This window comes from Culex pipiens, chromosome 3 (assembly GCF_016801865.2).
Source record: "Culex pipiens pallens isolate TS chromosome 3, TS_CPP_V2, whole genome shotgun sequence".
In the NCBI taxonomy this organism is placed as follows: Eukaryota; Metazoa; Arthropoda; class Insecta; order Diptera; family Culicidae; genus Culex; species Culex pipiens.
In genome coordinates, this window is record NC_068939.1 from 24,722,867 (window position 1) to 24,794,955 (window position 72,089).

At 36.0% G+C, this 72,089-nt stretch overlaps 2 protein-coding genes across 2 annotated transcripts; one reads left to right on the plus strand and one right to left on the minus strand.

The window, feature by feature from the left end:
* Positions 1–33,064: 33,064 nt before the first annotated feature.
* On the plus strand, positions 33,065–51,822 carry LOC120429260 (retinal homeobox protein Rax). Its single transcript, XM_039594479.2, has 5 exons — positions 33,065–33,544; positions 42,737–42,890; positions 42,986–43,115; positions 50,932–51,019; positions 51,151–51,822. Exons 1-5 carry the CDS (start codon positions 33,307–33,309, stop codon positions 51,561–51,563), a joined length of 1,023 nt encoding a protein of 340 aa, XP_039450413.1. The 5' UTR covers positions 33,065–33,306; the 3' UTR covers positions 51,564–51,822.
* Positions 51,823–51,973: 151 nt separating this feature from the next.
* Positions 51,974–53,822, minus strand: LOC120429261 (serine protease SP24D-like). Its single transcript, XM_039594480.2, has 3 exons — positions 53,537–53,822; positions 52,390–52,774; positions 51,974–52,322 (listed from the first exon to the last, which is right to left on the minus strand). Exons 1-3 carry the CDS (start codon positions 53,752–53,754, stop codon positions 52,137–52,139), a joined length of 789 nt encoding a protein of 262 aa, XP_039450414.1. The 5' UTR covers positions 53,755–53,822; the 3' UTR covers positions 51,974–52,136.
* Positions 53,823–72,089: the final 18,267 nt, after the last annotated feature.

The following is a 72,089-nucleotide window of genomic DNA, read 5'->3' on the forward strand; positions in this document are numbered from 1 at the left end:
GATTTTAACGTGACGTACTTTATGGATGAAGCCTAATACAGGGCTCTTTTAGGCTTTTTGAAATTTTGAAGTTTTGAGACTAAATAATGAAATAAGACCACAGATCAGATTTTTTTTTCGAAATTATTTAAATTTTGTAATACTTTTAACTATTAACAAAATTTTACCAAATAAGCTTAAAACTTAAAAATTATTATTTTAGAAATTCTGTAGAATTACGTATATTTTATGGCAATTTTTAAATTTGATGGTACTTTGTCCGTGCGTTTCCTATGTCAAAATAAGCCATTTCTCTTTGTCAATTAGAAAGTATTTTCTGGTCGATTTGGTGTCTTTTTTTTTCGAAAAAAAGCGTTTTAATTATGATATTTGAGAAAAAAATATTGAAACTGAAGAAAAAATCAATCTTTTTTAATTGACTCATATTCAATAATATTCAATTTCCGCATTAATTTTTTAACTTTTTGAGAGTTTTTTTGGGACTGAAGTAAATTAAAAATATTTTTAAATAAAATTAAAAAAAAAACAGTTTTAGCTGCAAAATTAAATTTTTGATCGAAAATAAACATTTTTGGCAGAGAGTGCACCGTTTTCAAGTTATATACAATTTGAGGCATGTTTTTTTTGGAAAATGTATTGGTTCGATTTTTAATGTTTTAAATGAAACCTTTTCTAAAATGTTCTGCTAAATTAAACTAATTTTAGTTTTTTCAAGAAGATTAACTTTTCTACCGGGCTAAAACACTGATTTTGGAAATTTTGGAAAGTAGGGCTGGATTTTTGAATTTTAAATATATTTTTTAAAGGAGCAGAAAATTTCTTAGAAGTTTCAATTTGATGATTATTGAACGAGTAGATTCTGTATATTGCAAATAGAAAAATTATGACTAATTAGATGACACTGGTCGGGACCGGGAGATTGGTGTAGGGGTAAGCGTGGTTGCCTCTCACCCAGTCGGCTTGGGTTTGATCCCAGACGGTCCCGGTGGCATTTTTCGAGACGAGATTTGTCTGACCACGCCTTCCGTCGGATGGGGAAGTAAATGTTGGCCCCGGTCTAACCTAAAGGGTAAGGTCGATAGCTCAGTCCAGGTGTATGAGTCGCCTCCCTGGGTCCTGCCAAAGGGGAGTCGCTGATTTTTCATTGATTCCAACTTTAAGTGGCTGTATCTCAGCAACTTGAAGCATAGAATAGAGATAGGTAGAATTGCCACTTGCTGATTCCCCCTTGTAAACGTCAAGCGACACTGCCGACAGCGCCACCTTTGCCCGAAACGGGGAACTTCAGTCGAAATGCGCATTGTGCACTTTGATGGAACTGCCCTGTGCATTCTGGAGGGTGCAATTTGTTTGACAGTGACAGATGGAAAAAGGCTTGTTGACGTTCAGTTGGCAATCAAAAATGTGAAATGGTGCTTGGAAGCCGGATGAAAAGACGAGACTAGTGAAGGATTAGGCGCAAATTGCGGTTTACGAACGGCAAAATAGTCATTTCCTCTTCCGATACTTCACTTGGTTTGACAGCGACAGCGAAATGTCAACATGACAAAACAGATGTCTTGGAGAAGTGAAAACGGGTGTCAACTTATTTGGCATAATCTTGAAATTTAGAAAAAAAAGATGCTGATGCGAAATAAAAATCATTTAATCTTATTTAAAACAAAATATCCTAGTTAAGGGATGCACTTATCTTGAATTTTCATAATTGTTTTGATTTGTTTTCCATGTTTTGCCTTCCTCACTGAGGTAAGGCTATAATCCTGCTCCAAAATTGAACTTTTTATTTTAAGCTCGAAAACCCACCTTGATGTATACATATCGACTCAGAATTGAAAACTGAACAAATGTCTGTGTGTATGTGTGTGTGTATGTGTGTGTGTATGTGTGTGTATGTGTGTGTGTATGTGACCAATAATGTCACGCAGTTTTCTCAGCACTGGCTGAACCGATTTTGACCAAACCAGTCGCATTCGACTTGGTTTAGGGTCCCATACGGTGCTATTGAATTGTTTGAAGTTTCGATAAGTAGTTCAAAAGTTATGTATAAAAATGTGTTTTCGCATATTTTCAGAAGTTGAATAAATGTCAGTAAACTGAACCAAACATTATCATGCTATACATCGTTAGTTAGGTAATTGAAAGACCTTTCCAACGAGTCCAAAACATTGATAATCTGGCAACCCTGTCTCGAGTTATAACCACTTAAGTGATATTTATGTAATTTTTTGTAGCCGGATCTCACTTAAATGTATGTAAACAATGTCCAGATCCATCATCCGACCCATCGTTGGTTAGGTAATCAAAAGGCCTTTCCAACGAGTCTACAACATTGATAATCTGGCAACACTGTCACGAGTTCTGACCACTTAAGTGATATTTATGCACTTTTTTTGTAGCCGGATCTCACTTAAATGTATGTAAACAATGTCCGGATCCATCATCCGACCCATCATTGGTTGGGTAATCGAAAGACCTTTTCAAGGAGTCTAAAATATTGAAGATCTGGCAACCTTGTCTGGATTTCTGACCAGTTAAGTGATATTTATGCACTTTTTTTGTAGCCGGATCTCACTTAAATGTATGTAAACAATGTCCGGATTAATCATCCGACCCATCGTTGGTTAGGTAATCAAAAGACTTTTCCAACGAGCCTAAAACATTGATAATCTGGCAACCCTGTCTCGAGTTCTGACCACTTAAGTGATATTTATGCACTTTTTTTGTAGCCGGATCTCACTTAAATGTATGTTAACAATGTCCGGATCCATCATCCGACCCATCGTTGGTTGGGTAATTGAAAAACTTTTTCAAAGAGTCTAAAATATTGAAGATCTGGCAACCTTGTCTCGAGTTCTGACCACTTAAGTGATATTTATGCACTTTTTTTGTAGCCGGATCTCACTTAAATGTATGTAAACAATGTCCGGATCCATCATCCGACCCATCGTTGGTTAAGTAGTCAAAAGACCTTTCCAACGAGCCTAAAACATTGAAGATCTGGCAACCCTGTCTCGAGTTCTGACCACTTAAGTGATATTTATGCACTTTTTTTGTAGCCGGATCTCACTTAAATGTATGTTAACAATGTCCGGATCCATCATCCGACCCATCGTTGGTTGGGTAATTGAAAAACTTTTTCAAAGAGTCTAAAATATTGAAGATCTGGCAACCTTGTCTCGAGTTCTGACCACTTAAGTGATATTTATGCACTTTTTTTGTAGCCGGATCTCACTTAAATGTATGTAAACAATGTCCGGATCCATCATCCGACCCATCGTTGGTTAAGTAGTCAAAAGACTTTTCCAACGAGCCTAAAACATTGATAATCTGGCAACCCTGTCTCAAGTTCTGACCACTTAAGTGATATTTATGCACTTTTTTTGTAGCCGGATCTCACTTAAATGTATGTTAACAATGTCCGGATCCATCATCCGACCCATCGTTGGTTGGGTAATCGAAAAACCTTTTCAAAGAGTCTAAAATATTGAAGATCTGGCAACCTTGTCTCGAGTTCTGACCAGTTAAGTGATATTTATGCACTTTTTTTTGTAGCCGGATCTCACTTAAATGTATGTAAACTTTGTTCGGATCCATCATCCGACCCATCGTTGGTTAGGTTATCAAAAACCTTTCCAACGAGGCCAAAACATTGAAGATCTGGCAACCCTGTCTCGAGTTCTGACCACTTAAGTGATATTTATGCACTTTTTTGTAGCCGGATCTCACTTAAGAGGCAGTATTTGTAGATTCTGCTCGGTTTGTTCTAGAGGTCGTATCGAGGTGCTCCGATTTGGATGAAACTTTCAGCATTTGTTTGTCTATGCATGAGATGAACTCATGCCAAATATGAGCCCTCTACGACAAAGGGAAGTGGGGTAAAACGGGCATTGAAGTTTGAGGTCCAAAAAACATGAAAAATCTTAAAATTGCTCGCATTTCCGTAAAACTTCATCAATTCCAACTCTCTTAGATGCATTCGAAAGGACTTTTGAAGCCCTTCAAAATGTGCTATAGACATCCAGGATTGGTTTGACTTTTTCTCATAGCTTTTGCAAATTACTGTTAAAAATGGATAGGTCAAAAGATAGGTAATTTTATGGACTATAAGCCTACGGTATTAACTTTTTGGCCAATCGCAGTTTTTCTCATAGTTTTACGATTTTTCTAGAACAAACATTTTATAACGTTAGTTATTGCCCTGTAGGCCAAGAAGACGGCACTTTTTGGTCTCAATTTTGTCATATTCGGAATCCTCGGTCAATTTCACGTAAGTTAGAAGTATTGGAGTTGAAATTTTGATTTAAAAAATAATTAAATAAAACATTTTTGAAAAAGAAATAGATCTAATTTACCCTATGATCAATACGTCAAATGCTGTATCAAGTAGGCGAAAACTTGTTTTACCCCTAATCCGACAAAATTCTAAACAACATTTTAATTAATTCTAAATGGCATTTTTTCCAATCAAATTCAAAATTCCAAAACCTCAATCTAATGTAAAATTTTCTGAGGATTCCGAATATGACAAAATTGAGACCAAAAAGTGCCGTCTTCTTGGCCTACAGGGCAAAAACTAACGTTATAAAATGCTTGTTCTAGAAAAATCGTAAAACTATGAGAAAAACTGCGATTGGCCAAAAAGTTAATACCGTAGGCTTATAGTCCATGAAATTCCCTAACTTTTGACCTATGGGAGTATGGGTGTTGGAGGCTGTTGTAAAAAGTTATTAAGGTTTTAAAAAAAATCATTTTTAACAGTAATTTGCAAAAGCTATGAGAAAAAGTCAAACCAATCCTGGATGTCTATAGCACATTTTGAAGGGCTTCAAAAGACCTTTCGAATGCATCTAAGAGAGTTGGAAGTTTTACGGAAATGCGAGAAATTTTAAGATTTTTCATGTTTTTTGGACCTCAAAATTCAATGCCCGTTTTACCCCACTTCCCTTTGTCGTAGAGGGCTCATATTTGGCATGAGTTCATCTCATGTATAGACAAACAAACCCTGAAAGTTTCATCCAAATCGTAGCATCTCGATACGACCTGTTTCACATCGGTGAAAAACTCGTTCTTAAATGTATGTAAACAATGTCCGGATCCATCATCCGACCCATCGTTGGTAAGGTAATTGAAAGGCCGAGTTTAAAACATTGAAGATCTGGCAACCCTATCTCGAGTTCTGACCACTTATGATGCAACTTATGAGCCCTTGAGTGATATGTGTGTTTTTTTTTGTATTCCGGAACTTAACGAAATTAGACGAAATTTGTGTCCAAACCCATCATATCACATATCACCCATTGTTGGAAAAGAGTGAGGAAGGCACCAACCACATAGGTGGATTAAGTTAGTTTTTTTTAAATCATTTTACATGTTAAAGGAATAATATATATGTGCCAACCAGTTCTCCACATTCTTGACAGTATTATGCGCAGGGTGTTGTAGTTCCCCGTTTCGCCGCTGGCATCAGTTAGGCAGCACAGTTTTGTCCCCCGGTCGGTAAATGAGTGGCAATTCTATCTTTCTCTATTCTATGCTAGAAGTCAAAAATGGAAATTATCTAAGCTTTTCAATTATATTTAATGCAGGGGTGCATTTTTTGTAAATACCTTGAAATGCCCAAAACTCAATAAAGGTGTACTTTATGCAAAGAAAGTAAATTCATTTTCCACGATATCCATAAATCATTTTTTTAATCCAAAACTCATAATTCTTGTGCCAAGTTTTACACCATCCCAACGTATTGCGCTGGAATCTGATTTTTTCCGAGTGTCTATTTTTTCTGAAAATCGATCAAACCCAGGAAAAGCAATTACCCTACACTGAAAAAAAAAATAAAAGTACCAAATTCACAAATTCTAGGAATTTTTGCTCCTTTCCTGATTAAGTAATTCAAAAAAACCCGATTACTAAATAAGAAAAAGAGGCAACATTCCTTTAATAAAAGAATTTGGTACTATTTTTTTATTTAAGTGTAGCCATTTCATTGATGCTCGGGGCTACCCCATGAAATCAAAGATTGGTCAAATACTAAGAATATGTTGTGTTCGGAAAAGTTTTTCCAAATTAAATGAAGGTTCTATATCTGAGAAATGTAAGAATTAGATAACTACTGTGCACTTGACAGGTGAAAAAAAGAAACAGTTGCTTTTCTCCATACATTTTGACGATTTTTCTCATACAAACTTCATCCATCTAATCAATTTTATAGCCCCCTTTCAACAATCTTAATTAGAGCAACTACCATTCACAAAGCACTTAGTTTCGGGACACACTCGAGTTCTGAGTCGTTTTGATTCCGGCACGCTCCTTTAAATTGTATAATGAACAGCAATAAGAAGCTATTACACTGCTGTCGTTTAACCCCTCGCTAATTTCGACATTGACGCATCTTTATCTCCCCCACATGCCTTTTAACAAATCGGAGCATGCTCCCTCGACATCATACAGTCAGTAAATCCGCATCGAACCATGGTTGAGTGCAGACTTCTCAATTGAATGTAATATTGGAAAAGTAACAGTTTTGTTAATTTACTATTACTGTTTTTTTTTTGCGATTTTCGTATTAAAAATCGTTAATTATCAGATTTTTTCGTTATTGCAAAATATATGTTGAATCAATAAGTACCTACAATTATTTACAAACCACCCTAACTCAGAAACTCGTTAACCTGTACTCAATCGTTCATCTAAATGATAAAATCGTTATAAAAAATACAAAAAAATCCACCTCAACTCCTTCCAGCATTCGATTTCCAATTTTGAACCCAAAGCTCTTACACTCCCCGTCGCTTAATTTGGCAGAGGCTGGTTCAAATCCTCTCACCGTCCTTTCCAAAGAACCGAAAAAAGGCCCATTCGCGAGATATAAATAAAAAGCCACTCGATTTGCCACCCACAACAATCAAAAACCCCTTTCATTTGGGTGGAGAGCGTGCGGGAGGGGGGATTTTTTCTCTCGTCCTTCTATATTTTTTCTGCTGTTGTAGACTGAATGGTGAGCACACTGCCTAACGACGGAGGTGACCCTTGCCGTCTGGTACTAGTAGAGTAGCCGAGGAACGTTGCGAATATAACGATGATTTTAACGACGAGGAGAACGACAAGTGGTTGAGCACGAATGGCACGGACGATCAAGAGTTAGGATGGCGGTTAGGGGTGGCAATTGTTGGGAGATTTTCTGTTTGATTGTTTTAAAGGTCGTTTTTAATGCAAATACGAAAATTATAAATAATAAAAAAATCTTAAAGCTTAATTCTGCAACGCGAAAAAGATTTTTTCAATACATGGAATTCCGAGCTCAAAAGTTTGGAAAATCCATATCAATAATATTTGAGGTAATTTTTAAAGGTTATGATTTAATTGGCAAATTAGTTAAAGAGCATTACATTCAATTTAGTTGAACACAACTATAGACCATTGCAAAATGTATTTCAGGTGTAGTCCCTCCAATCTTCAAATTTGTTCAAAAAACATGGGGGTAAAGCAAGTAATAAATGCTAAAAATTAAAATATTCATTAAAAAAAACATGTGCAGTTGCATGTAAAATTTTTAAAATATGTTATATAACATTTACTTTTATGCTTCAATCACGAATTTATTGCAAATTAAGGATTTTGGGACCAACAATCGTAACAAATACATTAAACTGTAGGAAGAAAATATTTTGATACATTCATTGAATTTGGTAAGTTTTCGGTAGAAGCATAACTGCGATAATGTATAAAGCATTTCGTGATACTTTTTGCTTCAAAATTTTGAAAAAAGAGGCTTAAAATTTAAAATTAGTTTTTTCAGCAATAAGACTATTCCAAATTTTGATCAAAGTTTTTGTCGTCCTAATTTTTTATAATTTTGGAAAAAAGTTTTAAAATATGCTTATTCCCTTTTGCATTTTTGCCACTGTAATTTGTTTAAAAATATTATTGAATTCATGGAAATATTTTTTTCTCAAATGTTTAATTTGTTTTCCGATCTGTGAACACAAATATCAAATTTGTAAAAGTCGGAAGGTTAAAAATTAAATTAAAAATGCAAAAAATACTTTAAAACAATGTATTCCGAATAGTTTACAATCAATTGTGCATGTTTATATTTTCAATATTAATTTTTAAGGTATATTTTTTAAGGAGACTGTTTAAGGGTAGTAATAAAGGAAAACAGAAACAATTCATGGCCCATCTTGTTTTTTTTTATTTTACTTCAAGGTGAAAAATAAACCATAGATGGGTAATTCTCTACCAACTCACACGAAATCGGGAAAAGTTGCCCCGACCCCTCTTCGATTTGCGTGAAACTTTGTCCTTAGGGGTAACTTTTGTCCCTGATCACGAATACGAGGTTCGTTTTTTGATATATCGTGACGGAGGGGCGGTACGACCCCTTCCATTTCTGAACATGCGAAAAAAGAGGTTTTTTTCAATAATTTGCAGCCTGAAACGGTGATGAGATAGAAAATTGGTGTCAAAGGGACTTTTATGTAAAATTTGACGCCCGATTTGATGGCGTACTTAGAATTCCAAAAAAAAACGTATTTTTCATCGAAAAAAACACTAAAAAAGTTTTAAAAATTCTCCCATTTTTCGTTACTTGACTGTAAAAATGTTTGGAACATGTCATTTTATTGGAAATTTAATGTACTTTTCGAATCTAATTCCGAAATCGGTCTTTTTTCTTAAATTTTAATTTTTGTATTTTTAAATCCGACTGAAACTTTTTTTGTGCCTTCGGTATGCCCATAGAAACCATTTTGCATCACGACGTCGTCGTGCTATCTTGTCGCACCCGTCATTTTGACGTTCCGAGAAAAACGCATTTTAATGTTTGACCTTGAATATACAAAAACGAGAGCACGCAATGTAAACAATAACAAACACGTTTTGTTTGGCTGACCATTCTGTGCATTGTCCCAAAGTTTGGTTGAAGTTGGTTGCTGGAGTCCCGAGTTATAATTACAAATGTTTACGGTAGTCTAGCTTGTACGTGCGACAAACGCATCCTGACTTTTCTGGCCTGAAATCCCTTTGGCCTTTTGTCGCACTTAGGGGAGTTTGGGGTAATATGGACAGTGGGGGTAATTTGGACACCCCTTTAAAAATCACGTTTTCTTCGGATATATAGTGAAAACGGCAATTTAAGTGATAAGGCTAGTACTAGTAATGGCCTACGAGTATGGACAAACCAAAAAAGTTGGAATAGGTTAAGTAGTTTTGGTATAATGTGTAAAAGTTTCCAAAGGCCGGTTGGCACTGCCTTAAATTCTAATATTTGAAGGTTAGGAAATAAGGTTTTGCAGGGGTTATATGGCAAAAAAGTGGACATTTTTTGTTTAAGGGGGTTGCTTGGACGATGCCTGAGATATGTATGTATAAAAATTGTGCATTTTATCTATTTTTATCATCAAAAATCGCAATTAATGATAGAATATGCTATGGGGGTAATTTGGACATGGCTTGTGGGGTAATTTGGACATACCTGAAAGTCTACCTGTCAGGCAACAAAAAAGTAACTTTCATGGTTGGATGAGTTTTTAAAGGGATTTAGATAAATTTAGAGGGATTTAATATGTCAAAAACAATCAAAAATGAATGTGAGCAATGAGAACTTTCACAAAACCCCTATTTTTTAATTTAGATAAATTTATTCCAATATTCGAATTGATAAAAATCTGATTGCTGTGTACTCTAATGTTGATTGCTTTTAATTAATTTCTTTGACATTTCTAATTTCTATGCTGGTTTACAATAATATTTAAATTTGAAGGGCTACAGAATGTAAAATTTTAAAAAAAATATTTTCAGGCTGACAAATTCTATATAAAGATTGATTTATATTAACATAAACGATACCTTAATCACTAAAAACAAGTATAGTGTGCCTGATCCAGAATCAGTGTTTAAATCAAATCAGTTTCAATTTAATGATTGAATTATGTATACTACACTGAACTATTTGTTATCTTCCTATTGCATTATAGTTCTGTGTGTGTGTGTGTGTGCAACCAACCAAACGGGACCACGCGGTCGCTTCTTACAAATTGAGTTGTTTCCATGTATTTTTTAGATCTACATTCTATACATGCAAATAACTCGCATAGGCATTTGGAAGGTGTTAGCTCTGCCGAGCTTCGGTGACCCATTTCTACGCTGGCTAGCCGAGCGCGAGGTACTTCAGCTTTATCGACAAACCCCGCCCTGAAGAACGTTTGGACCAATCGGATTCAAACGTTATTTAGAACTTCCGAACCCTTGTCAAATGGACAAGGACTCAGCGCGTATATAGTTGATAGTAACAGTATTCCCAATTCCAGCTATAGCTCACCAAGTCGCGATGGCCTAGTGGTTAGCATTTTTGCTTACCAATCCAAAGGACGGGGGATCGAACCCCGACTCGAGCGACTTTGATTTTTCGTTCATGTTCAGAGTTTCAAGATTTATATTTCCTATACTTTCTCGTTGGGAGCAGATGGGAATCGGACCCAGGACCATTCGCTTACAAAGCAAACACCGTAACCAGTCAGCCACGGCCGCTCCCTCTTCCTATTGCATTATAGTTCTATCACAAAATCATTATTTAAACCTTTGATGAAATATTGTGAGCAACACTTCAAAATATAAAGCAATTACAAAACCAGGTTGAAGGATAAAAAACATGCTCAAAAAATCAAATGTTAAACTTATTCTTCAACATGTGTCCAAATTACCCCACAAAAGGTGTTCATATTACCCCACAAGGTATGTCCACATTACCCCACAAGGCATGTCCAAATTACCCCACAAGGCATGTCCAAATTACCCCATAGGGGTGTTCATATTACCCCCACACAAAAATGTGGGGGTAATTTGGACACCTTTTAATTTTTGCGATAAAAATGGGATTTTCATCAACATTTATCGAAATGAATGACATTTTTCCATCAAATATGGTCTCTATTATCCTCTGGTGTCATCCACATTCCTTTAAAATATCCATACAGCCCGTAACAGAGCAATTTCCTTAGGGTGTCCAAATTACCCCACACTCCCCTACATCAATTTTCATGTAGTGACAAGATAGCACGACAAGATTGAAACTACTTTCATATGTAAAGTGACAAAAATGCACGGAGTTTTTTGAAATCGAATTTTGAGGATCTGTGACGGTCAAAAGGTGAGGCATTGTGAGCTGCACAAAATGGCGTTCTTAACTCAATTTGGCCCAAAATGCACGTACGACAAGTTAGCACGATGGAGACGATCATATAGTTTCCCATACAAATTTGGCAGCTGGCCATACAAAAATGATGTATGAATATTCAAAAATCTGTATCTTTTGAAGGAATTTTTTGATCGATTTATGGACTACACTGAAAAAAATTATACGCTGTAAAAAAATTTTTGGTGATTTTTTATTTAACTTTTTGTCACAGAAACTTGGTTTGCAAAAAAACACTATTTTTAATTTTTTTATATGTTTTAGAGGACATCAAATGCCAACTTTTCAGAAATTTCCAGGTTGTGCAAAAAATCTTTGAGCGAGTTATGAATTTTTGAATCAATACTGATTTTTTCAAAAAATCGAAAAATTGGTCGCAAAAATTTTTCAACTTCATTTTTCAATGTAAAATTAAATTTACAATCAAAAAGTACTTAAGTGAAATTTTGATAAAGTGCATCGTTTTCAAGTTAAATCTATTTTTAGGTGACTTTTGTGAAAAAAGACGCAGTTTTTATTTTTTTTAAATTAGTGCACATGTTTGCCCACCTTTGAAAAATTATTTTTGAAAAGCTGAGAAAATTCTCTATATTTTGCATTTTTTAACATTGTTGATACGACCCTTCGTTGCTGAGATATTGCCATGCAAAGGTTTAAAAACAGGAAAATTGATGTTTTCTAAGTCCCACCCAAACAACACACCATTTTCTAATGTCGATATCTCAGCAACTAATGGTCCGATTTTCAATGTTAAACTATGAAACATTCGTGAAATTTTCCGATCTCTTCGAAAAAAATATTTTCAAAATTTCTAAACCAAGACTAACATTTTAAAAGGGCGAATGTTTGGCCCTTTTTGGCCCAGCACTTAAAAATGGATTTAACTTAAAAACGGTGCACTTTATCAAAATTTCACTAAAGTACTTTTTGATTGCAAATTTGATTTTACATCGAAAAATGAAGTTGCGACCGATTTTTCGAATTTTTGAAAAAATTAGTATGGATTCAAGAATTCATAACTCGCTCAAAGATGTTTTTGCACAACCTGGAAATTTCTGAAAAGTTGGCATTTGATGTCCTCTAAAACATATAAAAAAAATTTCAAAATAGTGTTTTTTTGCAAATCAAGTTTTAGTGACAAAAAGTTAAATAAAAAATCACAAAAAAACTTTTACCGTGTATTATTTTTTTTCCAGTGTAGTCCATATCCATACCTACAACTTTGCTGAAGACACCGATCAAAACATTCCTTCAAAAGATACATATTTTTGAATGTTAATACATAATTTTTTTATGGCCAGCTGCCAAATTTCTATGGAAAATTATATGGACAAACTAATGATGCAAAATGGCTTCTTTGGGCATACCGAAGGCACCAAAAAAGTTTCAGTCGGATTAAAAAATATAAAAAAATCGAATGACCGAAATCTGAGAGAACTGCTCGGAAATAATTAGTGCTAGTATATTTATTTGAGAATTCAAATATTGTTTAAATTCGTATTTGTTTTAAAGATTTTCTTTTTTCTTCTCAAAGAGAAAAACATTTTTTATGGTACTTAAACTGGGGTTACGTTATTATTCCGGGGTGATTTTAATAATTCTTTAAAAACCCCGTTGCATTTGCAACTCAATATTTTTGGGTATTGTAAGTGTGTAAGCAACACTTGCAAAATTTTTAGATTTTCGAAAATTTGTGACGTTTTAGTGGAACAAAAAAAAGGATTTTTTTGAGCCACAGAAAAAAGGACAGCCGATTTACAAAAAAAAATAAATAAAAATTGTGTAGAGTGAATTATCGATCTAAATGAACAGCACAAATAATTTTGAAAAATTTCATCATTTTTTGAAGTACAGCCGTTTGGTTGAATTTCATCGATAGCTGATCATTATTGAAAATAGTTTTTTCAACGGTTGAGATTTTTTTTAAATTTACTTGGTATATATTGCCGGTTGGTGTTTTCGTCCCTAACATACAATCATTAAAAAAATTACAATTTTATTGAAATTTTCTGAATGAACACTTAATATTTTAAAACCTATATCTTTGAATTTTAATGGATTTTGATCCTTTGAAAAAATATTTTGAAAATTTTTATTTCACTACATAAGTTAAACGGTGCAACAATTCAAAAAAGCATTATTTTATGTGTGTGGCTTGAAATAAGCTTTTTAAGGTTCACTAAAACAAATAATGATTTGAAAATTTGTGAATACGGACTCATGAATTTAGCTTTGAGTGAAAAAAAGCATTTTTTTAAGGATATCTATTTTTCATAGGTAGTCTTAGTTGAAACCTACAATTGCCGACCACAAATCGATTAGAAAGTTTCTTCCCAAATTACAGATTTTTAAATATTTTAGGGCATCGAAGCGGTTGAAAAATCACACATATTGCACAAAACTTTTCTAACCCTGACCATCCCTCGTTTCGTTTCCCGCGAATTCCGCTGCGTTTTTAATATTTTCCATTTAGAGATTTATTATGATTCAATTGAGATACTATTATGTGTTGTATTTGAGTTGTGGAAGATTTTTTCCCTCGTTCACCGCCGTCTGTTGGCAGTTAGCTTCTCGGCATTTTTATTTTCCACGTGGGCACTTTTTCCTCCCCCACTCCACCTTGCCACTTCTAAGTGGATCGATTATTGTTCAATGATGTTTGATTCCGACTGGCAGACGACCGGGGCCGGTTGGTGCACGCGAAGCGTCGAGCGATATTCTAGCGCAGTTTTTCTTCCTTCTTTTTTTCCGAGAGCAACGAAACTGTCAGTAAACGAAGAGTGCGAGGAAGACCGCCCGCGAGAGAGGGCAACAAAATGGCAAAAGGAAATTGAAGATTTGTTCGCGATTTTCTCGATGATTGTGATGATGAAAATTTTGATTGCCTTTTAAGTGCGGAGTGGAGCGGGGAGCGGCGCTCTCAATTGTTTGCAAAATGCTGGCGGAAAGCAATGCGGCGCGGCTGCAAAAAGAGCAAAAAGAACTTGAAAGGTGCGACGACACGTGGTGGGTGGGTGGATGTTTAAGGGTTCGACAGGTGGGGAGATGAAGGATGCGCGTGTTATTAATATTTTCGGGGGTCTTTTGGTAAAGTGTTGAACGCGATGAATTTGATTTGAGGTGATTGTTCAAATTTTAATCATGGAAATTCCTGAAGCTTTGTGATTGTGACTTTTGAAGATTAATGCCACATGGTCCTGACATACCGTCAGTGGGGGTGACTCATCGAAAATCTTTCAACGTAGATTTGTTCTTAGATAGTTTACTAACATTTTCCCAAAATATGGTGGATTTTGATGAACACTACCTTAAATGCCCCTTTAGAAGGGGTGACATTGGGTCAAATGAAACTAAAATTATGCTCAAATTCAACGATATGGTAAAAACAAGTCATCCAACAGTGTTTCTTTTTCGAGGAATCGTATTGAAATGCTTTCGAGCAATTCCAACAAAAATATTAGAAAAATGATTTTTCGATAGGAAATTTTTGGCCAAAAACGTACCCCAACTTTAGACAGCTGCCAAAATAATAGGATTTGTTCTAGGAACGAGATTTTTTTAGTGAAGTCATCTTAAGATGTCACCTACACAACCTTTTTACCAGAATTCATTTTCATTGAGAAGAACCTGAGAAATGATAAAATCCGTTTAAAAATCACTTTGGCCCAATCTCACCCCAAAGACCCAATGTCACCCTCACTGACGGTAGTTAACAATGAATATTTCCCAAATAAGCATTAATTTTAATGAGCTTTACTCCAACAAAACATTTGTTAAATCAAACTGTATCAAGTAAAAAAATATCGAGTTTTTTTAACAACAAAATAATCAAAAATTTGCTTTCCCAATTTGGATGAAACTTATAGCCTTCAAAATTTTCTAACTTAAATAAATGATAACCCGAGCAGACGGAAATAACTTGGGAAGGTCAGTTTTTGATATTGTGAGAAGATCGAAATATGTTATTCGGATGATCGGATTAGTTGTTAAAATAACAAAAATCAATAACAAAGATTTGTTCGAAGAATAACTTAAACTGTTGCAATAACAAACCAATAACACAGAAGGAATCATGAAGGAATAACAAGATTTGTTATTTTGTGCGGAGAGGTGTAGCTGCGTAATAACAAAAAATGTTATTGCACTGGTATGTCTCCATAACAAAAAAAGTTATTGTTTTTGTTTATTTGTAATTTGCAAATAAACCTGCAGTTGCCATAACTCCTCTGTACTAGTCAGGGCTGCAGAGTCGGGTACCTCCAAGCGACTTAGAATCCATACTTTGAAGACAACTCCGACTCTGGATGCAGGATATGACGTCAACGACGACTTCAGCTCTCCAAAAATACCCGACTTCACAGATTCCGACTCCAAGTAAAAGTTGCTTAAAATTAGATGAATCCGATGCAGTCTCCGAGGTCTTACTCCAGCTCGAACTTCAACGTCAGCTCCGACTTCCTGGCTCTGTGAAAATAATAACAGTTTTTGTTATTCACACTTCAAAAATTCTCAATAAATAAATCAATTCCGTTAGGGAATAAAACAAGATTTAGAAAAAATGAACTCTCAAAAGTTAATTTTATCGGATTAATTTTAGCTTGAAACCCCATTTCATGGTGAAATAAATGACTCCGATGAAATTGGTCAAAATTATCCCATAGTTCTAGTCAATTTTAGTAAAATCCCTTAGGGGGTATATCAAATAATTAAAAAAAATCAACTATCAAAATTTCAACTTTTTAGAATAATTTTAGCTTAAGGACCCCATTTCATGGCCAAAATAACGACCCAGACGAAATTGGTCAAAATTATCCCATAGTTCTAGCCAATTTCAGCAATGTCCCTTAGGGGGTATATCAAATAATTAAAAAAATCAACTTTCAAAATTTCAACTTTTTTGAATAAATTTAGCTTAAGGACCCCATTCCATGGCCAAAATAATGACCCCGATGAAATTGGTCAAAATCATCCCATAGTTCTAACCATTTTAAACAAAGTACTTTAGGGGGTATATCAAATAATTAAAAAAAAAACAACTATCAAAATTTCAACTTTTTAGAATCATTTAAGCTTAAGGACCCCATTTCATGGCCAAAATAACGACCCAGACGAAATTGGTCAAAATTATCCCACAGTTCTAGCCAACTTCAGCAATGTCCCTTAGGGGGTGTATCAAATAATTAAAAAAATCAACTTTCAAAATTTCAACTGTTTAGAATAATTTTAGCTTAAGGACCCCATTTCATGGCCAAAATAATGACCCCGACGAAATTGGTCATAATTATCCCATAGTTCTAACCATTTTAAACAAAGTCCGCTAGGGGGTATATCAAATAATTAAAAAAAATCAACTTTAAAATTTTCAACTTTTTAGAATAATTTTAGCTTAAGGACCCCATTTCATGTCCAAAATAATGACCCCGACGAAATTGGTCAAAATTATCCCAAAGATCTAAACATATTTAACAAAAGAAGAAATAATAACAGATTGTGTTATGGACACTTAGAAACTTTTCCATTTGTGCGATTTATGGTAATATTATTTCTAAGTCAGTATACCGAACGAATAACAAATTTTGTTATCAGGAGAGTTTTTGAAATGCATAACATTTTTTCTTATTAGCGTGTTAATAAACATTTTCAATATAATATCACTTCAATACCAAATTTTGTTATTTTATCAGAAACTGTTATTATTTTTTCTTCTTGAAGTTGAACTTCAGGATAAAATAATAACACTTTTTGTTATTTTAACAGGATTTGTTATTGAAATATTATTAATTTTGTTATTACCGTCTGCCCGGGAAAAGGTTTTTTTGTAATATTAAAAAGTTTTTTTAATATAAAAAAATTATTTTAATATGTTGTTGAATATTTTATTAACGTGACTTTTAGCTAAAATGGTCATTCGTCGCTTTATTTTAAGATGAATTTAATATAGTTTTCAAAAAGACATTATGCACCATCAAAATTTGTCTTTAAAATCTTCAAACTATCTCCATAAAATTTCGCGGAATGATAAAAATTTGGACCTTGAGAATTGATTTTCTGTCGATTTCATGTCTTTGGCATAGTTGTATGCTGAGGTAAGGTTTGTTTAGAAACAAAAGGAGACGAATTAAAAAAACTTATTTTTTCAAACATTATTTAGAGTACCGTAAACCGGGGTGACTTTGATAGGATTTCAATTTGTTTTTAGATTTTTTTCCAACAGGTAAGGTTTTTCTCAAGATTATTATTTTTAAAACATGTACTGGGGTAGGCCACACAAAGTCCATGCACTTTTTTTTGGAAAAAAAAGTTTTTTCAATAGTGTTTAGAAAAATAGTTACGTTAAAAATTCTTGGTTTTAATTCCGGGGTGGCTTTGATAGTCATAGTTTTTCTTGTTAAAATCATATTTAAGATGTTCAAACTTTATTTGTACGTTAAATGTACCATCACTAAAGTAGCTGATATAGTTTGTAAGAAAAAAATCAATGTTTATATTAAGTTAACTAAGTTTTTAAGCTTTTTAACAAAATACATATAAATTTTAGGTAAAATTGTTAAAAAGTCGGAATTTTGCCTGAAATTTGTTAAAAATAGTTTTGTTTTTAAAATTATCGATTTATATTGCATTTTAAACTGAATTCGATGCACCAATAACAAGTTTTCACATTTTACATGAAATTTGTTCAACTGAATTTTCCTATAAATTTGGAGATTTTTTTAAATTGTGTTTCAAAAACACATATTATTTATTATTTACAAACTTATTTAACCTTCTCCTAGTGGAAAATTGTCCAAAGAATCCGAAAATGCATTCCGTTTTCCGATTAAAAATCATGTTCATAGAGAAAATCATGACACTTTGAGAAGTTTAAAATAATGACTTTCAACCACATTTTCTTAACTAAAGTTAACTAACTTTATAAACTTTTCAAATATTTATGAAAAGTTCTTCATGAGGTACTTTGAACACTTCTCTACCACGGTCAGTATGTTTCTGAACCATTCCTTACATATTTTAATTGTACTCTTCATTTTGCGGAAAAATCGCAAACCTATCAAAGTCACCCCGGCTATCAAAGTCACCCCGTTTTACGGTACCAACAAAATTATTTTTAGCAGTTTGGAAAGATTTAACATCTGACCAAAAATAATGATTTTTGGAAAAAAAACCCAACAAAATTTGGAAAATGAAAAATAATCTAAAGCTATGCAAAAATAATCGGTTTCAACATAGCTATAAATGTTTAGAAACTCAACAATTTCTACAATTTAAAAATAGAATAGAGCGAAGAAAAGATAACTTTAAAAAATTCTTAAATAAAAAAACTGCAGCATTATTATTTTTTTGAACAACATATTTTTTTTCTGTGTCTTGGGACCATCCATAAACAACCCGGGCAGACGGTAATAACAACATTCATGCCATTTCAATAACAAAAATTGTTATGGAATTTTCATGCAAAATCTAGTTTTGCATAAGAGTTTAATAACAGTTTATGTTATCATAACATAATTTGTTATTGGTCCGATATTGATTGAAAGCAAACACAACATGGGAATAACATTTTTTGTTATGGAAGAATATCTCCAAATGTTATTGGGATGATTGGATTAGTTGTTAAAATAACAAAGAATAATAACAAAGATTTGTTCGAAGAATAACTTAAAATGTTAGTAGTCTGTTATTACAATAACAATCCAATAACAAAAAAAATTATAACGGCAAATAACAAAGCGTGTTATAAATAACATAAAATGTTATTGGCCTAGTATTTTCAAATATCAAAAAATGTTATTCCAAAGTTATTACCGTCTGCTCGGGAACGTGGACATTTTTTTGGAAATCTGAATCCTCATGGATAATTGTCCAAATAAAAAAAACTGTTTTGTATGGAGCATGGACAAACGCCTTCAAAATTTTGCTAATAAATCAAAGGACAACAAATACTGATCGAATTGAAATTTTCAATGAAAAAATTAATAATCGATTGCAAACTATCCAAAATTTATTTCATGATGATAATTCTAGATTACTTTATCAGAACCACCAATGCGCCATGGCTTTCTTATGTACATAGGACCATTTGAAAAAGTATGCGAGAATTAATGTAGTTTTTTTTAAATCAAATTAAGACTTTTAAATCTTTTAGCAAATTTTGAACTTTGTGACCACGAACGAAAAAGTTTAAGAAAAAGGTATTTTCACAATATTTACAATATACCAAAACTCTCATTCTGTATAAAGCATTTTGTGAAACTTTTGGATTAAATTTTCAATGAAAATCAGGCTTGAATTTTGAAAGTTTTTTTTTATCATCAGCATAGTTGAGATGCATACTAGTACAAAAAGTTGCTGCTTCGATTTAATTGAATGTTCATTGATTTTTTTTTCATTGCAATAAAATTGTGATGAAAAAAGCTAAAGCTATCTTAAACCAAGTTGATGCTGTAATTTTCAAAAATTCTTCAAAATTTCTTAACATTTAATCTTTGACGAAATTTTCTTGTGAGATTAAGTGAATAATTTATAAACTCGATATAAATCATAGCAAAATATTGACTGTCAGACTGTTTTTTCAGCAAATTCTGTTAATTTTTTAAAAATGTTCACAGATAAAAACTAATGAAAAATTCTTGTAATTTGCCTGATATTACCTTGTTTTCAATAAATAATAGTTCCCACCAGCTGATCCGTAGCATTCAACTCAACCAGACAATTTGAATCCATTTCCGTCACCTTTCTGTTTGTATTAGTTAACTTGCGTTACAAGACGTCCCGATCTAGGGCAGGGAGAAGAACCCCCTCGAGGGGGAGCAAGATTTTCCCACAGTCAGCAATTTTCCATCCAATCAAACAATCGCACCCCACTGCGCATGCCTATCCCAGTGAAGACAATCTCCCCAAACGTCGAGAAAAATCGTGGAAAAGTTCATTCCCGAAGCGAAGCGATTCCCCACCTTCGTCAAATGAACCTGCAAGGGGTTTTGTCCCTCCACGTCAGGATTATCGTCCTTTATGTTATGAGAAGTGAACAAAAGTCCTTCGAAAAACAATTGTAAGCCTAATGCCCATCCCAAACAATACAAATTGATCCGATTTCGGAACATGTCGGCAACGAAATCGGGCGAAGCCCCACCGTCTTCCAGCAGGACTTTGGGAATTGCAGCCTTCGGCCCAGGATGGGGATCATTATTAGTATTACCATTAGCGAAAGAATCCGTCGCTCGAACGGTAATCCTCTTGGGAGACCTCCAGCCACGCAGCAAGACGACATCTTCGGCTCGGCCTGACGGGATCACCGGCGATGATGAGGCTCTTAAGTGCCATTAGGAGAGGATCACTGGGCTCCCATCGAGCAGACAGGGGACCTCAAGGTGGAAGGAATCGTTACCTCTTAGATTAGACAACCGCAATCTTGGCTTCGCCAATAAAAACAAAGGATTAGACCCATTTTTTTGGGTTGTAGTCGAGGGATTTGGACAAAGGCATTGTGGTATCGGTTCCGTGGGATCTAGGGTAGGGTGTAAAATAGATGATAGTTTTTTTTTTGTCTCAGATTCGTTTATTTTACTTTTTATAAGTTAGCCAATAAAAATTTTCAATAATTATTGCTTTCGCTGATTGCACTGAAAAAGGGGTTTTTTTTTGCAATAGACCATTTATAAAAAATGCATTTATTTATCATCTAATTTTGAATCAAATGGGAGATTTCAAAAAATCTTACTATCCACATAAACGACCCTCGGGTCTTTTGTGGTCTCTATTGCAAGTTTCTGCTCGAAACTATTTTAAAAATATGTTTATTTTTGGGATAAATAGAATAGAAAAAGAAAATTGAAGGAAATAATATTTTCATGAATTCTTTGTTATTTTGCAAATTTTAACAGCAGAGCAATTCTCTACGAAATCGGTCTTTTTTCTTCAATTTTAATTTTTGTATTTTTTAATCCGGCTGAAACTTTTTTGGTGCCTTCGGTATGCCCAAAGAAGCCATTTTGCATCATTAGTTTGTCCATATAATTTTCCATACAAATTCGGCAGCTGTCCATACAAAAATGATGTATGAAAATTCAAAAATCTGTATCTTTTGAAGGAATTTTTTGATCGATTTGGTGTCTTCGGCAAAGTTGTAGGTATGGATACGGACTACACTGGAAAAAATAATACACGGTAAAAAAAAATTTGGTGATTTTTCTATTTAACTTTTTATCACTAAAACTTGATTTACAAAAAAACACTATTTTTAATTTTTTTTATTTTTTGATATGTTTTAGAAGGCATAAAATGCCAACTTTTCAGAAATTTCCAGGTTGTGCAAAAAATCACTGACCGAGTTATGAATTTTTTAATCAATACTGATTTTTTCAAAAAATCGAAATTTTGGTCGTAAAAATTTTTCAACTTCATTTTTCGATGTAAAATCAAATTTGCAATCAAAAAGTACTTTACTAAAATTTTGATAAAGTGCACCGTTTTCAAGTTATAGCCATATTTAAGTGACTTTTTTGAAAATAGTCGCAGTTTTTCATTTTTTTAAATTAGTGCACATGTTTGCCCAGTTTTGAAAAAAATATTTTTGAAAAGCTGAGAAAATTCTCTATATTTTGCTTATTCGGACTATGTTGATACGACCTTTAGTTGCTGAGATATTGCAATGCAAAGGTTTAAAAACAGGAAAATTGATGTTTTCTAAGTTTCACCCAAACAACCCACCATTTTCTATCGTCAATATCTCAGCAACTAATGGTCCGATTTTCAATGTTAATATATGAAACAATTGTGAAATTTTCCGATCTTTTCGAAAAAAATATTTTTGGAATTTTCAAATCAAGACAAACATTTTAAAAGGGCGTAATATTGAATGTTTGGCCTTTGTGAGTAAAACAGATTTTTTGTTTTGTTGAGATTCCAATACCGTTAAGACTCGATTTTCCGAAGTCCTCACCATATTTTAACCTTGGTTGAACGATTTTTTTTATTTACTTATTTTTGACCGTTAACTTCAACTATAACCGATGACCACAAAACTGCCTCCTCAAAATGATCCTGAACTTAACTAGATTTTGATGTGAAAAAATGAAATCAAAAATACAAAAAAATATTTTTTCCTCATTTGATTATCTCAAGAAACGTTGTTAATCGCTAGGATAATTGAGCTTTGGATAGTGAATAGATTTCTTAAACTTTTAAGGTGAGGATAATTTTCAAAAATAAAAACCTTCATAAAAATCATTTTAATCAAATTAAATTGATTTCCACAAGCGCAGTATAACTGTCTAACTGTGTTTAACCATCAAAACAAATTCTAAATATAATTTAAAGATTATTCATAAACTGGCATTTTGCATCCATCAATCAATTTCATTAAAATAACTGTAATGTTTTGATCAACTTGATTTTTATTATTTATTAAAAAATACAATTGTTTATTTTTTCATAATTTTATTACAAAAACTTACTTTTCCTGTCATTCATGAATGAATAAACGGCCTAATATAACAGTGTTTAAATGTATTTTTTGCAATTCTGCCGTGAAACTATTTACTTTTCCTGTCATTCTTGAACGACGAAATAGCCTACTTTTCTGTACCAAAAATAACAGAATCGAATAGCAACACTTTTCAAAATAAATGCTGAAAAGTTCTACTTTTCAGCACTTGTTTCGAAAAGTAACACTTTTCAAAAAAAAAATTGATTCAAACGATTTATTGACAAAATACATGAAAATTTGACATAAAATTTCACTCAGTGTGTGTTTTTTGGAATTGCAAAAATGTTGTATGGAACTCGTTGCCAAACTTGATTTTTCCAGCACTCTTCGTATTTATCCAACTCGGTGAACCTCGTTGGATAAATGTACGACTCGTGCTGAAAAAATCCTCTTTTTGCAACTTGTTGCATAAACTACTATTTGACATTTCCCAATCAAAAATTTCTTCTTTTTCTCTAATTTTATAGTGATGAAATGGCCTACCTATTGTCATCAAAAATAACAATGCTGAAAAGTTTATTATAACCCATGTTTTGGTACAAAAAGTGCATATTTTAGCACTTGTTTCGAAAAGTCCTACTTTTAGTCACTGTTTTGTTTTTTGGGTTGACCAAAAACAAGGGACCTCAACCTTAAGTGGAGAAACAATATTTTCACAAAATAATCCAGCTTAATTTTTTTTTTCAATATTGTTTTTCATGCAACTTGTTAACAACTCGATTTTTGCAGCACTCGTCGTATTTCTCCAACTCGGAAGAGCTTCTTTCAAACACCGTTGGATAAATGTACGACTCGTGCTGGAATAATCATCATCGTGCAATTGGTACGATAAATTTAACTTTTCAGCATTTGTTAGACCGTTGCAAATATTTTTCAAAGTTCATGTCGCCCACCTCACCATCCCACTAAAAATCATTCATTTTAAGCTTATTTGGGCTCACTTGAAAATAAGTTGATTTTTTTGGTGGATTTACAATGTACAGTACCGCGAAAAAAAAAATGTTCGAGAAAGATATTTTTGTCATAACTTAGTAATTTTGATCACCCATGATGACAAAACAACTGGTACTGCCCATATTCGCATAAATGTCCCATATGAAAAAACAGCATGCTGAGAAAAACGCACTTGAGGTTTGTCGCACACATAAGGCTACGTGTTAATTTTTCGCGAAAAAGCTGGATTTCCTCCTGATTTCTAGAACAAAGTACTTGATTTTGCAGGCTTTCTTGAAAGAGCACACGATTTTGAACCAAACTGCATCAATAACTAAAAAACGAATTTCTGTCAAATTTTGAAACCACGACTTGTAATTTCAACTTTAATGTCTTCTAATCATTTAGTTTTTTCGCGAAAAATAAAATTGCGGTACTGTACATTGGAATTTTACCAAAGATCAAATCATTTTCAAACGAGCCAATGCTTATCATGATTATAAATGCATGAAATTTATATCAAATTGTGTTCATTTGATTAGACTTATATTTCAATTAAAATTTTGAAGTTTTTCGAAAAATTTTGTTTAGTCCCTGATTTATAAGGGGGGTTGAAGTTTGCTTGAAGCTTTTAAAGAAAATAAGAAAACCCCGGAAAAACTAACAACATTTTGTTGAAATGTATACATAGCTTCTTCCGAGTATTACTCTAATGATACAAGAAATCTTCCAAAGCTACAATTTTCTATAAACTTACAGTAAACTCTTCTTAAGGTGAAGCCGTTGATCATTTTCGAAGAAAATTGATCGTCACTCTTAAATTCTCTGTATTGAATTCAGTTTAACGAATTTCACCACCAAAATGAATCCGCATGTGCCGGTTGTTGCCTTCTTGAAGCTACTGAAAGAATTTTTGGTCTTAATCAAATGTGTTTCAAAATGTATATAATTTCGTGGTACAATCATTGACATCCTAGTTGGCAATCATTTGTTAATGACGATTTGTATAATTTTGCAAGGAATGGAACAATCGTTACCAAAAGGAATCAGCATGTGTAGAGTACTATTCTAAACAACGAAGAAATGTTGTCAAAATATTGATAGCGACGCAAAATTTATATCTTTGAACGAAAAATCATGGCAATGATGGAAGTCTTCACGTTAAAGATATCCAATATCCGTACATGCTTTTTCTTTGGGAAAATATCTTTAAAATGTGATCTGATCTGATTCTAGTTTTCTATTACTTACCCTGTTCAAATTGATGTCTTTATTTGTCTGAGTTTATTGGCTTTTTGTTAATGTTAATGTCAGCAATTTTTCGAGTTCAGAAATCGGTTTGAGTTGAACAGAAGTTGTCCAAGAACTGGCGTCCCGTTTCACCATACCATTTGTACCAGAAATTTAGAGTTTTATTTTTTGACAGGAAATTCACTAAAATTTAATTCTGTAGATTTCAAGGGGTGTCCAGCGTCGTGTCAGACTATTCACTAATCTGGAATTACTTGGAATTTGAGCAAGTAATTCGGTAATTCTGGATTTATTGAGTAGTTCCAGAGTAATCCAAAGTATTTCCATGATTCTTTCTATGTGAAAACATTCTTCAGAAAATAATAAAACATTAAAAATAACTGTTAAAAAGATAATCTCGGTAACTGTTGAAATGAATCTATTTATTGTCTATTAATTTTCAATAAGGAACCAAAGTTGTAGCTGATACGGAATCATTCGGATTTTGAGCAAGTAATTCAGTAATTCCAGAATTACTCCTCAATTCTGAAGTAATTCTTGTAATTTCTGAATCACTTAGTAATTCCGTAGTAATTCGTGTAACGCCATAGTAATTCGTGTATTTCCCATTAACTGGTAATTAAAGGGAACACAGAGCGAATTCCGCTAATTAGAATGCTCGATAATTCAAATTTATTCGGATGAAAAAGCACTCAAACGTCAAAACCAGTTGTCAAACTGATGTTGATATTTACCCAATTTTTTCCATGATTTCCAAGTAGGGCATCAAATTTTCCCGGGAAACGGGGAAAAATGAATGCTGATATTGTTATGCTATAATTTTAATTAAATTTATGACCGATTACTAATTATTAAACTGTATTTACACAACCAAATCTAATTTTCTGACCAAAACTTTGTTTTTTTTTTATCAATTCCGGTTATTCCTAGTGCAACATATAAAAAATTCTGAAATTCTCGGTTTTTGAAAAAAAAATCCGTCAATTTTATCCCAGGAATTCCTTAGATGGACGCGTTATTTCCAAGCACGTGGTTTTGTGCGTTTGACAGCTGTCAGTCGATTCCATTCAAAAGACTTTTTATTAAATAAAATGCTGGAAGCTAGGCAGTAACTCCAAGTAATTTTTATTAATTTTGAGAAATTCCGTGTGGTTTCTGGTACACGAAAGAAATTCTGGGAAGTCAAAGTAATCCTTGACATATTGCCAGTAATCCCGATAATTCTATTCAGACTGGTCAGTAATCCTTGATGCTGGAAACCCCTTGGTCGATTTAACATTTTCAGGGAGCACATATGTATCATAGCTTGACGAAACTGAAGCGTTTACTGACATCAACTTCAAAAATGTCATGTTGTGTGCTCATATGATTCTACAATTGTGATAAATCATATTGCATCAACTAAGTGAGTTTCTGTGTTAGAAAATTTTCGCTTTAAACAGTATTTTTTTAAATTTTACATCTACCAACTGAAAGTCAAACGAGCCCAAGTGACTTCACGCATCGAATCAAGGAGTGGTAGAAGTTAATTCCCCGACCACAATTTACCGCAGGTACACCACACCGTCAGTCTGCTCCTCCTAGTACGTAGGACTATAAAACTTAGCTGTAAAAGGATTTGTGGTTTGCAGGTAATGGGCCCTTGGCTTCGCTCAAAATAGTGTTGCCCTATCTCAAGTTGACACGAGTGTTGCCCGATGCGGCGATGGTCATTATGTTTCAATTATTTTGGACCTCCTCTCTGTTGGGGGAAATGCTTTATGGAATGTTTTATGATGATTAGATGAACGGGGCCAATTTATTGCTGCACTTGACAGAATTTTCAAGGTTTCGCTGTAGTATAGTGTTTGGCGCGTATTAGTTAGAAACATTGTTATTCATATGTTATTCCATTTTATTCTAATCTATTATGTGCTTTATTTACTTAATAATTTATGTTTGATAAAGTGAAGGTAGCTTTTGTATATTTCATGCAATGCTTGAATCGGAAATTTATATCTGATATTTGCATAATAAATTGATTGCAAATCTAAATGGAATCTGAAGTATCGTGCCGATAGCTATTCCACATTCGAGCAAAAACGTGAACATCAGGTAAATCAGCATCTAAGCTTCTTATTCGCCGGACAATGCCTCGAATATTGCACCCAATTATGGTTTCCAGACAAAAACGAAACAGAAAAAGGGTTGCTGCAATGTTTTGCCCAAAAGTCACTTTTGGGTCGTAAAAGTTCAAAGCCTCAAAAAATGGAAATTAATGAGCAGGAGTAGCTGGAGCCGTCCCACACCGCAAGTCGAATCCAGACTAGTGTCGTCGGGCTTCACACTTTACTACCCCCGGACGAAGAGGATTAGACAGTTTCCTACCTCGGACACGTCTCGAGACCCCGGACACGTTGGAATTTTATTGCCCCTTGCTCCTGGTGGGGATTTGCCAGCCCGACAATGGCAGCACAAATGGTTCTGGAAGAGGATTTTGCGGTCAAGATTAGTCTTATCAAAACAACATTTACAGTTTCGCCTAGCCCAGACCGACTAGAATAACCCAAAGGGGGAAGCGCAATAATTTCTCGAAACAACAAAAGATTACAGCAATCGAGACCGAGCTGGAACCGGGAACGCTGGAATGTCCATCCCGGGGCTCCACAAGTCTGTGTTTTATTCGTCTTAAGCTTCGTGCGTCTGTGTTATTCTTTGGACCGGATAAGACCGGATTTGATGGTCTGGACTGGGGCTTTTTGTGGTGGTGTACACTATAAAGGAAAGGGTTAACTATTTTATATGTATCTCTGAGAAAGTTCTGCATTTAAATGCAGGTACTTTACAGTTGTGTAGGGTACCGTTGAAAAGTGTTCATTTATGATACTTAATTAGGAAACGATTTTTTCCCCACAAACATATCTTTTATTGTTACAGGAAACAAATGGGGAAATTTCAAACTTTACCACGCTTCCGGTAATTATCACTTCTGTGGTGCCATAATCATAAACAGTACAACAAACAATATTCAATTTTATTCTGAATGGAACTCTGGTGCTTTCAATGGAAAGCACCATTCTAAAGACATTTTCTGAAAATTGTTAATCATTTGATCAAAGTAAATTTTACTTTTTAAACCACGGAAAATAAACTAGATTGTTTTTCTTTCTAAAATTTACAATTATCTTTTCTGTCATGCTCGTGGTTTATTTTCTCATAGTTGGTAAACAAAATCAAACATTAAAATTCCAAATTGTTGATAATATTTTAAATGGTTTTGGGCCGTTGCAAATATTTTTTAAAGTTTATGTCCCTCGACTCTGGCCAAAATCGAGGGAGGGGTGGGGGGGGGGGGGCAAAAAATAAAATATAAAAATTGAAATTACAAGAAATGGTATTAACATTTGAATGAAAAAAGTGTTTTAATAGTACCTAGTTTATGCAACAAGTTGCAAAAAGAGGTTTTTTTCAGCACGAGTCGTACATTTATCCACCGAGGTTCACCGAGTTGGATAAATACGAAGAGTGCTAAAAAATCAAGTTTTGCAACGAGTTCCATACAACATTTTTTGCAATTCCAAAAAACACACACTGAGTGAAATTTTTTGTCAAATTTTCATGTATTTTGTCAATAAATCGTTTAAATCAAAAAAATGTTGAAAAGTGTTACTTTTCGAAACAAATGCTGAAAAGTTCAACTTTTCAGCATTTATTTTGAAAAGTGTTGCTATTCGATTCTGTTATTTTTGGTACAGAAAAGTAGGCTATTTCGTCGTTCAAGAATGACAGGAAAAGTAAGTAGTTTCACGATGGAATTGCAAAAAATGCTTTTCACACCTGTCCACTTGTTTTGCAATCATTAGTTTTCAAAATATCCATGTATTGAAGATATTGTGCTTGCCATTTCATTAGGGCACATAACTTTTTTAAACAAGGGTGTGTCCCTTTCACACCTTATGTAAACTGTCATTTGAGTGAAAGGGATACACTATTGTTCACAAAAGTTACGTGCCCTTTTGAAATGTTAGGCTCCATATTTTTTTTCATTCTTTATATTGGAATTCCACAAAAATTGAAACTATTTTTGATCGATCTCAGACATGCTAAATTTGTTTTAAAACGCGGGAAAATGCATTTAAAAATGTTTATCGTTGATTAGATATCTGTTTACTTTAAATATTTTATTTTATTTTGAAAAACATATTTTTTTACCCCCTGATTTTTCGGAGCGATTTTGAAGGAAGGGGGGGGGGATATAAACTTTGAAAAATATTTGCAACGGCCTTATTATTTTTATTTCGGTTATTAGGATTGACTTTGATAGTTACTGTGTTTCTTACAAATTTCAGCCTAAAAAAATGATGTTAAGCGAATAAAAAGTTTCGAAATTGATCTTTATTAATTAGAAATTGATTAATTTCATAAAAAATAAAATTTTAATGCCAATCAAAGCGGGTAAGGAATTCTAAAAAATCTGAATTTACTGAGAAACAAGGTCTACTAGAAATCTCCATGAATTTAAAGAAACTTTTAGTTTTTTTTTCAACCAATTTCAACTTGTAACTTAGAAATAATTTAAACCTTTTCTTAGTGTAAAATTGTCAAACAAAACCAAACTTATTTTCAGCAAGGAAGACATTAAACTTTTCGAATATTCATCTGATTCTAGTCATCAATGATTTCAAAAAAAGTGTTAACAAATTTTGAAAGCTTTTCAAGATTTGTTGCAAACTTCTTCAAGAAGTAATTTGAACACTTCTCAACCAGGCTCGTATTTGCATTTTGCAGAACAATATTCAACCTATCAATGTTACCCCCAGTTTATGGTATTTTAGTTAGTTATAACATTCATTGTGAAAATCATATACTTGACATGAGAAACAAAACATGGCACCTATATCTCAGTAATTGTAATCATTACACTAATAAAGTAAAGTCCAATCAAATCAATTCTCCAATCAATTCTCCATGTAACCATCCGCATTAACGACCCCCGGGTCTTTTGTGGTCTCTATTGCAAGTTTCTGCTCGAACCTAGGAGTCCGAAGGCTTGAATGGGGAGAGCACCCAAACCTCTTTCTACTCCAAGGAACCTTCCACCCCAGTGTTTGAACTGACGACCTGTGGATTGCGAGTCCAACCGCCGCCAGCGATTCCACCGGAGTAGGCTTGGTTTGGTGTGTTGTTTGTACTTATGGCATGGAGACGACTCCTACACCTGGAATGACTTAACGGCCTAACAACCAAGGCCGGGACCGACATTTTACTTCCTCATCCGATGGAAGGTTGCAGCAGATGGGAATCGAACCCAGAATCATCCGCTTACAAAGCGGACAGCGTAACCATTCGGCCACACACTGCCATTCTCCATGCATAAATAAATTAAAAAATATGTCAGTAAATAATCTGCTATATCCAATTCACAGATAATGTCATACAACTAATGCATCTTGAAAAGAAACAGATAAGGTCCAGACTTGATTATCCGACTGCCTCTAATCTTTTTTTTCCTTTTAATTATTTTGACTGTTCAGCTCAAGTACCTACTAACCCTAAGCTACGTTCAAATGATTTAGAACTTTTAAATCTAAATTGGTCAAAATATTAAAAATAAAAATATTTTGTTATTCTTTAGACAGTCAACTATTGAAAATTTATTAAAATGGAGTCACAGAATTGGAATTTTATGTTAAAAGAAAGAAAACAAAAAAACGACTAAATAAATGTTCTGTTCAAGATGTTCATAATTAGATTATCCGAGGTCCGAACCTTTGGATGATCTAGACTTCGAATAATCGAGTTTGGACTGTATAGGCATTAAAAAAAAATGATTATATTGATGTATTTATTAACACAAATTATGCTCTGATTCGATTACTTATTATTTTTTTAATATAATTCATAATCATATCATATACACAGAAAGAAATCAATTCTGGTAATCGTGAATTGTGTTCATGGATGTGAGAACCACGAAGGAATTTATTCATAAGTATGGTGCATTTGCACTAAACCGTTCTCGTAAGCATTTCCAATATGCTCTTCAGATTGCCCTTAATAAATGTGATTTAATTTTTGTTTTCACTCATCCTTTATCAGATAATCTTTTTTGATTTAATATGTCTATTTCTGCATCTGATATAAGGAGCACCTTCTTTTATGCTAGGTCAAGGCCCGATCTTACATTGAAAATTGCGAACAACAAATTTTCGTTTAATTGGAGTTCGACAAACTTGTTTAAAACGATAAACTGTTTACAAACATCATCAAGATAATGGAAGATTGTCAGTAATTCTGATTTTGATTCAACAAATTCCATGCAAAATTCAACTTTTTACCAATTATAGACTCCAATTCCTCATCATTAACTTTACTAGTGTAAATTATTCTATGCCAGTTTTCAACATTCAACAACATTTTTGAATAGATTTTCACAGGGCTGTAGAGTCGGAGGCGAAATTCGAGCCGGAGTCGGTGGAGTCTGGTCTTTTTTAGGGCCCGGAGTCCGAGTCCAAGTCGAATTTAGCAAATTCTGAAAAACCGGTGTCGGAGTAATTGAATCTTAAGAATAGCCTTTAGAGTCTGCAAAGTATGAACAACTTTGCATGCTGTTGTTCGAGTTGTAGTCGGTCGAGTAATATATTTTTCGAAAGTTGAAGTCGGAGTAGACGTTGGAATCGTGAAATATAACGTCATGATTCGAAATCCGGACACTTAGTAGCATATCATTTTTGTTATAGCTGGCAAAAAATCATGTAATAAGTTGGAAATGTAGAAATATCATCAGGACGTAGTATAAACAGTCAGTTTCAAGAAAATGCATGCAAAATATGTCTTTTCTAACAATTTTTCATCAGAATTTGAAAATTAAAATGACTTGTTGTGCTTCGAATCCCGGACACTGATAAAAGCTGATTCGAAATCCGGACACTTTTGCTTCGAATTCCGGACACTCGATTTTACTTATGAATCGCACAAATTTGGACTGAAATGTTAGTGAATGGCATTCTTTAGGTCTCAAATAAGCTGTTAACATTAAAACAATCGATAGTTTATATAAAAATTTGCTAGAATTTAAGGAAATCGAAACCATAAATTTCTGCTTTGCCTTCCCGGTGCTTCGAAAGCCTATGAAATATTTCAAGTGAAATGTTTCGCATTTTTGGTAAACTTAAAATTTTATTGTATTTAATTGTTTTGGCATTAACTACAGCGTTCAAACAAACTTTAAATGAAAGTTGATGTTGGAATTCATCAAATAACACAGTTTTGACATTCATAATGCAAACTTATATCCAAATAATTGATAAAACAAGATGAAGTGTCCGAGTTTCGAAGCGTCCGGGAATTCGAATCATGACGTTATACAGAACCTGGAATCGAATTCAACTCGTCAGCCTCCTTATTGAGTAAAAAAAAATTCCTAGAATAAAGGAATGTTGTACTTTTTTTTATTTCATTGTTGATTTATGAAGTGATCGTGCTGTACAGACTATTTTTGAGTCACGGAAGACTATTTTCGACTTTTCCATTTCAACACGTGTCCACTATAATGTACACCAGCAATGGCCGCGATCCTATTGAAAAAGGTGTCTCAATAATTAACATGTATTTCCCCAAACAATCAATCGTGCTTCATCCGATTGATTAGCACCCAATCCGGTGGGACACGTGTCCGCCGAAAGTTCACACGTGCTCCAACGTTATTGTACTGTAATTTAATGTAAAGTGACAAATCAGCAACATCATCACAGTAACCTGTTTCCACCGCCACCAACACCAAGCCGAAGAAGCTTCCAAGGAGGCTGTGGCTGGTGTGAGGGTGGGAATCCGCCCCTACTTGGCCATCTTCCCGGTGAGTGAGAGAGCAAGAAGTTGAGGCGGGAGCGAGACGGCCCGACGGCGAACGAATGAACTCTCACTTGGTGAACTCACCAATACTGGGGCAATGTTGTCATGTCAACATGCATAGATTTCGATGCTCTTTCGCTTACACCCACTTCTGCAGAGTGAGAGAGAGAGAGTGCGCGAGCATAGAACGAGGTGTGAGCCCCGCAGAGAAGGTCGAGAAAAACTACCCCTCGCCAAGGCATTACTGCGTGCGTGCGTGTGAGTTGCCTTGGGCGATACTTGGGTTTGGGTGTTTGGGTGTGAGTGTGTGTGCGTGAGTTCATCGAGGGACCCTCTTTTTATTATTTTTTAATATTTATTTGATGAGCTGTGGCTTTCTGCATTCAGTTCGTGGTTGACGGTGGACGTTAATGGTTCTTGGCTTTGGGATTTAGTGAAAGTTTGTGTTTTTTTGGGGAAAATCGTGCATAGGAGTGCGAAGAGTCAGTTTTCGTACAATCGTGAAACGCGTAATTGTGAAACGCTTCTGTGGACCTGTGCAAAAAAACAATTACAAAAGGATACCAACTATTGTTCTGTGAATCGCTGTGAATAGTGAAGGGGTTCGTGACTTCGGATGTTGCAGCGGGATCTGGTGGCCAGTATGCCGGCCGATAGCCATCACCACGTGCTGCGGCCTTCGCCGTTGCAGGAGAGCACGATCTCGAAACCGCGCGCCGTGTACAGTATCGACCAGATATTGGGCAATCATCACCACCACCACCACCATCACCTGAGGACTAACGGCGGGTCGACGGCGGCGATCCATCATAACAATAACAACAGTATTAGCGTTAATAACAACAACAATAACGGTGAGTTGATCGAGCAGAGTGACGTTTGATAAGGAAGTAGGTGGCTTATCGTGGGAGTTGGGACAGCTGGCGGAGTTCAATTGGCTAATCGTAATCTAATAAATCAATTGTCGAATGTTTCCCCCAGTTATACGGAGGGTTTCGAGGAAGAATCGGTTCGATTGTATTCTAGGAAGTCAGAGGTTGATGGTTGGAAGTGATTATTTATTGTTATTTTAATATTACCCTTGGTACACATGTCAATTCCTGGTCAATTGCATTGGGGGTTTATTGGGAATATCAGCCAGTTTTGCAGTCAATGTCCGAGTAGATTATGCGTGGGTGGAAATGTGTCGGGGAATAAAAACATTTGCATTTGGGTTGTATTTGATTACATACACCTGGTTAAGTTCTGTTCTTCGAAATTTGTTATTTCTCGCTTAATTTATCAAAAGGTCAAATGTACATAGGAAACCCATGGCGCATTGGTTGTTTTGAAAAAGTAATCTACATTTTAAGAGAAGGCATTATTGCACTTTAGGATTTTAATGATTTACTTGTAGTATTCTTTGATTTATTTATTTTAATTAATACATTTCTTTCAAATTGACTTAAAAGTCATTAAATCCTGAATTAGTGTTCAAAAGGACGCAAGTGCCAACGTGACTCCTGACACGAATTTGAACTTTCCCAAAAACAAAACGAAATTTTTCTTTATTGGGTTCAGAGGTTCATGTTTTTTTTTCTGTAAATTAAATTTAAAAAAAATCTTGTGTCCAATGACATTTTTAGTTAACTTATTTTTGATATGAATATTTCAAATTAATTAGTTACTCGAATTTATGAAACTTTATTTTTGATTATCAGTTTGGTTGCTTTCTTATATATTTCAGGATAATTATAATATTTCGTTCTTGAAATCATAAAATTTTCTAAAATATTACAGTTTATACATTTTTTTAAACATAAATAAAACAAATTAGAAAAATCCGTCTTGACCTTTATAGTTTTGCTTTGATTTGCTTATAAATTAAATCAATAATATATATTCAGCCCATGAAGCTGAGCCAACAATCAAATTGTCTAGGAATATTATTGACCATTGTGGCACCCCCTACAGCGTGATACAGACCCGTAATGCTATGCTATGCTATGCTATATTTCAGCTGAGCGACTCATTTTCATAACTAGTTTTTAATTGATCAAACTTTCTTCCCGATTTAAAAAAAAATATACAAGGTGATTTTCAATTTGTTGGTACTATCCAAAACGCATTTTGAAGCATTGTTTAAATGAAAATTTGAGTACAAAAAGTTAAAAATAATGATGATATTATATCGGGAAATGGTGACAGATTACTCCAATGTCATATTTGGAAATTTTTATCCACGATAGTCTCATAAATATACAATTGTCAAGAAAAATATACCAAATTAATTTTGTTTCCTAAAAGAGCGAATTTTTTTTCAAAATCCTCGCAAAGTTGACAACTTTCTTCAGATATTATATTGAAGAAGTATATTTTCTCAATTGTTTAGCTTTGTGATAAGTTTTCGCACTCACTTGAGATTTTTCACTCATAAAATAATTTAAACGTTCAAAAAAGTGCCAAGTACTTGCAAATTACCCTCTTCAGCCCCCTTGCCAAATCCCGCCCGATTATCTCACTCACATTTACGGCACCCAAATCTGCCCCTTAATTTGTCCTAATTCCATCGTTCATCCCTCAAAGAAGCCTCTTTGCTCCGGCATTTATGGCTACGAAATTTACCTGAGAAGATTTCGCATACCTTTTGTGTCAAATTCTATCTGGCCACTCAGCCCGGGAAAGGATTAATTAGGATTGCGGTTGACCGACAATCCCCGGGGGATCAGCTTCCATTTTCCCAAACAGACCCCCGAAAAAAAAACGTCGTCATCGTCATTATCAATTTCGAACCAAATTGGAACGCGCGCGACCCCCGCGGTCTGATCCTCGGATAATTGCATATGAATAAAAATATTCCAATAATTGGCTGCCAATTTGGCCACTGAATGGGGACGTGGGGAACCGCGTTCCCCGGAAGGCTTTCCGAACAAAAAATCCGCCGTTTCTTTGATCTTTTTTTTTTTTTGTTGACTCCCGGCCAAACTCGGGAAATTTGTCAACAATCGAAATTTAATTGGGGTTTGAGGGGGGTGACGGCCATAAATTGCGCCCCACCAAACCGCAATGATCATATTAACAAGAGGCGAAAATTGACACAGCGAGAGATTGCTCGGTTTTTTTTTTAATTTCCTGGGAATTTGGGCTGGAAATCTGCTGCGAAGCAGCGAATTTCGCGCGAAAATAAGTTGAAATCATTATGGGAAGCTTTTCGGCTTTTCCAACCTCTGTTTGATTTTCCACTTTTCCGTTGTTCGATCGATTGAAAATGCCAAACACCGTCATGTGATGCTGCTGCTGCTTCAGGGGGGAAAATAACCGATTTTATACGTATCACGAAACCATCTTGCGAGGGTTGAGGACGGCGATGATGGCGATGAAGGGGATTTTAATATACTGATAATTATGGTTTAACAAGGCAGTACGCAGCGGGTGACACCATCAGGCAGCAGCGTTTGAAGTTGTTTGGGATGCTTTTGCATTTTTATTTTTGGTTATTGTGTACTTGAAGCTACTTTTTTTTTGTTAGGTTGGAGGGGAATTGGCCTTTGCGTATGTTTTCGTGTGTGTTTTTAAATGGAACAGATTTTCAAGTGATATTATCATGTTAATTGAAAGGAAAGGGGATGAATTGCAGGGCGCAACAACATTTGGTGAAATCAGATCACTTATAAGATACATTAAATATGCTTTGAAATCATTAAATTTGAAGGTTGGTGACATTGCGTAAACTTTTTTATTGTCGCCATAAAAATAGTTTGTTGTTTTGTGTTCGAATGCAGAAAAAATATTTAATATATAAAATTTATTTTTGTTGGCAAATGGTTGTTGGGGGACTTCCCCTTTTTAGCAATTGGTTTACCCATGCAAGTCTCCATACAATTTTTGCAGCTGTCCGTCAATGGTACGTAAATATTCAAAAAAATTGTACCTTTTAGAGAAATTTTCTATTCGGTTAGACATAAGACAACAAGTCTTCGGCAAAGTTAAGATTTTTTTGCTAATTTTAAAACCAGCCTTTTTTATCAAAAATCTATTTTGAAAAATCCGTATTTTTAAATATTTTTATATGTTTTAGGGGACAAAAGCTTGCAGCTTTTAAGCCATTGAAAAGTACTTAAAAAAAAGGCTGGTTCAAATTTATTCAAGTTTTTGTCTGTCCTTCGAGGTCGAGGGGAAACGCAATTAAAAAAACAAAATTTCAAATTTCAAGCCCAATTTTCATAATTTTTTAAGCAAAAGGTATCACAAAAAGCTTTATAAAAATGCATTAAACATTATTGCAGTTTTGTTACTACCAAAAATTTGCAAAAAAAATCAATGAATGAATGGCCTAGTATTAAATAGAATTTTTAAACGAAAATTAATTCATAAAACATTTGAAATATGTTCTTAAAGATTGATTTTAACAAAAAATTGCAGCATGGCTTAATTTTCAGTGCTGAAAAAATGGGGAATTGTGAAATAAAAAATTGAAATGACGGCCAATATTTCAAATGAGCTTAATATTGATTTTGTAAGCCTTTTTAAATGTTTGTACCAAAATTATAAAAAAATTAAATAGATTCAGAAAATATCGGCGATAACTGACGATCTAATCTAATCTTAAGTTACTTCCTTACTTGAAATTATTCAATAAAAATCTTCTAAACTTGTACCAAACACCTATATTTTAAAATATGACTCAATTTTAAAAGTATAGGGGTCATTCCAGGTCAACTGAGTACACTTTTGGACTCGACCTTCACCGATTTGGACCAAACTTGGAGGGAACGTTTATCTATCGATAGTTAACAGAAATCCCAAATTTGGTGCTGATTGGACCATCCCTCTATTTTTGGCACCGCCCTCTTTTTTGGCAATTTACTAAAAAACTTTTTTTTCTTTTAATCATAACTTTGCAACTATTTGAGCAAAAGACTTTCTACAGGTTGCATTTTATAGAAAATTGTCCAAGGAATTCGATAAAAATAAAATTTTAACCCTTAGATGCCCACTAATATTATATTTTAACGTTTTAAGTATAAAAATTCAGTTTTGACCAATTGATTATATTTTTATTTTTTTTATTTTATCGCCATCGTGTTCCCCGGACAATTTTACATAAAAATCAATATAGACTTCAAACTAAAATGAACTATTGGCGAGATACAGCGATTTTACTGAAAAAAGTTTGATTTTGCACTGCACTCTGTACTATGAATTCAAATCCGAAATAAGTTTCTCACATATAAAAACCGAATTATGCGAGATTCATTCCTTTTTGTTGAAAAGTACACCATGAACTTCCGAGTGCTGCGCAAAATCAAACTTTTTTCAATAAAATCGCTGTATCTCGTCAATAGTTCATTTTAGTTTGAAGTCTACATTGATTTTTATGTAAAATTGTCCGGGGAACACGATGGTGATAAAATAAAAAAAATAAAAATATAATCAATTGGTCAAAACTGAATTTTTATACTTAAAACGTTAAAATATAATATTAGTGGGCATCTAAGGGTTAAAATTTTATTTTTATCGAATTCCTTGGACAATTTTCTATAAAATGCAACCTGTAGAAAGTCTTTTGCTCAAATAGTTGCAAAGTTATGATTAAAAGAAAAAAAAGTTTTTTAGTAAATCGCCAAAAAAGAGGGCGGTGCCAAAAATAGAGGGATGGTCCAATCAGCACCAAACTTGGGATTTCTGTTAACTATCGATAGATAAACGTTCCCTCCAAGTTTGGTCCAAATCGGTGAAGGTCGAGTCCAAAAGTGTACTCAGTTGACCTGGAATGACCCATAGGATGTCTGAAATTTTCACAATATTTCATTTTTTGATGCTATAGTTTAAAAAAATTGCAATTTGAATATTGTGTCGTAAAATTTTGTACATGTTTTTACTATACCAATAAAACTAAATGTTTTTACATTTTTGTTTTTTTATTTTTTGATTAGCAAAATAAAATGTTATTTTTTTATATTTGAATTTTAATTATTTGAAACAAGGGTATCAAATACTTTAATCTGTAAACAACCATTTTTTACAAAGCGTTTTATATGTTTCGACCCGTAAAATAAAATGCTTTTTTTAAATAAATACGCAAATTTGTGTTTTGATTTTTCCTACATTAGGCTGGTACAAATTTTATTTAAAGTATTTGTCCCCCCCCCCCTTCAATGTTAGACCGAAAAATCAGGGGGCAAAAAATATTTTTTCAAAAAACTTCAATATTTTTATGAAAATTTAAGTCAATTTTAAATGAATTCCCCTGCGTTAAGAATCATTTTAAGCATGTTTGGGTTGATTTAAAAATCTTTTGAATTTTTGAAAATTTTCGATGTCTACTATCGCTAAAGTTTTTTTTTCGCTAAAATTTTTGTTTTCGGCAAATTTTACATTTTTTGAAAACTTTTATTGCAAAACAACTGAACTAGTGTAAAATACATTTTTAAACACTTTTTCTATGCAAATGTTGAAACTATGGCATGTTATTTTAATATTTATATTTTTTTATTTTTATGCCTCCCCCCCCCCCTTCGACTCCGGCCAGAGCCGAGGGACAAAAACTTTTAAAAATATTTGCATCGGCCTTAGAGATTGTAGTTTAAAAACATAAAATGGTTACAAAGTGCTGCATTTTTTTCAAAATAATTAAACTTTTAATATTTGAAATATGAGTATCAAACAACACAAGCGTAAAATTTTTATATGTTTTAAATATAAAAATAATATAAAAAAGTTGATTTTTTCCCGTTTTCGTCATTTTCTCACTTTTGCGCGGGGCGCGTCGAAAACCCCAGTTTTTATTTTCAAAAAATCGTATCTCAGAGTAGTGAAAACATAACTCCACCATTTTTTGAAAAAAGTGGTTTTTGCGAAAATCGACGAAAATTGCCATTTTTTGGACCACCCTAACACGGCGTAGGTCACCCTAATGGCCAAACAAAAAAAATACGGGTCTAATTATTTCGGCCAAGGAACCCCCAGAAAAATTTTGAGCCCGATCGGAGAACTTTTTTTTTCGAATCATGCTGTTTTCGTGGGGAATTGCTGTTCAATGATATTTAATGAATGATCATTAATGATGTAACATTCAGAACTTTTTTTCTGCATATGCAAATTTTTGTATTCAAAATTATTAAAATTGCTGATAACTTCATTGTTATGGCTAGATGATGAGCTTCGATTTGAAAAATCGCCAAAAATACATTTTCAACCAATTTTTGATCATTAATATGCATTGGAAAGAAGAACTATTAAAATTATAGAAAATTCATGGGTTGAAAATTTTACTTGTTTTATGAGGCTTTGCCAATGTTTTTAAAATTTATTTTTGTAGGGATCAACTTTGGCTGTGTATTTTGCTAACATTTCCTATATTTTAAGTAAAAACAAGTATGCAGTATTTTTTCTAGTGTCCCAGACTATGCCTCTACGCATTTTTTTACAATTTAAATGGTATCGGTGCCATTCTATAGCAGAAAGTGAAAAACAAGCAAAAATTTTTTAAAAGTGACTGTGAAAACATGAAAAAATTAGATAGGCGAAATGTAATGATAGGAGGTGGTAGAATAGACCAAATACTACCAAGAACAAACATAAACTAAACAAGATAAAAGCAAATTGAAATACTAAAAATGAAACATTAAAAACATAAAACAAGAGAAGTAATTTTTTTGAAGAACAAAAGTTTCTAACGGGGAATATTTAAATTTTCGAAAAAAAAAATTGGCAGCAGAGGGTTAATTTTGGTCATTTATTATTTATTAGCCGGGACCCGTGGTGTAGGGGTAAGCGTGGTTGCCTCTCACCCAGTCGAGACCTTCTGGGATCAAAGAAGGTCCCGGTGGCATTTTTCGAGACGAGATTTGTCTGATCACGCCTTCCGTTGGATGGGGAAGTAAATGTTGGTCCCGGTCTAACCTAGTGGTTAGGTCGTTAGCTCAGTCCAGGTACAGGAGTCGTCTCCCTGGGTCCTGTCTCGGTGGAGTCGCTGGTAGGCAGTTGGACTAACAATCCAAAGGTCATCAGTTCGAATCCCGGGGTGGATGGAAGCAAAGGTGTAAAAAGAGGTTTGCAATTGCCTCAACAATCAAGCCTTCGGGCACTTAGTTTCGAGTAGGAATCTCGCAATCGAGAACGCCAAGGCAATGCTGTAGAGCGAATAATTTGTTTTTTTTTAATTATTTATATAATCTCACATATTTTTGTTTTCGATTCTGTGAGAATAATATTTAAAAAATAAATACATAAATTTTATCATGTAATGAAACATTCAGAGCTATTTGGTTACCTTGGAAAACAAAATTGCAAAAAAATAACTCTTCCACAACGATTAATCCTTTCCATGGCCGCCAATTCCGCCCCAACGTCAGTATCCCTTTTGAGAACGAAAATAAAAAAACGTTACTTAATCCACCTTTAGGTGGTTGGTGCCTTCCTCATATTCATAAAGTCAATACATTCAGTAAAAATAGCAACATTCCCTCTTAACATGTTTAACAAATCAACTTTATTACTCATTTCTTTTGATATGGTTCGCAGACCATCAATATTTCTGGCTCATCGGCAAGGTCTGATAAAAAATACCTATCCAACGATAGTTCGCATGGAAGATTCAGACAATATTTTTATCACAATATCTGAAATCAAACCTCTAAAAAGTGTATAAATAACACTTAAGTGCCAATAACTTTTAATAGGGTTGTCAGATCCTTGATGTTTTAGGCTCATTTGAAAGGTCTTTCGATTATCTAACTAACGATGGGTCGCATGATGGACCCGGACATCATTTTTACTGAAATATCTGAGATCCGGCCTCCAAAAAGTGTATAAATAACACTTAAGTGTCAATAACTTTTGACAGGATTGTCAGATCCTTGATGTTTTGGGCTCATTTGAAAGGTCTTTCGATTATCTAACTAACGATGGGTCGCATGATGGACCCGGACATCATTTTCATTGAAATATCTGAGATCCGGACTCCAAAAAGTGTATAAATAACACTTAAGTGCTAATAACTTTTGATAGGATTGTCAGATCCTTGATGTTTTAGGCTCATTGGAAAGGTCTTTTTAATACCTTTCTGAAAATGTATAACATGACAGGGTTTCTTACAAAAACCACCCTTTTTACAATCTTCCGGACATACGCCAAAATCGTTTTTTTTAGCATAACTTTTGAAGTACTTTACTAAACTTCATAATTTTCAATAGGGACTTATGGGACCCCAAGACGAATCGAATGAGACCAAAACGGTCCAAATCGGTTAAGCCAGTGCTGAGATAATCGAGTGCATATTTTTTGGTGCACAGACCCACATCCCTACACACACACACACACACAGACATTTGCTCAGAATTTGATTCTGAGTCGATAGGTATACGTGAAGGTGGATCTACGAAATCAAATTAAGAAGTTCATTTTTCGAGTGATTTTATAGCCTTTCCTCAGTAAGGTGAGGAAGGCAAAAAGCAATCGCCCACGACCGGCAACGTCCTGTAACCTGGCCCACGTTCACTCGGTAACCGGTTACGGATTTCCATACATCGCGCAGCGCCCGGGACGCGTCCCGCATGATGATTGCTTAATTGGGGCTTTCAGGCTCGGAAAAAATCGCCGTGGCTCTCCGCTGCTTGGACCGATGTTTCAATTTTTGATTCGAGGAAAAGAGGATAACGATAGAATTAATATAGATTTGGGAATTATTCAGGGTTTTTTTTATCTCTGACGTTCATGTCGGCGGATGTCGAAAGGACATGAACGAAATCGTTCAGCTTTTTTTTCTTGTTTCATTTATTTCGAGAAGAGCTGCACAAAAATTGGCGCACAAGTGGAAACGATTTCGATGGTGGGACTTTTTTTGTGTGTGCGTTTTGGGGAAATAGCAGACAAGGATTTACGGGGACTTCAATTTTATGACTTTTTTTGTGGAAATATTGTTACTTTTATAAAACAAATTCTGAAAAACAATTCTAGTTAAAAAAAACCCGAATATTTTCACTGCTAGGTGAACATGATTTGAAACTAGACAAATAATCGTTCTATTTGATTTTCATGCTTTTTGTTTGTTTTTCTGTTCGCAGACCAGGACTCGTCCCTAAAACGCGAGGACTCGCCGGTGGAGCCGCACGAAAATGGCGTCGACGTGGACAACGACGACGACATGCCCATCATGGGCGATCTGGACGGCATGGACGGTGACCCCAACGATATGGGCCGGCCGAGGAAGATTCGACGGTATGTCCCAATCGGCTTTCAGTTGTTTGTTTCAGAGTGGGAGATTAATTCTATTTTTTTGTATTTGCTGTTCTCGTTTTGATTTCGTTTGATAGATCTCGGACCACGTTTACGACCTTCCAGCTGCACCAGCTGGAGCGGGCATTCGAGAAAACGCAATATCCGGACGTGTTCACCCGGGAAGAGCTGGCGATGCGGCTGGATCTGAGCGAAGCGAGAGTTCAGGTTAGTACAGTTCTTTCAAAAATGTGAAATTTAGTAAAATTACATGGAACCATGCCAGTTCATGCTACTCACCACTAGATGTCGTGGTGCTGAATCGTTCTACTTGCATGCAATTTGAATCTTTTAAGAAGAACTTGTATGCAATCTTCCCGAAAGAAGCTGTAAATTAGCTCTCATCCCAAAGCAGAGCCAATCACGCCGGTAAAAACCCAAAACAATTATCCCGGCGGCGCAGCAGCCGTAATTGGCTCTCCCAAACACAAAAATCTCACTCGCTCGGGCGCAAATCTCATCCAATTAGCCCATTCAACACCGCGCACCCATTACAATGTTGTCAGCGGCACGGCCCATTAACGGGCTTCTCAGCACTAGAGAGTGCTTCCGAGAGCCCGCAACAATTAGGCGCAGCTCCACAGCTAATTAAATCATGCTTTCAGCTGGTATCGTCCTGGCACATTAATTGCAATTATGGGGCAATTAAAGTTAGATTCGCCTCGGCGGCCATTAGTCCTCCCGACGGTTTCGATTCGGTTGTGCAGTGCGATAACATAATCGACGGCTCGGGAAAGCTGTGTGTCCTTGGTGGAAAAAGGGTGGGGTAGTGAGGAGGGAGGGGTCCGGAAAATGACGCAAATTTACTTGGCTAATTTTCTCATTTCGGATTTCCGGCTTTCATTCGGCGCGCTCGTCATGCACTTTTGCACACATGTGGGAAAAAGTTAGGGTGGTTCAGTGAGATGGGAGTTGGAAGCATACGTGGAAGATGCAGACTTGCTCGCCAAACTCTAAAAGCGTGAGTCGTTAGAGTTGTGAGACGCTAGAAGCGTGATATGCTAAAGAAGTGTGTAAAATTAGAGTTTTTTTTTCTTAACTTATTTTTATTAGGTCCTTTTAGGTGCTGTGACCAGGTTGGGACCGAAAAAGTGTGTAAAATTAGAGTTGTGAGACGCTAAAAGCTTATGAATGACATTGTTGCAGGGTGGCCAGTCAAGTTGGGAAATCGGAAACGTTGGGAATTCTTCAAAATCCATCAAAAATCGGGGAAAAGTCGAGAATCTGTATTTTTTGTTAAAAGGTCGGGTTTTTTTTCAATTCACTTCTAGTTTAGGGTTCCAATTTTAATCTATTTTAGTCTTAAAATGCTATTTAAGGCTCTCACGGTGCTACCTGTCCTGTTCTGGTAGAATTGGTTTTAATTCCCTCTAATCAATTTCTAAGTAACCTGGGCCGGACAATTATCACACATATATGACGAAATCCAGTCTGCAACCTGCTAAGATCACCATCTCCGTGCGAATGCGAATGCGAAAGCGAAATGCTATTTAAGACTATAAACATCCTAATAAATATTGGATGATAATGATGGCATGCATTTGACATCTATTTTCATAATATATTTCAATAATCACAAGATCGTCTGTAAATTATCTTAGCTTTGAGAAAAATGTATTTACAAAAGCCGACTCGGTCCTAGCCAGGTCCCAGTACCGAAAAGGACCTAATAAAAATAATTTTATGAAAAAAATATATTTCAATAATAAAAAAAAGTTTCTATTTTGTGAATCAAACATGAGGTAACATCTATCATAAAACAACAACAAAACTTATTAAAACTCAAAAGAAATAGACCCTAACTTCAACGTCAATAGCCAGCTTAATGCTATGATTTTTTTTCATTTTGTCACATTGCTTGAATATATTTTTCAATTGTTAGATTTCCATAAACTTTTCTGGAGTATTGGTAAATTTTTTAACACAAAAAAATTGCGGTGTCCTGGTCACATACGTGTGAAAAATGTGTAATTTTACATAAGAGATTCGTGAAACTGTCATTAGTTTCTGAATTTCACATTTTCACACATTTTTTTATGCAAAATTATATGTTGAAAAATTACAAAATTGTAAGTAAACTTTGTAAAAACATTTTTCAAACTAATTCCTAACTGGTAGAGCTCGTTCAAAGATTACGTCCATGAATAGAGGGAGGGGGTAGAGACTGGAAGTAGTATTTGCGCAAACTCTTATCATGTTTGAAGCGTTCTTGGATCAAAAATAAAATCAATAAAATAATCTAAAAAATTTTGTCATTTTTTCGATTTCCAGTTAAAACCAAGTATCAAAAACTTTATGTTTGTAAATTTTAACAATTAACAGCCCTCGGTTATTTTCCAAAGATTAATCGTTTATATTTTTACTCTCAATCAAAGTAATGAGTACTTCCATTTTTTGAAGTTTTTTAAATTAATTTTTCATTTAGTTTCTGCTTTTACTAAAATCGGAAATAGTCTTTTGAATTATCAAAAAGAATAGATTTTTTTTGTCAAATGCTATTTTCAAATAATAATGTTTAGTCATTCTTAAAAAATGTTTATTATTTGAGTACTGGAAAAGTCGAAAAAAAAATCGGAAATTCGAAAATAGGATTTGAGTGGTCACCCTGTTGTTGTGAGACGCTAGAGACGCTACGATGTGAGACGCTTAGAAGAAAAGATGTTGTTAGTATCGTGAGGCGCTAGAGACTTCAGACCAAAGGCGTGACAGTTCAGACTTGTTAGATGCTAGAAGCGTGAGACGCTAAAGACGTGAGATGTTACCCAGTCACGGCGTTCTAGCAGATCTGAAAATTTTAACAATATTCTAGCATGAATGTTAGCACCACGAGCATTTATTTCCAAATTGGGGCGTTAGACGCTAGAATCGTGGTGCTTGAAACGTTTATGTTATGAGTATCTAGAGGAAGGAATCTTAAACAGAAAAATAGAGACGCTTGAGACATAAGGAGTTGAAGTCATACGGTGATAGAAGCTTGAGAAGAGGTGGAGACGCTAAGGGTATTAAACGTTTTAAGCATGAGACGCTGAAGGCATGATGCGTTAGAGGTCTGAGACACTAAAAGCATAAATCGTTAGAGGCGTGAGACGCTAAAGGTGTGAAACGTTCAAGAGAAAATACTTTAGATGCGTGGGACGCTTGAGACGCTAAAGGTATGAGGTGTTAGAGGTATGGTGACGCTAACAAGAAAATACAATTTCAAACTGTTATTTCAACTCACCAAAACCACCCTACTGCCCTAAATTGATCCATCACAAGTTAAGAGCCAATCTACCTCTCAAACCCACCCTCCGACCATCACGATCCTTTTCTGTTGTCAGCTGCTTTTTGATAGCATCGCACCCCTCATCACCAGGGCAGTTAGTGGCACCGTATATTTATTTGAAGAGTCCCTGAAAGTAGCTCTCCGTGCGCAGAGTTAAAAAACGACCGTCGAACAATAGATAATCGTTTCGTACACGTGTCCGCGTTCACCCCCTTTTTTTTCACCGAGCGATCTTAATTGAATGTAACAAAATATCGCTTTTGTATGGGCAGTTTGTACCGACGCAATTGAAAAAATCAAACGATGTCAATTAGATCGGATTTAATGAGCTTAAAAAAACGATTTTCTCGGAGTGAAATGTGTGAAACTCAAACATGACCCTGGACCGAACATCTCCCTGGAGTGCCCAAAGTGTGTAATCCTTTTTTAATACACCCATCGTTATCGACATCGATCCGGCGAAGAAGATAACCGTTTCGTCTCAGTTGTTTGAAGTGGTCACCCGCGCCCTCTCCTCCTGGTGGCCACTAAAAATTTCAATTACGAAAATTAATTTAATCCCCAATCCCATTTTAAAGGTGAATTAGGTTAGGATGCTCTCGAGCTCGATTTCACCACTCGGAGGAGGAGAGAATCTGAGAGCAAAAGTTAGTGGGCGCTTGTGTGTGTGCGTTGAAAGTTGATAAAAGTCTTCAAAACTTGAGGGGGAGGAGTTTTCCGGGCTGAGAGCTGCGAGTAAAAAAGACAAACAGTAAAAGCATAATAGCCAATTGAGGGCGGCGATCTGTGTGTGGCCCCACCGCCGGCACCTCGAGACGGTTGTGAAAGTGAAGAAGTGATTTGATTTGTTGCTAAAAGCTCTGTTTGAAAGGAGTTGGAACGTCTTGAAGATTGAGACGGCTGAAGACGATTGAAGACGAATGAAGCAAAATAAAGACGACTGAAGGCTAGTGAAGACAAATAAAAACAAATGAAATCCACTGAAGACGATTGAAGATGGCAGATGACGGCCAAAGACGATTGAAGACGTCTATAGATTACTGGAGACGATTAAAGATGACTGAAGAACGCCTTGAAGTCTAAGACGGCTGGAACTTGCCTGAAAACGATTGAAGACGGTTGAGGACGAATAAAGACAAGATGACATTTTAAGACGATTGAAGACGTTTAAAGATGACTATCGACGTTTAAAGATGAATAAAGAAAGTTTAGACGGCAAAAACATCTAATGAATACAGAAGACGACTGAAGACGATTGAAGACGATTGAAGTTGACAGAAATCGTTATAAAATGACTGAAAATGACACAAAAAGACACCTTAAAGAGCAAGTAATCAAATCAATTCCTACCATCCCGGAAAACAATATCGGCAACCCTCAACGTCCTCGTTGACTGGTCCATCCTTCGACGGAAAAAAGGATACGCAAACAAAAACCGGACATAATCTGCTTTTAATATAATAATATCGTTTTAGCACACACGTCACGAACCGGGGCCCATCAAAGGGAAAAAAGCAAGGGTCTTCCTGACCGATATTGAGCAAACAAGAGCCCGACTCGTCTAATCGATCCCATCAAGAGCCCGGGCGCACAATTACGCAACGATTAAGGGGCAGCTGTCACTCGAGCAAGTGGCACACACACGGAGGGAAAAACAAAGCCAATTTAGCAAAATTTCGGGGAAAACTGCCCATGGTAATTAAACCTGATGCCAGTACGGTAATGGACGCCCTTTTCCACAAAGTTCGGGACGCTCTTGACCCCCGAGGGGGTAGCCCGATATGCAAACGATACCCACGTTGAAAGTAGATAATTATGTCAGCTTGTTGGGTCGTCGTAAAGTGCATTTTTGGCCGCCGGCGGCGACCGGATTGGCTGGAATTTTAGCGCCGTCGAGGGTGTTTTCGTGCGATAAGCCGGCTGTTTGACAGACCTAATCGTATTATGAACCTTTGGGTGGAGTCTCGACTTTATCTGATGCCAAGGGGGCGATAAACGCAGAGTTGGATGGAGGTCTAGAAATTTACATGATTTTTACTGAATTTGTAGAGCACTACAATAATATCATTAATTTCATAATTGAATGAAAATAAATTGAATCGTAAACTCTTCAAGTCTACAAACTCTCCAAATTGAAGAATCACAAAAAATTAAATCTTGGGCTCGACGATTCGAAAACATTAAAAAATTAAAGTACTTTGCAAATCATAAACTCTCCAATTTCTGAAATCTCCCAATATCAAACTCTCCAAAACCAAGAACTACTAAACATCTAATTATTTGAACTCTCCAAATCGTAAACTCTCCAAATCTAAAATTCGGAGATCTCCAAAACATAAACTCTCCAATTTCAAGAATTCTACAAATCATAATCTCTAAACTCCAACTCATATTGAGCCTTCAATCCCCCGTCGAAAATGCTCATTTGCTCGGCGTTCCGGATTGCCGGTGTGGAAACGCAGTGGACCACGTCGGACGTGACGTTCCACGCGCAAATCCGCCGTCCGCGTAAATCCTGAGAACCAAAACGACATGGTTTTTACATGCAATAAACATCGGCTAATCCGGAGCGCGGTTGACGGCGACAAATCCCTGCACGGAGGAAATGGCGAGGGGGAAAAATTAAAATTCCAAATTCAAATATTGTCAACCCCTGTGCGCGCACGATGGCCCGGTTTCGTGCGTAACAATTGAAAAGAGGCAAAATGCTTGACTGGGAAGGGGAATGTGCAGTACACACAGAGGATCAAGAGCAAGCGATAATAGGGCGAACGCATGGACATTGTATTAATTTTAATTGTAATATGAAATTAATCGCTTTTAATATACTTATAATAAACATTTTTCCGTGCGAGACTCGGAACCGGGCCTCGGACCGTTTGTAATGTGAGAACGTGATGAATTACCGGGAGGGGTTCGCATCGCGTTGACAGACGGTGGCCAACGAATTTGAATTTCAATGGCGCAATGGAAGTTGGTAGTTGCGTACAGTTTGGTTAGTTTGGTTACGACGGGCGCGATTTGCATAAATTTGTGCCGTTAATTAGCGCCAGTGGATTCGCGAGAAAAGATTAATTGGACCCTCGGGTTGAGGTCTTGTTTGTAGTCGATTAGCTATGCTTCTTGAACGAAATAGTGTGGATTATCCCTAAAGAAGGTTACTAACATTCCCTACCTGTTTGTAAGTTAAACCCTTGATATTTTCATATTTAAATTGATAGACAAGCCTAATTCGCATCATTTGAGTGAGATTGTTAGGAGGGAATGTTAGTAATTGTTAGGAGGGAATGTTAGTAATTGAAAATACTTGATTTATTGTTGTCAAACCACCCCTGCCCTACAAATCATGATTGAATTTTAATCAAATCAACACGTTCCACCGCTGTAAAACGTGTAATTTTCCCATTTAACCGCACAGATCGTCATTAGCTCGCCGATTGTGTCCCAACGCATCTCCCCGCATACACGTCCAATTAAAGGACGATTATTTCGAGCAACATAACCTCATCCCGATTTACAAAATTGCCTCCAGGCCACCACAAACCCAAAGCCCAGAATTCAAATTTGGCGCCTACACAGAACCCCGGTGCGTGTGAGAACCGTCCCGAAAGAGGGCTTCAAGCCTTTCACACTGAGGCACAATGTAAACAACCTCCCTTCCCCCGGTTCCCCTCACAGAAATGGAAAATTGCCCTAGAAAAAGGACCTCCCCCTCTTCTAAATTGATTCAATTGTCCTCGCCAACAATGAGTCCCAATCGGAAATTCGAAAATCGCTCTTTCCCAGCAGAGCTTGCCTTCTCCGACCGATCTGTTTCTATTTCATTTCATTACGCTCTGGAGAGGTGCTGCTGTGCGTGCAGTAGGTTCCTTCGAGATGCTCCGGTCATCAGCGCGGCCGTTCCGGCGTGACCAAGAAGGCTACGCTGGAGGAAGATGTAAATTTGCCTTCTTCGAGACAGGAAATCAATTTAGAGAGCAATTCTCCGGAGATTCTCTCTCTCCGACAGGTCGGAAGAATTTGATTGATTCCGAGCATCGTTAGGGTCGTTAAGGTCTTCTCCTTCTGAAGGAATCGAATCAATTTGGAGCACTTCCGGATGTTCGGTACCGGTAGTTCACAATACACAAAATTTACGTACAACTTCGGTGTCTTTTCACAGCTGAAAAGGGCTTTCACTTACCTGAACTGAACACGGGTGGAGCAGCAGCTTGCTTTGTTTTCCTTCCGCAAAAGTGACAGCTCGGCCAGCCGTCCTAATCTGACGTTTAACGAGGGGTGCGCCGCGGCGCGACGAGTTATCCCAATTTTCTTCACCGGAAAATCCTCTCTCCTCAAGTGGGCTAGGAATTTCCCAAGATTGAGTAGGGATTTCTCTACCGGGGGTAATTGGCGCAAATAATTGGTTATACTCTCCGTCAATTAGCCGCCGTCGCCGACCGGAATCCGGTGCGCGCGGGTCCGGAAGTCAGCGCTAGCGACGAAGGAGACGACGTTTTGCCGTTCGTTCCGCCCCGGTGGATCCGAATGGATGGGAAAATTGGATCAAATTATAGACACTTGGCGTTCCGAGGAGGGAGTAATGAAATAATGCTATTACGTTGTGGCGTCTGAGCCGACGAGGGGCGTGACGATTGTTTAGGGGTTCGTGGATCTTCTTTTGGGGGAAAACAATAAAGCTATTATTAATTTGTGATTTTTCTTCTTGTTTAATTGCAGGTATGGTTCCAAAACCGTCGTGCAAAGTGGCGCAAACGAGAAAAAGCCATGGGTAGAGACACATCTGCTTTTCTACACCACGACCAAGGTAATTATCGCATTGTTTGGACACCGTTTTTCGAAAGGTGTTGAAGGCAGAAGCCTCCAATTAAACATCGATCAGCACGCGGCAGATGTTATCGGCTTGGTCTAACCTAAAATTTGTCTCTTTTCCCCTAGGAATGCCTGAATTCCCGCTTGGCCTGCCCCTGCCGCACCAGTTGACCCACCCGGGCCTCCCACCAGCGGAGTTCTGGTCGGCCAACTTTGGACTCCATCCGACGCTGGTGCCAGGCTCGGGCCACCCGCTGATCCACCCGACCATGGTGCCCAACTACAAGATCCCGCACTTTCACTCCCTGCTGACGCAGTACATGGGCCTGAACTCGCTGTTTGGGGCGGCGGCGTACCCGCAAAATCTGACCATCAACACACGGTTGAGTCCACCGAACAGCCCGAAGGAGAGTCCCACTGGGGGTGCCGGAGCCGGAAACACCAGCAGCAGCTCCAGCTCGAGCAGCTCCAGCAGTAGCAATCTGAGCGTTGGAAGCAATAGTATCAACACTAGCAAAGAAAGCGTGGCAGAGAAATAGATTTAGGGTTAGGTAGAGAATGAGCTTGAGATGCAATATTTATTGTTAACTTATTGAATAGAGGCGAAAACGGAGCGGAATCTTTGTGAATTTGAAAGTTGACAGATGGTGGCAAAAACAGCATTGACTTGCCCCTCGGCACCTGTCAAACAAAGTAACATGTGGTTTTTGCCGCCATTTTGTCAAATGTTAAGGTTAGCTTCGGAGAATTTCTCTGTTTTGACAGAGTAAGTCAAGTGGATTGTACCGAGAGAGGTAGCGAATGTAAATAGGCGCGTGTGTGTGTGTGACTAAACGTCGATCCAACCAAGGTACCAGTGCTGCCAGACACACGGTTTGGTTTACAGCGCACTCACACAGCTGCACAATTAGCTCTAAGACAAACAGTATTAAAATTGAAAGACAAAAGATTTAAACCTGTAGTCGTGTTTTTATTTATGTTCCCACCTTTTGGATAAAACAAAACAATACTTGTACATAGAATTTAAGCGTACGAATTGGATTCTTAGCAAAAATAAACACAACAAATAAGAAAACCCTGAACAGAGTTTCATTCCAACTCTTCGATACATCTTAAGCGGACGTGGTGGTCGTCGTTTCACCGGAGTCATCACCCCCAATCTTCTCCTGGATCCAGTCGCAGAACACGCCAACATCGACAAACACATCCGGCTGCTCGCTTCCGCAGGCCTCTCCGGCACTGTAGCTGGCAACACCGACCAGGGTGTTCTCGTGCACCGCCGGACCACCAAAGTCACCCTGCAAAATCAAAACAAAGCATTCAAGTTTGTACGTCACCTCAAGTCAAGATCTGTCAAAAACTCACAAAGCAGGCCACTCCCTTGTTTTCCTCCCCGCGGAAGCACAGAGCTCCCTCGTAGAACGCCTCCCCCAGTTCCTGGGCGCACTGCTCGCCACTCAGCGCGGTCACCGTGGCGAACTTGAGCTTGTAGCTAGTGTTCTCGGTTTCGGCGGTGCGGCCCCAGCCGGTCACGGTGACCTCACCGGCCCCGTTGAAGGCACTCTCGCCCACGGCGACGGCCTGGACGGTTTCGGAGAACGCCACCGGCTTGTTGATCTCGACCAGCGCCAGATCGAACCGGTTCTGGGCGTACTGTTCGTGCACGTGGACGGTCTGGACGCGCCGGAACTGGCCGCCCATCATGAGCCGCTCGCTGCCGGCGAACACGCGCAGGGATTTCTCCGGGATGCTGTGGGGAACGGGGAGGAGGTTTTAGTTTTGGGCGTTCACATTTTATCAGATTTAAGGTGAAACGGGACACCAGTTCTTGGAGAAGTTTTTAAAAACAAGCAGACTATGACAAACAAACAAACTCGCGCTATTTCGTGCTCAACAGATTGCCAAACTCGCAAACAACGCAATGTCAACAGGCTGACGTTTTTTATACCAATGCATAAACTGTCAAAAAGTGCGAGTTTTTGTTGGATTGGCATTGTCTAATACCTGCTTGAATTCAGACAGAACTTGTTTAAGTTACGACATTTTCCTTAAATGTGCTTCCAAGAATTCGAGCCGTGTTGTCACGTCAAAACCAGTTATCAAACTCATGTTGACTTTTCAAACCCATTGTTCAGCGATTTCCGAGCAGGTGGTTTTCAAGCTTTTGACAGCTGTCAGTTGTTCCAATTAGTGAATTCTGATTCGCTCATTCTAATGCAGTTCCATTTTAATAAGCGAATCCACTTTATAACATTAAAATTTTATTGAATACAGTCTAGACTCGATTATCCGAAGGACTTTGTTAAATTTTACTTTTTGTTTAGCAATTAAGTTTTACTATTTGTTAATATCAAAAAATAGTAAGCGTTATCAAATTACAAAAAAAGATTAGAAAAAATCATAAAATTTTCAAAATATTGAAATTTGGAGGTATCATAACTGTACCATTCTTTTCTACTCATTTTTTTTGTTGAAAATATTGAGGTTGAAATTCTCAGAAAAAAACACTCACCGAACACCATTCTGGAAGACACACCGGGCAGCAGTCAACGCGAACCGTTCGTGCACCAGCACTCCTCCGCAAAGCAGCTTACCCTTGCTGGTCAGGGCCACCTGGTACGGGAACTGACCGCGCTGGGCCAGATCTCCACCGGTGATCCGAACCGAGGCTCCCTGTGCTAGCGCCAAAGAGGTGGCCGCCACAATCGCCAAAAGAATGAAACTATTCATGATGATGTTTTTTTCTACTTCGTTGAATTCTCGACTTTTCAACTGTGCTCAAAGCTGGTACTGCTGAGTGAAGCCAAACGGTACTCTTTTTATACTCGATTCTTTATTTTCGCGAATTCTGCTGATGCTGATAACTCCACGCTGCTTTCTCAAGAGGACCACTCGAAAAATTAATCCCCTACCCTCTCAGCCTGGCTTAGGCACTCTGTTTCCAGGCGATTCGCGAAAGGGGTTGTAAACTCTCAATTTTTGTCGAAACTTTTATTTGAACAATTGCAAACAATGCTCTCACTCAAGCGCGCGCCAAACCCGAATCATATCGACTCAATTAACAAATCTTGACAAGAGGCCATTGTTCCAACGGTGAATGGAGGTCCATTTTCCTTTCAAACAATTCTTGAAAATGCACGTATTGGCACCTCAACATCAAATGCAAAGTTGGACCTATTTTTTCCAATGGAAAATTCAATCAAATAAGGTGCTGGTAATGCGAAAACGGGTTTTGCTGGGAAAGGGTCAACCAAATTTAAATGGGTTCGGTATGAAGCAAATTAATTTTTCGCCCTTTCTTCTCTGTGCGAGTCGAAACGAATGAGTTTTGGAACTATGTTGGCCAGATGCCCAAGTGGAGCGGAGCCCGGTAATGGGTGCTTCAACCCGGGGGCGTCCCCGGGAATGTCAAGTGAATTGGCCAAAACTATGTACAAAAGCAGGTTTTTGCTCACTTTGTGCAGCGGCAGTAATGAATGAAGTTTGATTTTAATTAATGAACTTTGAGTGGCGCTGCTTGATCGTACCGATGAAATGCATTGAACAGATGGGTGGTTTTCATCAGCACGGGTCTTATCTAGAAAAATATAACTAGTGCTATAAAAATCATGGTTTAGCAACAAGTTTCAAACTAAAGGTCCTCAACGAAGTTTCGAAAAGTTTTCGACGCAGAAGTGACAAGATGTGTTGATGCTCCACTTTTTAAGGGGATAAGGGAAAATCTCCGCGGTATCCCCAAGTAAGTTTCGCTATAGCTGGACAGTTTTTGGGAAGGTATAAGGTCGACCAATGGCATAGTGTGTTTAAGGTTTAAAGTTTTTTTTTAAGAACAAAAGAAAACATAAAAATTCAACCCCGCGCATCGTTGCTTCTACAGAACTTCAAAACGACAAAAAATCATCAAGTCGACCAAAGTTACTAAACCGATTTAAATGACCAAATCGACCTAAAATACCAAATCGAAAAAAAATGCAAAAATGACCAACATAATTTACCAATTTACCAAATAAACCTAATATTCGAAATCAACAAAAATGATCAATTCGACCAAAAAGACCAAAACGACAAAAATTACCGATTGTACGAAAAGACCAAAACGACCGAAATTATTAAAATGACAAAATCGACAAAAATGGCCAAAACGTCAAATATTGTCATCTCGACCAAATCGCCAAAACGACTCAATCGACCAAAATGACCAATTCTACTAAAATTACCAAATCAACCAGAATTACCAAATCGACAAAAAATCCAAAATAACCATTTGAACCAAAAAGTCAAAACCACCAAAACGGTCAAAATGACAAAATCGACCAAAAATGTAAAAACGGTTAAAACGACCAAAATGACTAAAATGGCCTAAACGACTAAAATTACCAATTCGATAAAAATTACCAATTCGACAAAAATTACAAAATCAACCAAAAATACTAAATCGACCAAAATGGTCAATATGACCAAATCAACAAAAAATTCAAAAACGGCTAAAACCAAAATGATCAAAATAACCAAAATGACCAAAATGGTAAAAATAACCAAATCGACAAAAATACCAAATCGTTCAAAATTACCAAATTGACAAATATAACCAAAATTACCGGATATACTGAAATTACCAAACCAACAAAAATGGCCAAAACGACTAAAATGACCAAATCGACAAAAATGGCCAAAACGACTGAAATCACCCAAAATTATCCAATTGACAAATATGGCCAAAATAACCGAATTGATCGAAATTATCAAATTGACCAAAATGATTAAACAAAAAAACGATTTAAATTACTTTGTTGACTGAAATTATAAAATCGACCAAAATGGCCAAAACAACAAAAATGACCTTATCGATTAAAATGGCCAAAACGACAAAAATTATCAATTGAACCAAAAGACCAAAACGACAAAAATGGCCAAAACGTCAATTATTGTCAACTCGACCAAATGGCCAAAACAACTCAATCGACCAAAATGACCAAATCAACCAAAATTACCAAATCGACAAAAGGCCAAAATTACCAGTTGAATCAAAAAGGTCAAAACGACCACAATGGTCAAATAGACAAAATCGACAAAAAATTCAAAAACGGCCAAAACGACCAAAACGACCAAAAGGATCAAAATGACCAAAATTACATAAATGGTCAAAATGACCAAATTGACAAAAATGACCAAAACGGCCAAAGTGGCCAAAACGACTAAAATGACCAAATCGATTAAAATTACCAATTCGCAAAAAATTACCAATTCAACCAAAACTACTAAATCGACAAAAAATCGACCAAAAAGGCTAAAATTACTTGTTGAACCAAAACGACCAAAATGGTCAGTATGACCAAATCGACAAAAAATTCAAAAACGGCTAAAACGACCAAAACGATCAAAATGACAAAATCGACCAAAATGATCAAAATCGACCAAATTGACAAATATTGCCAAAATTAACGAATCGATCGAAATTATCAAATGGACCAAAATGACTAAACCAACAAAAAATTTAAAATCGACTTAAATTACTTCATAGACCAAAATTATAATATCGACCAAAATGGCCAAAACGACTAAAATAGCCAAATCGATAAAAATGGCCAAAACGACCAAAATGGCCGAAACGACAAAAAATACCCATTGAACCAAAAGACCAAAACGACCGAAATTATAAAAATGACCAAATCGTCAAAAATGGTCAAAACGTCAAAAATTGTCAACTCGACCAAATGGCAGTCGACCAAAGTGACCAATTCGACTAAAATAACCAAACCAACCAAAATTACCAGTTGAACCAAAAAGGCCTAAACGACCAAAATGATCAAAATGACAAAATTGACAAAAAATGCAAAAACGGCCAAAACGACCAAAACGATTAAAATCACCAAATTGATGAAAATGACCAAATCGACAAAAATGGCCAAAACGACCAAAATGACCAAATCGATCGAAATTACCAAATCGACAAAAATTACTAAATCGACAAAAAAAATTGACCAAAAAGGCCAAAATTACTAGTTGTGTGTGTGTGCAACCAACCAAACGGGACCACGCGGTCGCTTCTTACAAATTGAGTTGTTTCCATGTATTTTTAGATCTACATTCTATACATGCAAATAACTCGCATAGGCATCTGGAAGGTGTTAGCTCTGCCGAGCTTCAGTGACCCATTTCTACGCTGGCTAGCCGAGCGCGAGGTACTTCAGCTTTATCGACAAGCCCCGCCCTGAAGAACGTTTGCACCAATCGGATTCAAACGTTATTTAGAACTTCCGAACCCTTGTCAAAATGGACAAGGACCCAGCGCGTATATAGTTGATAGTAACAGTATTCCTAATTCCAATCATAGCTCACCAAGTCACGATGGCCTAGTGGTTAGCATTTTTGCTTACCAATCCAAAGGACGGGGGATCAAGCCCCGACTCGAGCGGCTTTGATTTTTCGTTCATGTTCAGAATTTTCATGATTTATATTTTCTATACTTTCTCGTTGGGAGCAGATGGGAATCGAACCCAGGACCATTCGCTTACAAAGCGAACACCGTAAGCAGTCAGCCACGGCCGCTTCAAAAAGGCCAAAATTACTAGTTGAACCAAAAAGGCCAAAACGACCTAAATGGTCAATATGACATCAAAATCAAAAAAATCAAATTATTCGCTCTACAGCATTGCCTTGGCGTTCTCGATTACGAGATTCCTACTCGAAACTAAGTGTCCGAAGGCTTGATTGTTGAGGCAATTGCAAACCTCTTTTTACACCTTAGCTTCCATCCACCCCGGGATTCGAACTGGCGACCTTTGGATTATTAGTCCAACTGCCTACCAGCGACTCCACCGAGGCAGGACCCAGGGAGACGACTCCTACACCTGGAATGAGCTAACGACCTAACCTTTTTAGGTTAGTCCGGGGCCAACATTTACTTCCCGTCCGACGGAAGGCGTGATCAGACAAATCTCGTCTCGAAAAATGTCACCGGGACCGTCTGGGATCGAACCCAGGCCGACTGGGTGAGAGGCAATCACGCTTACCCCTACACCACGGTCCCGGTCAATATGACATATGACATCCAAATCGACAAAAAAATCAAAAACGGCTAAAACGATCAAAATTACCAAAATGACCAAAATGACCAAATCGACCAAAATTACCAAATTGACAAAAATGGCCAAAATTACCGAATCGACAGAACGATCTAAAACGATCAAATTTACCAAAATGACCAAAATTACCAAATTGACAAAAATGGCCAAAATTACCGAACCGACAGAAAAATCAGACAAATAGTTGCTGATATAAAGCATTTCGAAGAATTGAAATTGAAAAAAATCTTCCCTTACTTTTGAAAATTGCCAAAATTATTTTTCGCCCTTTCTAAAAGCCAAGCAAGAAACAAAATACAAATGAATCCAATTTCTAGTTTAGACAAATGCTTAGATTTATTGAAGATTTCCATTTATGGATGGTTCAACAATATTTTTTATTTAAAACTGATTGAGTCATATTTTTTTGTATTGTTACTATACCTTCAACTTGGGCGAATAAGCAATAGGGACGTGGCGTTACATCGTGCTGCCATCTGGTTTTTTTAAGTGCAAGAGTGGAAAAGTGCTGAGTCATCGTCTAAAAATAGACGGCGTCCTATCCCGCCCAGCAAAATGAAGTCGATAAAGTAGTCGGTTTCGATGCAGAAAAAGTGGAAAATGTGGTCTAAAAATAGCGACGTCATCCCCCTATACAGTATAAATAGGGATAGCAATTTTTAGAGCTCTTGATAGCTAAATTTGGAAAATGATGCACTACTTTTGATGTTCTGTGTCTGTTCTATTGGAAACTAATAAAAATATTCGTGGCGCAGGGGTAGCGGCTTCGGCTGCCGATCCCGATGATGCTATGAGACGCGGGTTCGATTCCCGCCTTATCCACTGAGCTTCTATCGGATGGTGAAGTAAAACGTCGATCCCGGTTTCTCCTGTCTCGTCAGAGGCGCTGGAGCAGAAATCCCACGTTAGAGGAAGGCCATGCCCCGGGGGGCGTAGTGCCAATAGTTTCGTTTTTAAAAATATTCAAATATTGTGCAGTAACAAGCCTAAAACCGCTGTCAAATTCGTCCCATCGATCCCTACAGTTTCTTTTCCCATATTCTGTACGATAAGAATAAATTAGATCATATTTTACCTAAATGTATTTATTATTTCAAAATACTAAATGATTTGAAAATTTATCAAAAATGTGGATAGCTAATAATCAACGGAATGCACATCAAGGATGAAGAGAATTTTATCCGACCACTTGACAAGTAAAAGAGATGTAATTTATGATAAGAAAGTTTAATCAAAATATAAAATATTAAAAACAGATAATTAATGATTTAAACCAGGACAAATAGTAAACTTTCAAATTTAAACCATTAAATTAAAATTTTCTGTTCAAATGTTGTTGTATTTTTATTGATTTAACTCAAATTGCATAATTTACGATCACCAACTAAAACATAACGCCTTCAACTTTATGGGAATTTAGCCATCTGCCATTTAATTATCCATATTTTATTGCAGGTCATAGTTCCATTCATTTTCATTGATCCAGTGCTGGATCAAAACACAACAAAGCTAATGTTATCAACCGTTTTCCCCTTTTCCCCGGTAACTGCTTATCACTGCGTGATAATGTATATTAATTTCATTATTTACCCACACGTGTGTACATGTTTCAACTAAATCATAACCACCGATTTCCATATCTCTGGATTATCTGATTTCTAACCGGTGTTTTATTATTAATGTGATTTATTGGACCCTTATTGAAGGTCTTTTGGCCGCCGCCGACAAAAAGGCCATCGCGCCATTGTAACACCCCCGACAAACCACACCACATCTGGACCGGACTTGATCTGCATGACTGCGGGCAACAGGTACGCGTGCGTTATCTCACCTGGCCCATCACCAAAGCGGTCCAACAAACGAAGATTGGTCATTTGATTGAAGTTTGCCGCCCGCCACTCTGGTTTCAATTGCAGAAATGCTGTTTTTCCCGCGCGTATCACTTTTAAATTTTGCTTTCGACTAAGACTAGAAGCTGTTGGGAGGTAACATTTTGGAGGAGCTTATGAAAAAAAAAATAGTTTTCAAATTATATTCAAGATGTATATGGTTACTACCGACTGCATCTCAAAAATCAAATTATCTTCATCAACAGCTTGTGGTTCCGCCGCCAAAGAAGTGTCCCTCAAATTCGCCAGGGTCACGACGACAGCTCACGTTACACACCTTCGGCCCAATTACGCACAACCTTATTTACAACCTGGGAAATGTGATACGCTTGTTTGCAGTCCCGTCCGACTAATCGTTTGGGTTTTATCGAGACGATTGCTGCCAATTGCCCGTGTCGCCCAAGATATTGATACCCTCGCCGGGGACCGGGGCGGAGTCGGACCATCTGAAACAGAAATGAAACTTATTTGAAAAGAAGAAATTGTTGCAAAAAAAAAGAAATATCCGCAAAACTTCCTGAGCTCATTCAAACGCTCCAAATGTCCCGTTCAGCAGCCGTAAAATTATTACTTTCTTCGTATAAATGATTTCCTGTTCCTTCTTTTTTTTTGCTACGGAAAATGTCTTGGAGATTTAATTCCCAACTTTTCAGAAAACCGTTTTCTTCCACCTCCCAACCTAATAAGCCTGCTAATCACGGTTCGAACGCGCGCACTGTTTTCGATTGAAATTAATCAACCGTAATTATCGCAATATTACACGGGAGAGAGCCCCTGCTGCGCGGGTGACAAGTTTGCTTCCTCTCCTCTCGATTTCTCAAGGGTTCTGGCTGGATTACGCGCTGGAATAGCGTTTCACCAGAAAGGGACTGATCTTGTGAGCAAATAAAACGCAAAATGACTCATTTTGGAGGAAGATTTCCCTTTGCAGGAGAGTGGCTGCTAGGGCAAGAAAATGTTGTCTAGCTATCTTCTATTTTGTAATCTTTTTTATTATTCAGTTGTGTGTACTCTTTTCTTTTTTTTACTAACCATTAAACAGTTTGTTACTATGAAATAAGTGAAACCAATGAAATTCAAGACAAATTGCAAAATTAAGTAAAAATGGGATTTTCCCAAAAGTTGTGCAGTTTCGGGACTCAGCATCTTCGGAAAAGTTGCTGAAAAGGAGAGGAGCAACTTTTGGCTTGGTTGAAAATTACGGTGTTTTAGAAAATCTAAATTTTATTCTTCCCAGAAAATGACAAAATTGCATGAAAAAATCAGAACATTTTCGAAAGCCCATATTACTTCTGCATTTTCAGATCTAAATTTACCCTTTGGACTGCAATTTCTTGCATAAGAATTGAACTGGATATTTCAATATATTTGTACCTCAAAATTTCGTTTTTTAACAATAAAATAGCCGTAACTTCATACTCAGTAGGATTTTCCGAAATACTGTAATCGTGAGTAACTCTTATTTTTAACCAAGCTAAAAGTTGCATTTCTCCGTTTGCAACAACTCTTTTGAAATCATCGATTCACTTCTCTGTTTTTGTGTTTCCATTCAGCTTTTTAATTTTAATCTGGAAATCATTTTCGTTTACCAATTGTGTGTGGTTTTTATACTTTCGGGTTTACTTTACCATTTAATTATATTGCTTTAAATTGCAAAAAAAATGCGTTGATTAAATATTTATTTATTTTTTATTTGAAGTGTAAACTAAGATTGAGGTGGGGTAAATTTAATGGATGAAAATTGAGTAACGTGTTTGCCAAATCTACAACAAATTTCAGATCAAGGGGCACATATGCCAGCCTCTTTGTACCACCAGTGATGACAGAATGAATTATTTGCCTCCATGAATTATTTGCCTCCTTAAACTTGTTAAACATTTTTCAAAACAATGATTAAGTTTTTTTTTTTAATTTTTGCTTAAACTTTTTATAACTCAATGCTTTTTTTTATATTTTATTCAAAAATGTATTATTCCATGAAACGAAGTTTTCAGTCAGCAATTTTATTTCCAAGTATATTAAGCTATTTAAATTTTAATTCAAGCACTTGATCAAAAGGTATGTAAAATGCTTGTAATTAATAAACATATTTATGGATAAAAAAAAAGTCCGAAATTTACAAATAAAAAATGAATAAAATGTTGAAATTCTTTTGAAATAATTTTTTCCCGAAAATTGGGGTTTAAGAAATGTTATTGAACACATTGAAATGGCCAAAAAACGGCTGAAATCACTGTTTTCAACATTGTTTTTAAAACCGCTGGATTAATCTTAGGACAAAGGAAAATACGTAAATATTTCTAAAGAATCGATTCCAGTTTTTATTTTTTTATGTATTTTTTCAGAGGAGTTTCATTGATATTGAGTAAGAAAGTACAGTCCAGACTCTATTATCCGAAGGCCTTGGCAAAATTCACTTCAGATAATCGAAACTTCGGATAATCGAATCACGAAAACATTTTTCTTCGATGTCTTATTTTGGATTATTGAGCTTCAGTATGACCCCTCAACTACTTTAAAGCGATTAGGAAATGGCAGAGATTTCGAAACTTTTTGTAACTTCTTTTTGTTTCTGTACGTTTTTCGGCATTTTGAGAACGTCATTAAATCGGGCTATGGCGTCCAATTTTCCCGGGGTTTGAATTTCCCGGGAAACGGAAAAAATATTTATGAGATCCGGGGTATTCCCAGGATCTCGGGAGTTTTTTAAACATTCATAAAATTTATATTTTCATTAAATTTGTTTTCATGCTTAAAATCATAGAATCAGCTCAATTATATTAATTGGCGATAATCTACACTTCAATCTAAACATATACGACAGCTTTTAAATAGCATAAGGGGTTACATAAATGTAAATCGGCATAAATGTCAGAAGTTGCTGTGAGAACACATTAAAACTTTTTCAAATCTATTTTCAAGACATTAAAATATATATTTTCATCCATTCAATTTGAAGTTGGCAGTTCAAAAAAATGGGTGCCACGATATCTCAACACTGCTTTGACCAAATCGGCTCATAATTTTGGTGAACACTCGTTAAGCTGGTGCCGTGTGCCTGACGAAGACCGATATTCAAAAAAGTTTATTTTTAAATAAGATAAAAATATTTTTATGTTTTTCATATAAAAGCTAAAGAGCTTTTGATTCTTACATTTTTCAAATATGCAAAATTCAAAAATCGGGCATCGTCATGCACACGGGAGGTCTTGTGAGTCTTCTCCCCAATTTCAGCCAATTTGGTCCATCCTATCTTGAGCGGTGTATGCATTTCGGAAGAAACCGGTCAAGAAACAAAAATCAAATGGGCAGCAGCTGAAGCGAAAGCAGGCCAGAGAGGGTGAAGAAAAGCCCCAAGAAATCTCTCCCTCTCCTTTGTTCTGCTGTTCGTGAAGCTGTTTCTTGACCCCTTTCCTTCCGATCTGCATACCAGCCTTTAAGAAAAAAATGTTACAAAGTTTGACAGTTTGCGTTGCGCATGGCAAAATTTTGTGCTAAAATCATCTCTTACTTAGTTTCATAATAAAATATCTTCATGAAACAGGAGTGATCATCTTTCAAGTGGATTTAATAAATTTTCTGTAATAAGTTTTTTTTTTTGCATTTTCTAGATGCATGCACCCCACAATTTTAAAATATATATTTTTTGTTTTTTATTCTGCTTTGGCCAACTGGGGAAAACCGGGACTAAAGTCTGAATAGTGTAATATATTTTTCCAATTTATAAAATTATTTATATTCATAGATGTAATAACCAGTCTTTTAAAAATATAGAGAGATAAACAAAAAATAACTGAAACACTAGGAATTTTGTGAATCTGTAAACTCAAATTTAACAATTTTCACTAATAAGCCAAATTATTGCTGATATATGCCGAATAAAAATGTTAATGGTTTTAAATTCTCATCGATTATTATGTATTCAAATATTAATGTATTTCTACAAAAAAAAATATTTCCGGGCCAAAATTAGCTTTTTTTCAATTTCAATTATAAGAAATCGAAAATCGGGAATTTCCGGTTTTGGAAAAATCGCGGGATTTTTGTCCCGGGAATTCCCGGGATGGACGCACTAAATCGGTCGTCCAATTTTACACAAAAATTTCTTTGTCACCAAATTGTATTCTCTTCACTGTATAAAGCTAGAAATCAGTGAAACCGTGTCTTAGTAAAAGTCCAGAAAAAAGTAAAGGTATCGTACCCAACCATTTCGAGTTATCGAAAAATGGACCTTAGAGCAAAGTTTGACGGAAATCAAAGAGGGGTCGGGGCAACTGCAGTGTGAGTTAGCGGAGAAGGACCCCAATCTAATACTTTTTATTGATAAATTAGTAATAATAAATAGATTTAATTTCTTTGAAAAACAGATTTGTGTTAAGGATGGGCTCTTGAGTTTTTTTAAAAACTTTAACGAAGTTTGAATAATTTTTTTAACTTGATTACTGAAAAATCAAAATTCTCCCATCCTAAATTAAAGAAATTTTAAGCAAAATTCACGAATCTTATATCATTGCTGTTTCTCCCTTGCCCTCAAACCTTCGTTGATCCCAAATAATGCGACACATTTCCCTGTGTTTCCCCCCCGGTCTCTGAATCTCCGCTAGAGCTGTCTGATCCGATCATAAACACTCCAAGTGCCTGCCTGATGTGCGTTCTGTTTTCACAATTAAATTCGGTTTAGCTTTCTGTGTTTACACCGCACACCGGCCGTTATTAGGTTAGGGGTGTGTTTCCTTCGGATATTCGGGATCCGTTTTCGTCGTCGTCGTCGTCGTTCGTGAATGTCTCAGCAGGGGAGCCATCGTCCTCTAAGAACCTCGGCTCTTTCGCCTCTTGTCGATATGTCGGCAAACAAACCCTGGTTGGTTTTGAGTGGCAACAATGTTTGGTATAGAAATTCGCGCAGCTCGAGGGCAAATTTATTTTTTGGGTAAAAATATAATTATCTTCTAACTGGTTCCCCCGGGCGGGAAAAAAAATGAAAGAGGTAAAACACTCTTGAGAAAATATTGCAACTTTTTAAACAGTAATTATAGCGGATCAACCATGTATACGGGTCGGACGATAACGCATTATTATTTTCCGAGGTAACAATTCTTCACAGTCTGGTGGAGGTTGAAGTTTTACGTTTGTAAAACTAACAATAGCTCTAAGTGGGTCCTTGAACGCGACGTGGTGTCAAAAAGGTAGCAGATGATGAAGCTCAAACGAGTATCAATAATGAAAATTTTGCAGTTCCCCATAGGAAAGATGTTCTTGTTGCCAACAATAACAAATAAATGGTTCACTGGGACATCTGCAACTTATGTTAAGCTTTTTTTTTGAATATTAAACTGTGGCCACTTACTCAGGCTTTAACAGATAAGTGAAGTATCTTGTTGAAAATATATTAGCACTCAACTGTTTGTAACTTGGTACTTCAAAGTAAAGTATCTGTCGTAATACAAAACAAAGCTGACACTTGGTAACGAAATTAATACTTATCTATGAAAAAGCTCCCTAAGCAGTAATTAAGAAGTTTCATAATAAAAATTTCGCAAAGAGCCATTTCAAATAATTGTAAACTTATCATTTTAAAGAGAATCATACATTGATATGAAAATTAGTTAAATCCTATTTTTAATGATATGATATTGCTTAATCTAATCTAATCTAATCTAACACAAACGCAGCCAGTTCAATGAAAGCATGCTGGAAAGTGTTGTGATTAGATTACGCCCCAAGCACTTTTCTTGTCATTATTGATAATTGCAGTACATTCGAGAACTCCCGAAAATGTATTGCAAAAACCCTACTACGTTAAGTTTACCGCAGAGAGGATTCTGAGAACGGATCACATTTCACAGAATCTACAGGGGAGGCAGTATGCGTGGACATACCGTACCAAACGCTCCAGTTTACAGTTTCATATGTGTTTTGTATAATCTGTTTAGTATAAAATAGAGTATGGTTATATAATCACTTATTTATAATAATTAGGGTTAGTGAAATTTCACGATTTTGCGGACAGCGTGAAATCCGCGAAATTTGGCTTTTTCCGCGAAATCCCGTGAAATTGTACGTTTGTGTGAAAATGTTACTATTTTGCCTTCCTCACTGAGGTAAGGCTATAATCCTGCTCGAAAAAGTAACTTTTGAAAAACAGCTCGTAGACCTATATTCATGTATACCTATCGACTCAGAATCGAAAACTGAACAAATGTCTGTGTGTGTGTGTGTATGTGTGTGCGTATTCCCCTTGGTGCTCAAAATTCTTGCCAAGTTTTCTCGGCACTGGCTGATCCGATTTGAGTCAAACAAGTTGCATTCGGTCCGGTTTGGTGCCCCATACTGCACTATTGAATTGTTTGAAGATCCAATAAGTAGTTCAAAAGTTACGTATAAAAAAGTGTCAAAGTTGCGAATCCGGTGCTGGAATTTTGATGCCGGATCTCACTTAAATGCATGTAAACTATGTCCGGATCCATCATCCGACCCATCGTTGGTTAGGTGATCAAATGACCTTTCCAATGAGTCCAAAACATTGAAGATCTTTCAACCCTGTCTCAAGTTATGGCCACTTAAGTGATATTTATGTACTTTTTTGAAGCCGGATCTCACTTATATGCATTTAAACTATGTCCGGATCCACCATCCGACCCATCGTTGGTTAAGTAATCAAATGAACTTTCCAATGAGTCCAAAACATTGAAGATCTGGCAACCCCATCGTTGGTTAGGTAGTCAAAAGACCTTTCCAATGAGTCTAAAACATTGAAAATCTGGCAACCCTGTCTCAAGTTATGACCACTTAAGTGATATTTATGTACTTTGGATCTGACTTAAATGCATGTAAACTATGTCCGGATCGATCATCCAACCCATCGTTGGTTAGGTAATCAAAAGACCTTTCCAATGAGTCCAAAACATTGAAGATCTGGCAACCCTGTCTCAAGTTATGACCACTTAAGTGATATTTATGTACTTTTTTGAAGCCGGATCTCACTTAAATGCATGTAAACTATGTCCGGATCCATCATCCGACCCATCGTTGGTTAGGTAGTCAAAAGATTGAAGATCTGGCAACCCTGTCTCAAGTTATGATCGCTTAAGTGACATTTGTGTATTTTTTATTGAGAAATAGATGGAATTTGTGTCCAAACCCATCATATCACCAAATGTTGGTAAAAAGTGAGGAAGGCACCAACCACATAGGTGGATTAAGTTAGTTTTTCTAAAAATAATTTATCAAACTTAAATAGGATTAAAAATAATCATATTAACTACTGTAGAATTAAACGAGTGAATACCCTGGTTTGATTACTAATATAGGGTCATTGATTTTTGACGATTTTGTGGACGGCGTGAAATTCGTGAAATTTATCAATTTTCTCAATTACTTTTTTTTAATAACAACATAATAAATTTTTCATCCATAAAGACTATTTAAGTAAATTTTATTAGTTTTCAATTGAAAAGCTTGTTACTAACCATATGAAGAAATGTTCATATTTTTAAATTTTTTAGATACTAACTGAATAATATTTTCATTTGCTGTAATACAAATTTTACTGCTATCTTATTTGAAAGGTATAGTTAAAAAAAGAAAAGAATCAAGCCTTGTTTTATTCAAAATAAAATGAAGAGTATGTTATATTTTTGAAATCACCTTTTAAAAACATTTCATTTTTTCTGAGTCCAGTTTAAGTTTCACGATATTTGTTTATTTGGGTGAATAGTTCCCGTGAAACTTACAAATTAGTACTTTTTTGTTTTCTTTTCTCATTTAGAATAAAAATTTCGATTTTGTTAAAAATTATACAAATGTTGGCTAATAAATTTTAAATTTAGTTTTTGAAAAGTGAGATGAAAACTTTTAAAATATGTTTAAAGGGCTAAATGTCGCAGAAAATTTAATTTATTTTAGTAACTTTGGCTGGACAAGATTGTAAAATATTGCTTTGATATTAAATTTAATAAAATGTAAAATTTTAAAACAGAAGCAAATCGACGAAAACTTTTTAGCTTTATTGGTGGAATATTGAAAAAAGTAGTTCAGTAAAAGAGAATACGCATGCCCTACATTTTGTTTCATCCATAAACCTTGTGGAAACTTTTTTGAAAATTTAGACAATTTTTTTTGTGTCACGTTCAAGTTTAGTGAAGATTTTTTTAAGTTTATTGAAGAATAATACACAATGAAGCATAAAAAACTAGTTTCTGCGATTTAAACGTAGGAATTTCAGAGTCATTTCAACATTTTTCATGTTCCGCGAAATTTGCGTGAAATTTTGTGTTTTGAAATTGAGGTCCCCGTGAAATTTGCAATTTTCGAGCGTGAAAAATCACTAAGCCTAATAATAATGCAATATAATGATCATTTAATAAAATCCCTCCACCTATGTAGGGGAGAGTGGGGAGACTCGGGGACACTTGATCCCAAGCCTGTATCTCGTCAGCATGTGGGTAAAACATTTAGCTTTGTTCTAGAAAGTTGTGCGGAATTGACTAAAATTCATTGTAGAACACAAAGAAAAAAATTAAAAAATGTTAAGATTCAAATTTTCGGTGGCTATATCTTGAAAACGGAGCCCTTTATCAAAAAATCGGTAAAGTACTTTTCGATAGCAAATTCAATTTTGCATTAAAAAATAATTTCAAATTTGTTTTTGTATAAAACTTCAATTTTTCCAAAATTCACTATTTCTTCAAAAAAATCATAACTCGGCGGCAGATTTTTTGACCATGTTTCTCTATGGCTCAAAAGTTGTGGATTTTTGTCCCCTAAAACATATCAAAAAATCTCGAAAATAAAAAAATACATATTTTGGGAAATTGAGTTTTTGTAAAAAAAGTTGATTAAAAAATCTGCAAATTTTTTTTCCGTGTACTATTTTTTTTCTCAAAAGTCCTCAACAATACCTACAACTTTGCCGAAGACACCAAATTGATCAGACAATTCACTCAAAAGTTACAGCTGTTTGAATATTTACATACCATTTTTGTATGGACAGCAGCCAAAATTGTATGGAGACTTGTAAGGGTGAACCAATGACGTAAAATAGCTTATTTGATCATAGGGAAGGCCCCCACAAAGTTTGAGTCAAATAAAAAAATACAAAAAATAAAAATGGTCGAAATCGGCCGATTTCGTAGAGAGTTGCTCAGGGAATATTTTGCAAAAAGCAATCGAAAAATCGAAATAAAAAAAAATATTCGAAGAAATAATCGAAATGCTAATATTCCAAAATTCCACCAAAAGGTGGCGTTAAGTGGGTCGGATCATTGTCAAGTACGAGATTCTTATGTAAAATTTTATGATAAACAACTTTATCGAAGACTGTAAAACGATTCGAGATATCCCAAACGAGATCTTAGAGATTTAAAGAAGACATTTTTGTATGAAAAGATTTTTTTCACCAGCTCCAATGGTCTATAGCGACCCTTAAACCTCAACCAGTTTGGCTCAAAATTGGCAGTTAGTATTTTTTACCTAAAGAATCGGGCCAGTTTCCCTGATCCCTGATGACGATTTTTTATGGTCAGCCTAATGAAGAACTAATGCATTCAAGATAATTATTTTGCAGCATCGCATTTTTTTTTATTTGTATGCAATTTGACTTTTATAATCATAATAAAGTTTTTTTATCATCGATGTGGTTTAACTTTATTTTTTTTGTTGATGTTGGTACCAAATTTTGGGGAAACCCGCAATTATAAGGTGCAAACCAAAAGAATTTTCATTATCACACCTTCGTCCGAGAGATTTTCACGCTAGAACGCCACCGAACCTCATTAGCCGGACTCGTTAGGTCCACACAAGAAAAAAACCCACACAATCCGCCCATTACCGGTTAATTATATGCTCTGAAGCAGCCCTCAAAGAAGACAAGCCCTATGGGACACCTTTCGAGCAGCAACATGCAACAAGCCGACGAAAAGCCTCTTACGCATCCTTTTGAAGGTGTTGTTTTCACCACAATAACAGCATTAGCGGTGAAATTGTTGAACACAGCCAGAAACGAGGAAAAAAGCTCATGATCCGGGCAAGAGGAAAAGAAAAAACACGTTGTGAGAAAAACGAAAGAAAAACAACCGAAATCCTTTCATAATGCAAATGTATACACAAAGGACAGCATTTTGTCACCGAGCCGCCAACACCTTCAAGTGCCCATAATCAGCACACCTTGGCACATCACGTCGGCATTCATGGGTTGAACGTCTCACACACGAGTACGCACTTCAGGTTGAGTTTAGGGGTGGTCAATTTATTAAATTTAAATATTTCAATGTCTTATGGACATGTTTAGAATGTTCCCCTGTATGCATTATTTTTTGATATTTCAAAACAGTTGACATCCCTAGTTCAAATTTCGAAACTAAACATGAAGTACCTCCACTTCAAAGTCTCTTGAACGCTCAACGTTGCACCTTCTCAAACCTTCAAGAGTTTTTTTTGGGTTTAAAAACCCCGTAAAAATGTCGACAACCTTAACCCTCGCTGCTGACCGGACCAATCTCCCTGTGGCCAGGTAGCTTTTCCAGCACATTTCGCACACACGCAGAAACCCGTACGTGTGCGGCATCGCCACAATGGAACTCTTTGAAATAAGTTCTGCCAGGATTAGGACCGAAAAGTACACGTGATTTGCTGCCAAAAGGTGACAATAATGAGAGGCTGATGGTGGGAAATTTCGCACCGAATAAGTGTTGAGGGTGTTTATTTTTTGGGATGAAATCAAGTGAAAATTGATCGAACGCGGGGAGGCGTGACAATTTTTCCGGTTTCGGTCAATCAGAATGCCGGTGGAGGGTGTAATTGGCGAGAGGGAAGTATCGTGGGATGATATTGACGGTTTATTGCTGGTTTTATGAAATGATTTGTTTAGCTTTAGTGGAGAAGCAGGAAAAATTCCCAGATTTAAAATTTTCTAGAAATTTCAAATTTTAGATCAATATTTTTTAAATAACAGTTTTAATGTATTCTAACTTCAAGTTCTTCTCAGATCTTTAGATAATTAATGATTGAGTTAGTAAGAAAAGTTTTTGTAATTACTCCACTACAACTGTGAATCAATATTGTGGGTTTATGATGTTTGAATGATTTTTTGTTTGAAATCCTTTTTTCCAGTTTTATAAATTCCTTCTATGCTCAATTGTTAAATGTCCTAAAATGTTTAAGAGGCAGTATTTGTAAATATTGCTCGGTTTGTTCTAGAGGTCGTATCGAGGTGCTCCGATTTGGATGAAACTTTCAGCGTTTGTTTGTCTATGCATGAGATGAACTCATGCCAAATATGAGCCCTCTACGACAAAGGGAAGTGGGGTAAAACGGGCTTTGAAGTTTTTTGAAGAAATTGCTCGCATTTCCGTAAAACTTCATCATTTCCAACTCTCTTAGATGCATTCGAAAGATCTCTTAGATGCATTCGAAAGATCTTTTGAAGCACTTTAAAATGTGCCATAGACATCCAGGATTGGTTTGACTTTTTCTCTTAGCTTTTGCAAATTACTGTCAAAAATGGATTTTTTTAAAACCTTAATATCTTTTTCCAACAGCCTCCAACACCCATACTCCTTTAGGTCAAAAGATAGGCAATTTCATGGACTATAAGCCTATGGTATTAACTTTTTGGCCAATCGCAGTTTTTCTCATAGTTTTTCGATTTTTCTACAACAAACATTTTACAATGTTAGTTTTTGCCCTGTAGGCCGTCATACCGGCGTTTTTTGATCTCAATTTTGTCATATTGGAATCCTCGGAAAATTTCACGTAAGTTTGAAGTATCGGAATTGTAATTTTGATTAAATAAAACATTTTTGAAAAAAGAAATCGATTTTATTTACCCTATGATGAATACGTCAAATCGACGTCGTCGTGCTATCATGTCGCACCCGCCATTTTGACGTTCCGAGAAAAACGCGTTTTAATGTTTGACCTTGAATATACAAAAACGAGAGCACGCAATGTAAACAATAACAAACACGTTTTGTTTGGCTGACCATTCTGTGCATTGTCCCAAAGTTTGGTTGAAGTTGGTTGCTGGAGTCCCGAGTTATAATTACAAATGTTTACGGTAGTCTAGCTTGTACGTGCGACAAACGCATCCTGA

Bases quoted from the DNA above. Each gene is read 5' to 3' on its own strand.
- LOC120429260 (XM_039594479.2), top strand. From the start codon at position 33,307: ATGTTGCAGCGGGATCTGGTGGCCAGTATGCCGGCCGATAGCCATCAC. The intron at 33,545-42,736 runs GTGAGTTGATCG...TTCTGTTCGCAG, and splicing joins TAATAACAACAACAATAACG to ACCAGGACTCGTCCCTAAAA. The intron at 43,116-50,931 runs GTTAGTACAGTT...GTTTAATTGCAG, and splicing joins TGAGCGAAGCGAGAGTTCAG to GTATGGTTCCAAAACCGTCG.
- LOC120429261 (XM_039594480.2), bottom strand. From the start codon at position 53,754: ATGAATAGTTTCATTCTTTTGGCGATTGTGGCGGCCACCTCTTTGGCG. The intron at 52,775-53,536 runs GTGAGTGTTTTT...CGTTCCCCACAG, and splicing joins GTCTTCCAGAATGGTGTTCG to CATCCCGGAGAAATCCCTGC. The intron at 52,323-52,389 runs GTGAGTTTTTGA...TTGATTTTGCAG, and splicing joins ACAAGGGAGTGGCCTGCTTT to GGTGACTTTGGTGGTCCGGC.